Consider the following 65,475-nt stretch of genomic DNA (forward strand, 5'->3'; position numbering starts at 1 on the left):
TGGTGGTGTGGGTGAACACCGGGAATAGTCGGTACTCCCTGGGGGTGTGGGTGAAAACCGGGAATAGTCGGTACTGCCTGGGGGTGTGGGTGAACACCGGGAATAGTCGTTACTCCCTGGGGGTGTGGGTGAACACCGGGAATAGTCGGTACTTCCCGGGGCTGTGGGTGAACACCGGGAATAGTCGGTACTCCCCGGGGGTGTGGGTGAACACCGCGAATAGTCGGTACTCCCTGGGGGTGTGGGTGAACACCGGGAATAGTCGGTACTACCTGGAGTGTGGGTGAACACCAGGAATAGTCGGTACTCCCTGGGGGTGTGGGTGAACACCGGGAATAGTCGGTACTCCCTGGGGGTGTGGGTGAACACCGGGAATAGTCGGTACTCCCTGGGGGTGTGGGTGAACAACGGGAATAGTCGGTACTCCCCGGGGTGTGGGTGAACACCGGGAATAGTCGGTACTACCTGGAGTGTGGGTGAACACCGGGAATAGTCGGTACTCCCTGGGGGTGTGGGTGAACACCGGGAATAGTCGGTATTCCCTGGGGGTTTGGGTGAACACCGGGAATAGTCGGTTCTCCCTGGGGGTGTGGGTGAACACCGGGAATAGTCGGTATTCCCTGGGGGTGTGGGTGAACACCGGGAATAGTCGGTATTCCCTGGGGGTGTGGGTGATCACCGGGAATCGTCGGTACTCCCTGGGGGTGTGGGTGAACACCAGGAATAGTCGATACTCCCTGGGGGTGTGGGTGAACACCGGGAATAGTCGGTACTTCCCGGGGGTGTGGGTGAACACCGGGAATAGTCGGTACACCCCGGGGGTGTGGGTGAACACCGGGAATAGTCGGTACTCCCTGGGGGTGTGTGTGAACACCGGGAATAGTCGGTACTGCCTGGGGGTGTGGGTGAACACCGGGAATAGTCGGTATTCCCTGGGGGTGTGGGTGAACACCGGGAATAGTCGGAATTCCCTGGGGGTGGGGGTGAACACCGGGAATAGTCGGTATTCCCTGGGGGTGTGGGTGAACACCGGGAATAGTCGGTATTCCCCGGGGGTGTAGGTGAACACCGGGAATAGTCGGTATTCCCTGGTGGTGTGGGTGAACTCCGGGAATAGTCGGTATTCCCTGGGGGTGTGGGTGAACACCGGGAATAGTCGGTACTCCCTGGGGGTGTGGGTGAACACTGGGAATAGTCGGCACTCCCTGGGGGTGTGGGTGAAAACCGGGAATAGTCGGTATTCCCTGGGGGTGAGGGTGAACAGCGGGAATAGTCAGTACTCCCTGGGGGTGTGGGTGAACACCGGGAATAGTCGGTACTCCCTGGGGGTGTGGGTGAACACCGGGAATAGTCGGTACTCCCTGGGGGTGTGGGTGAACACCGGGAATAGTCGGTACTCCCTGGGGGTGTGGGTGAACACCGGGAATAGTCGGTACTCCCCGGGGGTGTGGGTGAACACCGGGAATAGTCGGTACTCCCTGGGGGTGTCGGTGAACACCGGGAATAGTCGGTATTCCCTGGGGGTGAGGGTGAACACCGGGAATAGTCGGTACTCCCTGGGGGTGTGGGTGAACACCGGGAAGAGTCGGTACTGCCTGGGGGTGTGGGTGAACACCGGGAATAGTCGGTTCTCCCCGGGGGTGTGGGTGAACACTGGGAATAGTCGGTACTCCCCGGGGGTGTGGGTGAACACTGGGAATAGTCGGTACTCCCTGGGGGTGTGGGTGAACACCGGGAATAGTCGGTACTCCCCGGGGGTGTGGGTGAACACCGGGAATAGTTGGTACTCCCTGGGGGTTGTGGGTGAGAACCGGGAATAGTCGGTACTGCCTGGGGGTGTGGGTGAACACCGGGAATAGTCAGTACTCCCTGGGGGTGTGGGTAAACACCGGGAATAGTCGGTATTCCCTGGGGGTGTGGGTGAACAGCGGGAATAGTCAGTACTCCCAGGGGGTGTGGGTGAACAGTGGGAATAGTCAGTACTCCCTGGGGGTGTGGGTGAACACCGGGAATAGTCGGAACTCCCTGGGGGTGTGGGTGAACACTGGGAATAGTCGGTACTCCCTGGGGGTGTGGGTGAACAGCGGGAACAGTCGGTACTCCCTGGGGATGTGGGTGAACAGCGGGAATAGTCGGTACTCCCTTGGGGTGTGGGTGAACACCGGGAATAGTCGGAACTCCCTGGGGGTGTGGGTGAACACTGGGAATAGTCGGTACTCCCTGGGGGTGTGGGTGAACACCAGGAATAGTCGGTACTCCCTGGGGGTGAGGGTGAACACCGGGAATAGTTGGTATTCCCTGGGGGTGTGGGTGAACACCGGGAATAGTCGGTACTCCCGGGGGGTGTGGGTTAACAGCGGGAATAGTCAGTACTCCCTGGGGGTGTGGGTGAACACTGGGAATAGTCGGTACTCCCTGGGGGTGTGGGTGAACAGCGGGAATAGTCAGTACTCCCTGGTGGTGTGGGTGAACACCGGGAATAGTCGGAACTCCCTGGGGGTGTGGGTGAACACCGGGAATAGTCGGTACTCCCTGGGGGTGTGGGTGAACACCGGGAATAGTCGGTACTCCCTGGGGGTGTTGGTGAGCACCGGGAATAGTCGGTATTCCCCGGGGGTGTGGGTGAACACCGGGAATAGTCGGTACTCCCTGGGGGTGTGGGTGAACACTGGGAATAGTCGGTACTCCCTGGGGGTGTGGGTGAACACCGGGAATAGTCGGAAATCCCTGGGGGTGTGGGTGAACACTGGGAATAGTCGGTACTCCCTGGGGGTGTGGGTGAACACCGGGAATAGTCGGTATTCCCTGGGGGTGTGGGTGAACACCGGGAATAGTCGGTACTCCCTGGGGGTGTGGGTGAACACCGGGAATAGTCGGTACTGCCTGGGGGTGTGGGTGAACACCGGGAATAGTCGGTATTCCCCGGGGTTGTGGGTGAACACCGGGAATAGTCGGTATTCCCTGGGGGTGTGGGTGAACACCGGGAATAGTCGGTATTCCCTGGGGGTGTGGGTGAACACCGGGAATAGTCGGTACTCCCTGGGGGTGTGGGTGAACACTAGGAATAGTCGGTACCCCCTGGGGGTGTGGGTGAACACTGGGAATAGTCGGTACTCCCTGGGGTTGTGGGTGAACACCGGGAATAGTCGGTATTCACTGGGGGTGTGGGTGAACACCGGGAATAGTCGGTACTGCCTGGGGGTGTGGGTGAACACCGGGAATAGTCGGTATTCCCCGGGGTTGTGGGTGAACACCGGGAATAGTCGGTATTCCCTGGGGGTGTGGGTGAACACCGGGAATAGTCGGTATTCCCTGGGGGTGTGGGTGAACACCAGGAATAGTCGGTACTCCCTGGGGGTGTGGGTGAACACCAGGAATAGTCGGTACTCCCTGGGGGTGTGGGTGAATACTGGGAATAGTCGGTACTCCCTGGGGGTGTGGGTGAACACCGGGAATAGTCGGTACTCCCTGGGGGTGTGGGTGAACACCGGGAATAGTCGGTATTCCCTGGGGGTGTGGGTGAACACCGGGAATAGTCGGTATTCCCTGGGGGTGTGGGTGAACACCGGGAATAGTCGGTATTCCCTGGGGGTGTGGGTGAACACCGGGAATAGTCGGAACTCCCTGGGGGTGTGGGTGAGCACCGGGAATAGTCGGTATTCCCCGGGGGTGTGGGTGAACACCGGGAATAGTCGGTACTCCCTGGGGGTGTGGGTGAACACCGGGAATAGTCGGAACTCCCTGGGGGTGTGGGTGAACACCGGGAATAGTCGGTACTCCCTGGGGGTGTGGGTGAACACCGGGAATAGTCGTTACTCCCTGGGGGTGTGGGTGAGCACCGGGAATAGTCGGTAATCCCTGGGGGTGTGGGTGAACACCGGGAATAGTCGGAACTCCCTGGGGGTGTGGGTGAATACCGGGAATAGTCGGTACTCCCTGGGGGTGTGGGTGAACACCGGGAATAGTCGGTACTCACTGGGGGTGTGGGTGAGCACCGGGAATAGTCGTTACTCCCTGGGGGTGTGGGTGAGCATCGGGAATAGTCGGTATTCCCTGGTGGTGTGGGTGAACACCGGGAATAGTCGGTACTCCCTGGGGGTGTGGGTGAACACCGGGAATAGTCGGTACTGCCTGGGGGTGTGGGTGAACACCGGGAATAGTCGTTACTCCCTGGGGGTGTGGGTGAACACCGGGAATAGTCGGTACTTCCCGGGGGTGTGGGTGAACACCGGGAATAGTCGGTACTCCCCGGGGGTGTGGGTGAACACCGGGAATAGTCGGTACTCCCTGGGGGTGTGGGTGAACACCGGGAATAGTCGGTACTACCTGGAGTGTGGGTGAACACCAGGAATAGTCGGTACTCCCTGGGGGTGTGGGTGAACACCGGGAATAGTCGGTACTCCCTGGGGGTGTGGGTGAACACCGGGAATAGTCGGTACTCCCTGGGGGTGTGGGTGAACAAAGGGAATAGTCGGTACTCCCCGGGGTGTGGGTGAACACCGGGAATAGTCGGTACTACCTGGAGTGTGGGTGAACACCGGGAATAGTCGGTACTCCCTGGGGGTGTGGGTGAACACCGGGAATAGTCGGTATTCCCTGGGGGTTTGGGTGAACACCGGGAATAGTCGGTTCTCCCTGGGGGTGTGGGTGAACACCGGGAATAGTCGGTATTCCCTGGGGGTGTGGGTGAACACCGGGAATAGTCGGTATTCCCTGGGGGTGTGGGTGATCACCGGGAATCGTCGGTACTCCCTGGGGGTGTGGGTGAACACCAGGAATAGTCGATACTCCCTGGGGGTGTGGGTGAACACCGGGAATAGTCGGTACTGCCTGGGGGTGTGGGTGAACACCGGGAATAGTCGGTACTCCCTGGGGGTGTGGGTGAACACCGGGAATAGTCGGTACTTCCCGGGGGTGTGGGTGAACACCGGGAATAGTCGGTACTCCCCGGGGGTGTGGGTGAACACCGGGAATAGTCGGTACTCCCTGGGGGTGTGGGTGAACACCGGGAATAGTCGGTACTGCCTGGGGGTGTGTGTGAACACCGGGTATAGTCGGTACTCCCTGGGGGTGTGGGTGAACACCGGGAATAGTCGGTATTCCCTGGGGGTGTGGGTGAACACCGGGAATAGTCGGTACTCCCTGGGGGTGTGGGTGAACACCGGGAATAGTCGGTACTGCCTGGGGGTGTGGGTGAACACCGGGAATAGTCGATATTCCCTGGGGGCGTGGGTGAACACCGGGAATAGTCGGTACTCCCTGGGGGTGTGGGTGAACACCGGGAATAGTCGGTATTCCCCGGGGGTGTGGGTGAACACCGGGAATAGTCGGTATTCCCTGGGGGTGTGGGTGAACACCGGGAATAGTCGGTACTCCCTGGTGGTGTGGGTGAACACCGGGAATAGTCGGTATTCCCTGGGGGTGTGCGTGAACACCGGGAATAGTCGGAATTCCCTGGGGGTGGGGGTGAACACCGGGAATAGTCGGTATTCCCTGGGGGTGTGGGTGAACACCGGGAATAGTCGGTATTCCCCGGGGGTGTGGGTGAACACCGGGAATAGTCGGTATTCCCTGTAGGTGTGGGTGAACACCGGGAATAGTCGGTATTCCCTGGGGGTGTGGGTGAACACCGGGAATAGTCGGTACTGCCTGGGGGTGTGGGTGAACACTGGGAATAGTCGGCACTCCCTGGGGGTGTGGGTGAACACCGGGAATAGTCGGTATTCCCTGGGGGTGAGGGTGAACTCCGGTAATAGTCGGTACTCCCTGGGGGTGTGGGTGAACACCGGGAATAGTCGGTACTCCCTGGGGGTGTGGGTGAACACCGGGAATAGTCGGTATTCCCTGGGGGTGTGGGTGAACACCGGGAAGAGTCGGTACTCCCTGGGGGTGTGGGTGAACACCGGGAATAGTCGGTACTCCCTGGGGGTGTGGGTGAACACCGGGAAGAGTCGGTACTCTCTGGGGGTGTGGGTGAACACCGGGAATAATCGGTACTCCCTGGGGGTGTGGGTGAACACCGGGAATAGTCGGTATTCCCTGGGGGTGTGGGTGAACACAGGGAATAGTCGGTACTCCCCGGGGGTGAGGGTGAATACCGGGAATAGTCGGTACTCCCCGGGGGTGTGGGTGAACACCGGGAATAGTCTGTACTCCCCGGGGGTGTGGGTGAACACCGGGAATAGTCGGTACTCCCCGGGGGTGTGGGTGAACACCGGTAATAGTCGGTATTCCCTGGGGGTGTGGGTGAACACCGGGAAGAGTCGGTACACCCTGGGGGTGTGGGTGAACACCGGGAATAGTCGGTACTCCCTGGGGGTGTGGGTGAACACAGGGAATAGTCGGTACTCCCTGGGGGTGTGGGTGAACACCGGGAATAGTCGGTACTCCCTGGGGGTGTGGGTGAACACCGGGATTAGTCTGTACTCCCCGGGGGTGTGGGTGAACACCGGTAATAGTCGGTACTCCCTGGGTGTGTGGGTGAACACCGGGAATAGTCGGTATTCCCTGGGGGTTGTGGGTGAAAACCGGGAATAGTCGGTACTCCCTGGGGGTTGTGGGTGAAAACCGGGAATAGTCGGTACTGCCTGGAGGTGTGGGTGAACACTGGGAATAGTCGGTATTCCCTGGGGGTGTGGGTGATCACTGGGAATAGTCGGTACTCCCCGGGGGTGTGGGTGAACACTGGGAATAGTCGGTACTCCCCGGGGGTGTGGGTGAACACTGGGAATAGTCGGTACTCCCTGGGGGTGTGGGTGAACACCGGGAATAGTCGGTACTCCCTGGGGGTTGTGGGTGAAAACCGGGAATAGTCGGTACTGCCTGGGGGTGTGGGTGAACACCGGGAATAGTCAGTACTCCCTGGGGGTGTGGGTAAACACCGGGAATAGTCGGTACTCCCTGGGGGTGTGGGTGAACACTGGGAATAGTCGGTACTCCCTGGGGGTGTGGCTGAACACCGGGAATAGTCGGTATTCCCTGGGGGTGTGGGTGAACACTGGGAATAGTCGGTACTGCCTGGGGGTGTGGGTGAACAGCTGGAATAGTCACTACTCCCTGGGGGTGTGGGTGAACAGCGGGAATAGTCAGTACTCCCTGGGGGTGTGGGTGAACACCGGGAATAGTCGGAACTCCCTGGGGGTGTGGGTGAACACTGGGAATAGTCGGTACTCCCTGGGGGTGTGGGTGAACAGCGGGAATAGTCAGTACTCCCTGGGGGTGTGGGTGAACACTGGGAATAGTCGGTACTCCCTGGGGGTGTGAGTGAACAGCGGGAATAGTCAGTACTCCCTGGGGGTGTGGGTGAACACCGGGAATAGTCGGAACTCCCTGGGGGTGTGGGTGAACACCGGGAATAGTCGGTACTCCCTGGGGGTGTGGGTGAACACCAGGAATAGTCGGTACTCCCTGGGGGTGTGGGTGAGCACCGGGAATAGTCGGTATTCCCCGGGGGTGTGGGTGAACACCGGGAATAGTCTGTACTCCCTGGGGGTGTGGGTGACACTGGCAATAGTCGGTATTCCCTGGGGGTGTGGGTGAACACCGGGAATAGTCGGTATTCCCTGGGGGTGTGGGTGAACACCGGGAATAGTCGGTATTCCCTGGGGTTGTGGGTGAACACCGGGAATAGTCGTTACTCCCTGGGGGTGTGGGTGAACACCGGGAATAGTCGGAACTCCCTGGGGGTGTGGGTGAACACCGGGAATAGTCGTTACTCCCTGGGGGTGTGGGTGAACACCGGGAATAGTCGGTACTCCCTGGGGGTGTGGGTGAACACCGGGAATAGTCGGTATTCCCTGGGGGTGTGGGTGAACACCGGGAATAGTCGGTACTCCCTGGGGGTGTGGGTGAACACCGGGAATAGTCGGTATTCCCTGGGGGTGTGGGTGAACACCGGGAATAGTCGGTATTCCCTGGGGGTGTGGGTGAACACCGGGAATAGTCGGTACTCCCTGGGGGTGTGGGTGAACACCGGGAATAGTCGGTATTCCCTGGGGGTGTGGGTGAACACCGGGAATAGTCGGTACTCCCTGGGGGTGTGGGTGAACACCGGGAATAGTCGGTACTACCTGGAGTGTGGGTGAACACCCGGAATAGTCGGTACTCCCTGGGGGTGTGGGTGAACACCGGGAATAGTCGGTACTCCCTGGGGGTGTGGGTGAACACCGGGAATAGTCGGTATTCCCTTGGGGTGTGGGTGAACACCGGGAATAGTCGGTTCTCCCTGGGGGTGTGGGTGAACACCGGGAATAGTCGGTATTCCCTGGGGGTGTGGGTGAACACCGGGAATAGTCGGTATTCCCTGGGGGTGTGGGTGATCACCGGGAATCGTCGGTACTCCCTGGGGGTGTGGGTGAACACCAGGAATAGTCGTTACTCCCTGGGGGTGTGGGTGAACACCGGGAATAGTCGGTACTCCCTGGGGGTGTGGGTGAACACCGGGAATAGTCGGTATTCCCTGGGGGTGTGGGTGAACACCGGGAATAGTCGGTACTCCCCGGGGGTGTGGGTGAACACCGGGAATAGTCGGTATTCCCTGGGGGTGTGGGTGAACACCGGGAATAGTCGGTACACCCCGGGGGTGTGGGTGAACACCGGGAATAGTCGGTTCTCCCTGGGGGTGTGGTTGAACACCGGGAATAGTCGGTACTGGGGGTGTGGGTGAACACCGGGAATAGTCGGTATTCCCTGGGCGTGTGGGTGATCACCGGGAATCGTCGGTACTCCCTGGGGGTGTGGGTGAACACCGGGAATAGTCGTTACTCCCTGGGGGTGTGGGTGAACACCGGGAATAGTCGGTACTCCCTGGGGGTGTGGGTGAATACCGGGAATAGTCGGTACTCCCTGGGGGTGTGGGTGAACACCGGGAATAGTCGGTACTCCCCGGGGGTGTGGGTGAACACCGGGAATAGTCGGTATTCCCTGGGGGTGTGGGTGAACACCGGGAATAGTCGGTACTCCCCGGGGGTGTGGGTGAACACCGGGAATAGTCGGTATTCCCTGGGGGTGTGGGTGAACACCGGGAATAGTCGGTACTCCCTGGGGGTATGGGTGAACACCGGGAATAGTCGGTACTCCCTGGGGGTGTGGGTGAACACCGGGAATTGTCGGTACTCCCTGGGGGTGTGGGTGAACACCGGGAATAGTCGGTATTCCCTGGGGGTGTGGGTGAACACCGGGAATAGTCGGTATTCCCTGGGGGTGTGGGTGAACACCGGGAATAGTCGGTATTCCCTGGGGGTGTGGGTGAACACCGGGAATAGTCGGTATTCCCTGGGGTTGTGGGTGAACACCGGGAATAGTCGTTACTCCCTGGGGGTGTGGGTGAACACCGGGAAGAGTCGGTACTCCCTGGGGGTGTGGGTGAACACCGGGAAGAGTCGGTACTCCCTGGGGGTGTGGGTGAACACCGGGAATAGTCGGTACTCCCTGGGGGTGTGGGTGAACACTGGGAATGGTCGGTATTCCCTGGGGGTGTGGGTGAACACCGGGAATAGTCGGTACTCCCTGGGGGTGTGGGTGAACACCGGGAATAGTCGGTATTCCCTGGGGGTGTGGGTGAGCACCGGGAATGATTGGTATTCCCTGGGGGTGTGGGTGAACACCGGGAATAGTCGGTATTCCCTGGGGGTGTGGGTGAACACTGGGAATAGTCGGTACTCCCTGGGGGTGTGGGTGAACACCGGGAATAGTCGGTATTGGATTTCCAGCTTCTGTAGATTTATTTTTGTTTGTCAAGTATTTTAATACATAATATTTTATAGTTATATAATGTACACCTAATACATAGTAAATATATCATAATTCAATACAGTGGATTCTGGTTAATTGGTCCAAATGTTAACTGGAGCAGCCATTTATTTGGGACAACTTTTAAAGAACAAATCCAGAAAATAGCCAGGATTGGCTTTGTTAATTTGGGACACTATGCCACTTAATTGGGACTGGAGACCGTTGCCGAACACTGCCACTCTGGTGCACCTGTGCGCCCATTAGACACTGCTCCATGCTGAGAGCGAACAGTTTTGAAATAGTTGTTGTGTGCTGGTGCTCAGAAAGCAGTGATTTTCTCACTGGCAGTTGGTGAGTAGTGAGCAGTAAAGGCAGTTCAGAACGCCTTACCTCACTGCGGTTTCCAGCATTCAGCTTCGAGAAGCCGGTTACAGACTGGATTGAAAATGAAACAATTTCACTAACGCAGAAAGTTAAAAGCTATGAAGAATCTTGAATATTATAATGAAAGTGACATTTGGAGGATTCTATCATCGACAACATTATCTGAAGCCGGTCCGTTATCTGTACTGGGTTTGTCTGCGCTGACTTTGGTCATTTCGTACACTGGATGAATCCCTCCGCTGATAACTATTAGGAACTACTGCACAGCTTTATAGCACCGTAATAGTGTTGGTAGTGTCTAATTCGTTCTTCTTGCTTCAGAGCCTGGTATGGAAACCCCTTGAACAGAAAATGCTACAAAGAGTCGTGGATACAATGAATACCCGCGAGAAAATGAATCTCACGGTTGGATATGGTCACTGACTGAGCAATGTGGAGAGATCACACCCGCTCTGTCCACCGGGTATCGAGCTCTCCCTGTGCCACCACCCCGCTGCAGAGTCCCGGAGTCCCGGAGTCCCGGAGCCCCGGCGGACCGCCGTCCGATCCAATGGCGGTGTTGCCGTTTTCCCCCTCCCCGCAGGCAGGTGACGCTGTGGCCGGAGTTTCGCTGCGGCGCTCTCCTTCCCTGCCCGTGGGTGGCGCGGTAGCCGGAGGTTGGCCCCGCCTGTTGCCTCTAGCCTGACAGTGGCGCTATAGGCGGAAACCCGCCGCGCCGGTTTACCTCCCCGCCGATGGGTGGCGTTACAGCCGGAGGTTGGCACGGTCGGTTGCCCCGCCCCTTTCGCTCTTTCCCGACGAGCTGTCGGTGCTTATTTGCGCCGTGTGAGGCGCTGGGTCTTGGCGGCGCGATGTGGTTCCTCTACCTCCTCAGCTGGTTCTCGCTGCTGCTGCAGGTGGCCTTCGTGACACTGGGAATCGGTGAGTGAGCGCGTCGGGGCGGCGGTACCTCCGAGATCCGCGACCTGTGGCCCTCTCTACCGCGATTTCCTTGTACGTGGCCGGAGGCTCGCGCTCAGGCGCAAAGCGGATAGCCCACCTCAATCGGGGGGCTGGGGATCCTTTTACCCCCGCCTGGAGTATCAGGGCGGGGATGGTGAGGGCAACGTATACAGATACACCTAAGCCAATCATAGTGCAGGACTTCCTTGTCCTCAGTCTTCTGACCAATTGAACGGCTCCTGACATCAAAGCGAAGCGACTCGGGCCAATCAAAGTACTCTGATTTGCCAGGAACTGCGCGTGCAAGCGGTTGATCTCTATTGGTCGGTGGGCAGCCAATCAGAGCGTTGTACTGGCGGCTCGCTGTATATTGCAGCCAATCAGGGGTAAGGCGCTAATTTTGGATGGTCCCGGGGCAACGATGGGTGAGGGTGACCCCACCTTAGAAAGGCTGCAGCAGGGGCATTCCGCCCACCCTTCTCTGTGCCCACTGGACCAAGAGAAAATCTGTAATGGGGAGGAGGGCTTTCAGTCACGGCTTTGACCTTAGAAACAGGTTTATTATCACTGCTTTTTATGAAGTGATATCAGTTGCTTAGCGACGGCAAAGTCATAAAATTGATATAAATTGGTTAAGTACATAATTAGTGCCTAGAATGCAATAGAGAGGCATTGTTTATTGGTTAATTATCCATTTAGAAATTTGAAGGTGAAGGGGAAGAAGTTGTTCCCAAAGTGTTGACTGTGTGTCTTCAGGCTCCTGTATCTCCTCCCTGATGGTAGTGCCAAGAGGGTGGCATGTCTTAGAATGTGAAAGAGGAGTTCCTAACTACAACACTTTTCCAGTACTGTGCTTGTTAGTTATAAAAATCCACTGTGTCACTTGGTTTTCCTTTATCTGTTCTAATTAAAGTTTTCAAAGTCGGTTTTAGCCTTGATTAAGAGATTGGGAGAGTTTAGACAAACTTGGGTTGTGCACTCTGGGGTACTGGATGCCGAGTGGAGAGCTGATGGAAGTTTTTAAGATTAGGCGAGACATAGGTAGGGCAGACTTGGAGTCTCTTTCCAAGGGTAGAAGTGTATTAAATGTACCCAAGTGGGCTTGTATTTATGATGGGGTAGGTTTAAAGGGCATGTGGAGGACAAGTTCTTTGCATGTTGATAGGTTACTGAACGGGTTGCTGGGGCGAGTAGTGAATGTGACAGTGGATTTTAACAGGTTGTTCAGTAGACACACGCGATTCTGTAGATGCTGAAAATCTTGAGCAATGCACACAAAAGGCTGGAGAAACTCATTAAGTCAGGCAGTGTCTGTGGAGGGAATGAACATTTTATACATGTTCTGCATTGTTATTGTTTTAATCATGCTAAATGTAAGATGAGTGTTATGCCATATCCCGGTACATGTGACTATCAATTATAACAGGACTGGGAAGGTGTCAGTGCTGTGGGATTGGCACAGGAAGAAGGAAAGATAGTGAAAAGTATAGCACATCCCTGAGCTGGTGTCCATGTGCTTTATATGGTCACTATCAGTCCCTACTGATTAAATCTCAGGGACATACAGCACAGGAAAAGGCCCTTTTGCCCAACTCGTCCATGCCTATCCCCATCTACATTAATCCCATTTGCCTACATTGGGTCCATATCCTAAACCTTGCCTATTCATCCTTCAGTCTGAAGTGCCTGTCGATCAGGCCGGTGACCTGTCTGAAGACGGTGGCCAGTCTGAAGTGCCTGTCGATCAGGCCGGTGGCCTGTCTGAAGTGCCTGTCGATCAGGCCGGTGGCCTGTCTGAAGTGCCTGTCGATCAGGCCGGTGGCCTGTCTGAAGTGCCTGTCGATCAGGCCGGTGGCCTGTCTGAAGTGCCTGTCGATCAGGCCGGTGGCCAGTCTGAAGTGCCTGTCGATCAGGCCGGTGGCCAGCCTGAAGTGCCTGTCGATCAGGCCGGTGGCCAGCCTGAAGTGCCTGTCGATCAGGCCGGTGGCCTGTCTGAAGTGCCTGTCGATCAGGCCGGTGGCCTGTCTGAAGTGCCTGTCGATCAGGCCGGTGGCCAGTCTGAAGTGCCTGTCGATCAGGCCGGTGGCCTGTCTGAAGTGCCTGTCGATCAGGCCGGTGGCCTGTCTGAAGTGCCTGTCGATCAGGCCGGTGGCCTGTCTGAAGTGCCTGTCGATCAGGCCGGTGGCCTGTCTGAAGTGCCTGTCGATCAGGCCGGTGGCCTGTCTGAAGTGCCTGTCGATCAGGCCGGTGGCCTGTCTGAAGTGCCTGTCGATCAGGCCGGTGGCCTGTCTGAAGTGCCTGTCGATCAGGCCAGTCACCTGTTTGAAGTGCCTGTCGATCAGGGTGGTCATTTGTCTAAATTTTCAGAGTTTATTATCAAAGTGCATATGTCACCACATACAACCCTGAGATTTATTTCCTTATGGGGATTCATAGTAAATCCAAGGAACATAATAGAATCTGTGAAAGGCCACACCCAGAAAGAGGAACAAACAACAAATGTGCAAATACGACAGTGTAAAAAATAATAACTAAATATTGAGAACTTGAAATATAGAGATACTAGTGATTACCTGTCTGAACGTCTGGAATAAATCTGATTTGATCACCTTCTCTGGCAGGAACCTGAGGGGCAACTTCTTCACCTAGAGCATGGGGTTCACATCCTTTTTTATGCCATGGACCCCTAGAATTAACAGAGGAAGTGGTTAAGACAGGTACATTGAAAAGTGCATGATAGGAAAGGTTTAGAGGGATGTGGCCAAACACGGACAAAAGCCTGGTTGTCTATTGTGAGGTCCCAGAAAAGGCTGTTGTGTAGAACAGATGGGCCTTAGAGCATAAGTACAGGAATGCTGGAAGTGATGTCCCAGGTAGGCAGGGTGGTGACGAGGGTGTCTGGTACGTTGCCCTTCATCGGTCAGGGCATTGTGTACAGTAGGTGGATGTTACAGTTGTACGTGATGTTAGCAAGGCTGCATTTGGAGGATCGTGCTCAGCTTTGGTTGTAGCTTATAACAAAGATATCAGTACACCAGGAAGATTGCAAAGATTTGCAAGGATGTTGAACAAGTTAAGTCTTTATTCTTTGGGGCATAGAAGGTTGAGGGGGGACTTGATAGAGGTATTTAAAATTATGAGGGAGATAGATAGAGTTGACATGCATAGGCTTTTCCCATTGAGAGTAGGGGAGATTCAAACAAGAGGACGAGTTGAGAGGGGGCAAAAGTTTTGGGGTAACACGAGGGGGAATTTCTTTACTCAGAGTGGTAGCTGTGTGGAACGAGCCAGTAGAAACGGTAGAGGCAGGTTCGATATCGTCATTTAAAGTAAAATTGGATAGGTATATGGACAGGAAAGGAGTGGAGGGTTATGGGCTGAGTGCGGGTTGGTGGAACTAGGTGAGAGTAAGCATTCGGCATGGACTAGAAGGGCCGAGAAGGCCTGTTTTTGTGCTGTAATTGTTATATGATGTTGCCAGGACTCAAGGCCTGTGTTATAGGGAGAGGTTGGACAGGCTGGGACTTTATTCACTGGAGTGTAGGAGACCAAGTCGTGGCCTTGTACAGGTTAGCATGACACTGTTACAGCTCAGGGCATCAGAGTGCAGAGATTCAATCCCCATGTGTTCTCTAAGGAGTTTGTATATGCTTCTGTGGAATGCCTGGATTTCCTCAGGGTGCTCTGGTTTCCTCCCGAAGTCTAAAGACGTACTGGTTAGTCATTTTAAATTGTTCCATAATTGTTGGTTGTCTGTTGGTTCCCCTGATGGTGTGACCTGAGCAGGAGGAGTTTTGCAGTAAAAAAGCCATTGCACTGGGGCAGTTTCACTCTCTTGGCCTCAAAAACCTTGCTCCAATGGTATGAAAAATAGTCAGGACTGGAGACCTCCTCAGCTGCAGTGGATAGCCATGACGCCTTCTGAGTCTTGTTGTGCCCTTCGCTCTCCACAGAGCATTTCAGCAGCGGCTGCTTGACTGGTCTCATCTGTCAGAACTGGGTTTGCAGGCTAGGCTAGGGGTATCCTTATCTCACTGCGGCTGGAGGCTCCCAACTACCCTCACCTGGTTTAGCCTGCCTGTCGAAGTGGTGTACCAGGGTGCGGCCGCTGTCACATGCAAACAGCTACTTGGAGCCACAGGTGAGAGCTGGGTGTCCGGTGGAGACCAAAGGTGGACAATCTGCCTTTGAGAGCATGACAAGCCCGCCAGCGAGTTGCTACCCCTCCCTGGACACCCTGCTCACTCCGTGATTGGGCTAGGGGTAAATTGGTGGTCTGGAAGGGTCTGTTCTGCACTGTATCTCTAAGTAACTCAATAAATAAATTCATGATGAGCATAGTTAGGGCGATTGTGCAGTCTTTGTCCCGGGGCCAGGAAATTCAAAATGATACAGGCACCGCTTTCAAAGTTCAAAGTCAAGTTTATTATCAGAGTTAATACATGTCACCACATACAACTCTGAGATTCTTTTTCTGTATTCATACTTAGCAAATCTATAGAACAGTAACTATAAACAGGATCAATGAACAACAAACCAACAAACTGTGCAAATACAAATATAAATAAATAGCAATAAATAATGAGTGTGAAATTAAAAATATAACGTGATCCTTAAATGAGTTTAGCTATCCCCTTTTGTTCAAGAGCCTGAGGTTGAGGGGTAGTAACTGTTCTTGAACCTGGTGGTGCAAGTCCTGAGGCTCCTGTACCTTCTACCTGATGGCAGCAGTGAGAAGAGAGCATGGCCTGGGTGTTGAAGGGCCTTGATGGATGCTGCTTTTCTACGGCAATGTTTTGTGTAAGTGTGCACAATGACTTGGGAGGGGTTTTCCCATGATGTGCTGGGCCATTTTATCACCCAGAGGTTGCTGGCTATATGGAGTGAACTACCAGAGGAAGTGGTAGAGGCAGGTGTGATAACACATCTAAAAGATACTGGGAATAGTTTGTGGATAGGAAAGGGATATTGGTGTATCACTGAGAAATGGGACTAGCTTGGATGTTTAGCATGGAGCAGTTGGGCTTGTTTCTGTGCTGAATGACTGACTCTCTGTGTGAGGCAGAAGGAGGGCTTGAGGAGAAAGGACAATGGATTTACTGAAATCATTCTAAACTGACTATAAATCTTTGTCAGATAGTCTGAGAGAAAGACAGCAGAGATGTTTGTGGTTGTGATAAAGGAGAGTTGACGCAAAATTTTCCACTTTTGGGTGTGGTCACAAGAGGCAATAAATGCAGATGAATCACTAATGACTCCAATGGGGACTGGAGTGAGCAGGGACAATGTGGGAGTCCCCTCCCACAGGGAATTGTGTCCTAGAATATTACAGCACAGTACAGGCCCTAGATCCACAGTGTTGTACTGACCTTTTAACCCAGTATGAGATCCCACATATGCCTTCATTTTTCTGCTATCCTGACTTTTTAGAGTAGCTTGTGATTGAGCTCACTTGGGGAAAGGCAATTTTGAATTGAGCGTTGTGTAATGAACCTATTAGATCAGGGAGCTTAAAGTAAAAGAACCCTTCGGAGGCAGAGATCCATAATATGATAGAATTCACCCTGCAGTTTGATAGGGAAAAGTTAGTCAGATGTATCAGTGGAGTAAAGGGAATTACAGAGGCATGAGAGTTGCTGGCCAAAGTTGATGGGAAGGGGTTACTAGCAGTGCCGACGTCAGAGCAGCAATTGGCTGGAGTTTCTGGGGGTAATTCGGAAGGTGCAGGATAAGTACATCCCAAAGATGATATATCTAAACGGAGGAAGAGGCAGCATTTGACAAGGGAAGTCAAAGACAGCATAAAGGAAAGGAGAGGGCACATAATATATTAGTGGGAAGTTAGAGGATTGGGAAGGTTTTAAAGACTAACAGAAGGCAACTAAAAAAACTATAACACAAGTAAAGATGAAATATGAAGAAAAGCTAACCTATAGTATAAATAAAGGATACCAAATGTTCTTTCAAATATGTAAGGAACAATAGAGAGGTGAGGGTGTATATGGGATCACCGGAAAATGCACCGGAGAGGTAGTAATGAGGTTGAAGGAAATGGTGGATGAACTTGTATTTTGCATAAGTGTTCACCATGGAAGACACTAGCAGTATGCCAGAAATTTGCGAATATGGGGGGCAGAAGTGAGTGTAGTTGCTGGTACTAAGGCAAAGGTGCTTGGGAAGCTGAAAGGTCACCTGGACCAGATGGATAGCACTCCAGTGGTCTGAAAGAGGTAGCTGAAGAGATTGTGGAGGCATTCGGAATGATCTTACAAGAAACACCAGATTCAGGAATATTTCCGGAGGAGAATAGCTAATGTAACTTCACTCTTCAAAAAGGGAGAGAGGCAGAAGAAAGTCAGCCTGAGTTCAGTGGTTGGGACGATGGTGGAGTCCATTATTAAGGATGAGGCTTTGTGGTACTTGGAGGTGCATGATAAAATAGGCCACAGTCAGCATGGTTTCTTGAAGGGGAAGCGTTACTTGATGACAGATCTATTGGAATTCCTTAAGGAAGTAACAGGCAGGATAGACAGGTGAGTCAGCGGATGTTGTTTACTTGGTTTTTCAGAAGACCTTTGATAAAGTGCCACGCTTGAGCCTGTCCATGGTATTATAGGAAAGATGCTATTGTGAAGAGACGATTGGCTGACTGTCACGAGGCAATGAGCGGGAATAAAGGGGGCCTTCGTTGGTTGGCTGTTGACTAGTTAACAGGGGTCGCTACTGGCGTTGCTTCTTTCCACATTGTATGTCAGTGATTTGGATGAGGGAATTGATGGCTTTGTGGCCAAGTTGGCGACGATACAAAGATAGATGGAGGGGCAGGTAGTATTGAGGAAGTAGTGAGTCTACAGACAGATTGGGAGAATAGGCAAAGAAGTGGCAGGTTGAAGGAATAAAGGCATAGATTATTTTCTAAATGAGGAAAAAAATTCAAAACTCGGAGGTTCAAAGGGACTTGGGAGTCCTTGTGCAGGATTCCTTAAAAGGTTAACTTACTGGTTGAGTTGGTGGTGAGGAAGGTAAGCAAGAGGACTAGAATGTAAGAGCAAGGATGTGATGCTGATGATTCACAAAGCATCGGTCAGACTGCACTTAGAGTATTGTGAGCAGTTTTGCTTTCTTATCTGAAAGTATTGAGAATGTCTCTATCAGAGCAGGTGTAAGTAGCCCCTTCCCTCCACTAGCTTACAAGCAACCCTTGGGCAAGCTTCCCCCTCCCCCCCCCCCCCCCCCACATCCGATCAGGGTTATGTGAAGCCATGGGAGCAGGGAGCAGGTCGTATGAGCAGCTGGTACATATCACAAGCCCTGGTTATGACACTCGGCAGACTGTCTCTGAAGAGTATTGATGATGGCTGGGTCACCCGTCTTGTAGGGACACTGCCCAGAAGAAGGCAACAGCAAACTACTTCTTGGAAAAATCTGCCAAGAACAGTCATGGTCACAAATGAGACTGATTGCCCATGTCATACGACATGGCACATAATGATGATGATCTGAAAGTTGTGCTGGCATTGGAGAGGGTGCAGAGGAGACTCATAAGAATGATTCCAGGAACAAATGGATTAACTTTTGAGGAGGATTGTGCTCTGGGCCTGTACTCACCTGAGTTTAAAAGAATAAGGAGCATCTCATTGAAAGGCTTAAGTGGATGTGGAGCGGGTGCTCCCTATAGAGGGAAAGTCTAGCATCAGAGGGTACTGCCTCAGAATAGAGAGATGAGAATGAATTTCTTTAGGCAGAAGGTGGAATTCACTGCCATAGACGGCTGTGGAGGTCAATTTATTGGGGATATTTAAAGTGGAAGTTGATAGGTTCTTGGTTAGTCAGGGTGTCAAAGGTTATGGGGAGATGGCAGGAGAATGGAGTTGAGGGGGATAATAAATAAGCCATGATGGATTGGTAGAATAGACTTGATGGGCCAAAAGACCTGATTCTTCTCTTTTACGGTCTCATGATATATCCATGTGCCTATCTAAGAGTTTCTTGAATGCTCTAGTAAACTATTATTCTGCTTGGTCACGTCAACCTGCACCTGGACCATAGCCCTCCATACCCCTCCCATCCAAACTTCTCTTGCATGTTGACATCGAGCCCACACACACCCTTTCTGCTGATAGCTTGTTCCACATTTGACAAGACCTTTTGGTGCACGTCCTACTTTTAGAGTCATAAAGACATAGAGCACTACAGCACAGAAACAGGCCTATCAGCCCATCTAGTCTGTGCTGATATATTGTGCTGCGTACTCCCATCGACCCGCACTTGGATCATAGCCCTCCATACCCTTTTGACCCAGGTACCTATCCAAATTTCTCTTAAGCGTTGAAATTGAGATTGTATGCATCACTTGTGCTGGCGGCTTGTTCCACACTCTCACCACCCTCTGAGTGAAGAAATTGCCCTCATTCCCTTTAAAAATTTCACTTTTCATCCTTAACCAATGACCCAGCCAAACTCAGTGGAAGTAGCTGCATGCATTTACCCTCTTTATACCCCTCATAATTTTATATGCCTCTATTAAATCACCCCCCCCCCCCAATTCTACAACACTCCAGGGACAAAATGTCCAAAGCTATTCAACTTTTCCCTGTAATTCAGGCCCCCCAGTCCCATCAACATGCTTGTAAATTTTCTGTACTGTTTCAACCTTTCCTGAGAGGGAACTTCTTGAGGCAGCGTTCATTATCTATTCAGACATCTAATGGCAGAGGAGAAGCTGTTCCTAAATGGTAGTAATTAGAAGAGGGCATGTCCTGGATGGTGACAATCCTTGACAATGGATGCTGCCTTCTTGCTACATTGCCTTTAGAGGGTGCCCTTGAAGGCAAGGATGATGGAACTGTATTGAGCTTAGTTTTTCCAGTCGTGTACATTGGCACCTCCACACCAGATGGTAATGCAGTGAATTAGAGTGCTGTGCATGGTACATCTGGATAAGTTTGCAAGAGTCTTTTGGTGACGACATAAATCTCCTCAAACTCCTAACGAAATATAGCTTCCGGTGTGCCATCATGATTGCAGCAATGTGTTGGGCCTTGGATCGATCTCCTGAGGTGTTGACACCTGGGAACTTGAAACTGCTGACTCTAAGTAAGCAACTTGGCTAGCATGGATGAGTTGGGCCAAAGGGCTTATTTCTGTGCTGTATGACTCTTAACTCCTGGTTCCAGCTATTCAAAACAATAATAGCCTATCCACTCTTTCGTCAAAGTTCCAGTCTAGACAATACCCTGGTGAGTCTCTGAAATACCTTCTTCAGAGGGAACGGTGATTTCCTGCAGGGATTCCTTGGGTTTTCCAGCTTCCCTTTAACTATACCCAGTCCACTGAGGTTAGGTGTGACTAAAGCTAGGCAGAAGATAGTGTGGGCATGGGCTGAAGGGCCTGTGTTTGAGCTGTAACACTCTATGGCTGTGATTATCCTCTGGCAGCAGGTCCTGCATACCCACCACTCTCTATGGGGGGGGGGGGGGAAGTTTCCCCTTTGTTTCCTTCCCTTTGCACCTTTAACCTGTGCCCTTAGTTTTAAACTTCACTAGATGGTTTAAAAAGAACATAGTGACCGTTCACCTTTTTTATACCCCTTATGATTTTATACACCCCCAACAGGTCATCCTGATCTTGTTAGAAAGACAAGAGATTCTGTAGATATTTGAAATCCAGAGCAACACACACATAGAATTATAGAACATAGAACAGTACAGCACAGAAATGGGCCATTTGGCCCACAATGTTGTGCTGAACCAGTTAAATTAGTAATCAGTTGGCCAACTAATCTATAGTGCCTATTAAAAAGTATTCACCCCCCCCCCCCCCACCCCGGGACTTTTCAATATTTATTGCTTTACAACATTGAATCACAGTGGATTTAATTTGGCTTTTCTTTTGACACAGAAAGACTCGTCAAAGTGAAAATTCATCACTGGTTTAGTCATTTGGTTTTAGAAATCATATAATTAGTTAAATGGAGATCTGTTTTTGGAGACCTGTGCATAGTCAAGGAGTTTCAATTGATCGTAATAAAAATACACCTGTGTCTGGAAGGTCTAACTGCTAGTGAGTCAGTATCCTGGCAAAAACTAAACCATGAAGACAAAAGAACACTCCAAGCAACTCCGCAAAAAGGTTATAGAAAAGCACAAGTCGGGAGATGGATACAAGATTATTTCCAAGTCACTGAATATCCCTTGGAGTACAGTCGGGTCAGTCATCAAGAAATGCAAAGAACATGGCACAGCTGTAAATCTGCCTAGAACAGGCCATCCTCAAAAACCAAGTGACCGTGCAAGAAGGGGACTAGTGAGGGAGGCCACCAAGAGACCTATCACAACTCTGGAGGAGTTATGAGCTTCAGTGGCTGAGATGAGAGAAATGGTGCATATATTAACTGTTTCCTGGGTGCTTCACTAGTCGTAGCTTTATGGGAGAGTGGCACTGTTGTGGGGGATAAAGAACTCTCATGAAATCTCAGCTAGAGTTTGCCAGTAGGCATGCAAGAGATTCTCAAGTCAACTGGAAGGAGGTTCTATGACCTAATGAAACCAAAATTGAGCTTTAGGCCATCAGACTAAATGCTATATTTGGAGAAAGTCAAACAGCGCACACCACCCCTACCATGAAGTATGGTGGTGGCTGAATCATGCTGTGGGGATGCCTCACTGCAGCAGGCCCTGGAAGGCTTGTGAAGGTAGAGGATAAAATGAATGCAGCAAAATATGGGGAAATCCTGTAGGAAAACATGATGCAGCCTGCAAGAGAACTGCAACTTGGAGATTTGTTTTCCAGATGGACAATGACCCCAAGTATAAAGCATAAAGTACACAGGAATGGCTTAAAAACAACAAAGTTAATGTCCGAGAGTGGTCAAATCAGAGTCCAGACCTCAATCCAATTGAGAATTTGCGGCTGGACTTGAAAAGGGCTGTTCACTCACAATTCCCATGCAGTCTGACAGAGCTTGAGCAGTTTTGTAAAGAATGAGGAAAAATTGCACTGTTCAGATGTGCAAAGCTGATAGAGACCGATCCACACAGGCACAAGGCTGTAATTGCTGCCAAAGGTGCATCTACTAAATACTGACTTGAAGGAGATGAATACTTACGCAATCAATTATTTTGTGTTTTATATTTGTAATTAATTTAAATCACTTTGTAGAGATCTGTTTACACTTTGACACAAAAGAGTATTTTTCTTTTGATAAGTGTCAAAAAAGCCTAATAAAATCCATTTTGATCCAGTATTGTAAAATAATAAAACATGAAAACTTCCAGGGGAGGAGGGGTGAATACTTTTTATTGGCACTATAATCTCCTCTGCATGCTCACAATGTCCATATCCTTCCACTTTCTTCATTCATGTTTCTATCTGAACATTTCTTAAAAGACCCTAATGTTTCTGCCTCCACCACCACCCAAGGCAGTGCATTCCAGGCACCCACCTATCTGTGTTTCATTTAAAAAAAACCTTCAATCCTTTAAAATTTCTCCCTTAACCTTAAATGTGTGCCCTTTGGTATTAGACATTTCAGTCCTGGGAGAAAGATTGATAGTCTCTGTGACTCTCATAACCTTATAAACCTTTATCAGATCCCCCCTCCCTACGACCTCTGCTGCTCTAAAGAAAACAACTCAAGTTTGTTCAAACCCTCATTAGAACACACACCTTGCAGCATCCTGGTAAACCTCTTCTGCATCCTCTCCATAGTGTTGACATCCTTCCTGTAATGGTACAACCAGAACTGTATGCAACTTTCCAGTCCTGATGGAGAGTCTCAGCCAGAATTGTCGGGTGTTTATTCTTCTCCATAGATGCTGTTTAATTTGCTGTTAGTGTGTGTTGCTCCCAATGCTGTTAATTGTCTATGATTCTATGTACTTCAGGAGTCAACTCCAGTCCTTTCGCGCTTTGCTGGCACCAGTCACCCCTCCCTGAGCCCCTCAACCCTTTACTTGATTATTCAGGATTTGAATGTCACTGACAGGGCCAATATTTATTTATTCATTTAGATACAGCGTGAAACAGGTCCATGAGCTGCACTGCCCAGCATCCCAGCTATTTAAATCTAACCTAATCACAGGAAACTTATAATAACCATTAACCTATTAATTGTTGCGTCTTTGGAATGTGGGAGGAAACCAAAGCCCTCGGAGGAAATTCATGCAAACTGCTTGCAGAAGACAGTGGCAGAATTGAACTCTGAACTCTGACACCTGAGCTGTAATAGCATTGTACCGTAGTGCCTAGTTTGATGGCCATTGCTAATAGGAGACAGTGAGCCTCTTTCATGAACTGCTGCAGTCATTCTGGTGAAAGTTCTCCCAGGGTGCTATTGCAGGAATTAAATTGGAATTGGTTTATTATTGGTGCATGTACTGAGACACAGTGGAAAAACTTAGATCCGTACAGATCGGTGACAGAGCGCAAGAAATCTTTGATTATGTAGGTTGATTTACCAAAGCAATGAGTCCATGGAGGGGAGGCTGGTTTCTGTGCTGTGTCCGCAACTCTCTGTGGTCTTGTGCAGAGCAGTTGCCAGAAGATGCTTTCTGTCGTGTACTGATAACATTGGTGAGGGTCAAAGGGGATATGTCAAACTGCTTTAGCCCCCGGGAGAGGTTGTTGACGTGACACCGTGTCACTAGGCTCTGATCTCTATCCTGTACTCCAACTCATCAGTGAGGCCATCAAAGGGAATTTTTTGAATTGAATTGACTTTATTACTTGCATCCTTCATATACATGAGGAGTAAAGATCTTTACGTTATGTCTCTATCTAAATGTGCAATTTATAGTAATTTGTAATAAATAGTATGTACAACAGGACAGTTAATGTAACATAGAAATATAATTGTATCAGCATGAATTAATCAGTCTGACGGCCTGGTGGAAGAAGCTGTTGTGGAGGCTGTTGGTCCTGGCTTTTATGCTGCAGTACCGTTTCCCAGATGGCAGCAGTTGGAACAGTTTGTGGTTGGGTTTCCAATGATCATTTGGGCCCTTTTTATACACCTGTCTCTGTAAATGTCCTAATTAGTGGGAAGTTCACATCTACAGATGTGCTGGGCTGTCTGCGCCACTCTCTGCAGAGTCCTGTGATTGAGGGAGGTACAGTTCCCATACCAGGCAGTGATGCAGCCAGTCAGGATGCTCTCAATTGTGCCCCTGCAGAAAGTTCTTAGGATTTGGGGGCCCATACCAAACTTCTTCAATCATCTGAGGTGAAAGAGGCACTGTTGTGCCTTTTTCACCACACAGCTGATATGTACAGACCAGTGAGATCCTCGGTGATGTGGATGCTGAGGAACTTAAAGCTGTCCACCCTCTCAACCCCAGATCCATTGATGTCTGTAGGGGTTAGCCCATCTCCATTCCACAACCAGCTCCTTTGTTTTTGCCACATTGAGGGAGAGGTTGTTTTCTTGACACCACTGTGTTAGCGAGATGACTTCTTCCCTGTAGGCCACCTCGTTATTGTTTGAGATTAGGCCAATCAATATAGTATCATCAGCAAATTTAATTAGCAGATTGGAGCTGTGGGTGGCAACACAGTCATGGGTATACTGGGAGTAAAGGAGGGGGCTTAGAACACAGTCCTGAGGGGCACCTGTGTAGAGGGACAGAGGTGAAGGAGCCCACTCTTGCCACCTGCCAGTGATCCGACAGGAAGTCCAGGATCCAGCTGCACAAGGCAGGGTGAAGGCTGAGGTCTCTGAGCACCTTGTCAAGCCTGGATGGAATTATGGTGTTGAGTGCTGAACTGTAGTGCAAGAACAGCATTCTCACATGAGCATCCTTGTGTGTAAGGATGGTGTGTAGAGCTGTGGCTGTTGCGTTATCTGTTGATCGGTTGTGTCAGTAGGCAAATTTTAGGGGGTCCAGTGTGGGTGGCACATGCTGCAGATGTAATCCTTGACCAGCCTCTCAAAGCATTTGCTTATTATTGAGGTGAGTGCGACAGGATGCCAGTCGTTCTGCTCTTTTTAGGTACAGGGACAATGGTGGATGTTTTGAAGTAAGAGGACACTCTACACTGGGAGAGGGAGAGATTAAAACTGTCTGTAAACACACCTGCCAGTTGTGCTGCACACATCCTGAGTACTCGCCCTGGGATGCTGTCCGGTCCCGCAGCCTTGTGACTGTCCACTCGTTGGAAACACCTGCGTACCTCAGCTCAGAGATGACCAAGCCGCAGGTCGCATCTGCAGGTCTCCTCGGGGGTCAGTGTTGGCGACATCAAACCGAGAGCAAAAAAGATTTAGCCCTCCTGGGAGAGAGGCAGTGATGTTGGCAGCACCATTGTGCTTAGCTTTGAAGTCTGCAATGGTGTGCAGACTTTGCCGTATGCTGCGTATGTTGGTGGAGAGTTGTGTCTGGATCTTGTCCCTGTATTGTCCTGTTGCTGCCTTTATATCTGCACAGATCGTAGCTGCATTTCTTGAGTTTCCGTTGGTCACTGGCAACGTAAGCTCTGTGTCGTGCGGAACTGTTGATCCAGGGTTTCCGGTTTGAGTAGACCCTAACCAATTGCTGGGGAACAACATCTTCATCATGAAAGACATTCCACTTGACGTCACCAAAGCAGTCCTGTAGCATGGAGGCCGATTGGTCAGACCAGCAGTGGACAGTTTTAACTATGGCCTGTACCTCGGCAGCAGCAAGATGGAGGAGTGATCTGACTTCCCAAACGGTGGGCGGAGGACCGCTTTGTAAGCGTTGCGGAAGAGAGAGTAGCAGTGGTCGAGTGTGTTATCTCCCCGTGTGTTCACCTGGATATGTTGAGAAAACCTTGAAGAGAATTTAGACAGTGACGCTCTGTTGAAGTTTCCAACGACGATGAAGGCAACCTCTGGATGTGCATTCTCCAGCATGCTGATGGTCTCACACAGTTCCTTGAGAGCCAGATCAGTATCAGCCTGTGGTGGAATATACACAGCCGTGAACTTCCTAGGCAGCCAGAAAGGTCTACACAGCAGCACCAGGTACTCTAGGTCTGGAGGAGCAGCTGAGTTTAATGGCTGTGGCTCCTTGATCCACAGCTGGTCAAGCACTGCCTTAGAGATTGGAATGAGCTGCCAGAGGAAGTGGTAGAAGCAGTATAACTCGTAGGAGTATGGTGACTGGTTAGGAACTGTTGTCTGGAGATCTGTTCACTACAATCTACCTTGTTATGACCTTGGATTTTATTGTCTGCATTGCAATTTCTTTGTAACTGTTGCATTATATTTCTGCTTTCTGTTTTGTTTTCCCTTGTACTACATTACCACAAGAGATAGGACCAGAATTAGTATTCAGCCCATTGAGTCTGCTCCACCATTTTTTATGGCTGATTCTTTGCTCAAAAGATACAAGCCCTTCTTCATTTGACCTCTCCTCATAAGACATATTCTCTAATCCAAGCAATATCCTGGTAAATCTCTTCTGCACCCTCTCTGAAGCTTTCATATGCTTCCTATAATGAGGTGACCTGAACTGAACACAATATTCCAAGTGTGGTCTAACCAGTTTTATAGAGCTGCAACATTACCTCGTGGCTCTTGATCTCAATCCCCCAGCTGCTAAAGATTAACACTCAATACGCCTTCTTAACCACCCTATCAACTTTCACAGCAACTTCGGGGGATCTATGGACGGGATGGTGAAATGGTCTGTCAGGGTGGTATGCAAATTTACAAAAAAAACTTATTTAACAATTGCAACATTTAAAAGACGTAGAACGATAAATCAGAATCTGGTTTGATATCACTGACGTGTTGTGAAATGTTGTTTTGTGACAGCAGTACATGCAATACATTAAAAAAAAGCTAAATTGCAATAATAAATTTTTATATATACTTTCTTCTGGGTTGGTCATTACCTAGATGATAGATTTCATCACACGAATTCATACATCTTCTAGCTGAGGATTTTTCATCTCCTATGGATGAGGTCTTTGGAGCTTCTGCTAGTGTTTCTGTAGCCTGGTGTTTTTACGGGATAGGGTTGTGAGTCCCGTGTCCAACCCCACTCCCCCATGGGAGAATCCATAGTGGAGTTGCATGCCCTGGAAAGGAAAGTTTCCCAACCTTTTTAATGCCATGGACCAATACCATTAAGCAGGGAGTCAGGGAACCCCTGGCTTAGAGAGAGATGGACCAATTACTGGCATATGAATCTAACTCGGGGCATCTTGGTTCACATGATGAGTTAACTGAAGAGCCTGTTTTCCTGCTGTAAACTCTGTGATTCTGTTACCCAGTGGCTAATGTGGGTATGTGCCTTCTCTTTTTGCATGTCTACAGCTGCTGGCTTGTACTACCTGGCAGAGTTAATAGAAGAGTACACCGTCATTACCAGTCGCATCATCAAGTATATGATATGGGTGAGTATCCCACACAGGAGGAAAAACTGTTCTGGGTTGCTCACTTCCTGATCGTTCTGCATAGGCCTCATTGTACTGGCTAACTAACACAGTGGCCATTTGAGAATGCAGATAAAAATCAGGATCATTATCCAGTTAAAATAACTGAGGGGTTGTTAGTAAAACCAGAATCAAGCCGAGGACTTCAAGGTTATAAGATTTGTTTGTTTATTGTCATCTAACAGTACATGTATACAACCAAACAAAATAATGTTCCTCCAGGCCATGGTGTATCCACACAAAACATACATCACACACAGCACAAAACCATTTATTACCATAAATAAGTTAATAAAATATAATTCAAAATATGCAGCACAGGTAAACAGCTGTCTGTCCTGGTGACAAGACCTTGGTGGTGGCAGGGTATTCTTTAGTCTCAAAAGTTGTTCTGGCAGTCCTAGTCCTGATGCTTCCTGACAGTACTGGATCAAAGAGATTGTCGGATGGGTGGTGGGGATCCTCAACAACACTTTGTGTCCTCCGTCTGCAACACTCCTGGTAATTGTCACAAATAGGAAAGATGGTTTATTATACACAAGTGTAAAGTGTAAAGGAGAACAAAATGTTACTCCAGATCCGATGCAGCATTAAGATAAACTCAATAAGCATAAAAAACACAATTGATAAAAAGCAAAGTAAATATAAATACACAAGATAGTTTATACACAGATTGATCGTATGTATGTAAAGTGTCTCTTGGAGTATCTGTACAAAAGGTGTCTCCGACAGAAAATGGTGGGATGCGGCGGGGTGAGTTAATAGCTGAGGGTGCTGATTAGCCTTGTTGCTTGGTGAAAATAACCATTTTTGAGTCTGGTGGCCCTGGCGAGGTGGAGGTTAAGCAGCATCCCTGATGGGAGTGGGACAAACAGCCCATGAGCAGGGTGGGTGGGATCTTTCATGATATTCTTGACCTTTTTCCAGCATCTTTCTGTTTATCTGTCCTTGATGTTGGTAGGCTTATAGGAATGACTTGAGTGAGGGTAGAACTGCTCTGGTAAAGGGGAAAATGTGCCTGGAGTCAGAGGGGTTTGGGGAGGTCCTTTATGAATACTTTGCATGAGGTCAGCCGAGAACAGGCTAATGTAGTGGAACATGTTGAGATTAAGAAAGAGTTGGAGCTTATGAAAAGCATAGACTAAAGAGCAGAATTCAGCCATTCGGCCCACCAAGTCTGTTCTGCCATTACATCATGGTTGATTTATTTTCCCTCTCAACTCCATATTCCTGCATTCTCCCCACAACCTCTGATGTCCTTACTAATCAAGATCCTATCATCCTGTGCTTTAAGTATACCCAATGATTATTAGGATAGATAAGTCACGAGGGCCAGACAAGATGTATTCTGGGTTTCTATGGGATGCGAGGGAAGAGATTGCTCGGGCATTGACGATGATACTTGCACACTCCTTAGCCATGAAGGATTGGAGAAGGGCAACCTCTTCAGAAATGTTATGGTGGAGGGGAAGAAGCCCTTCCTGAATCATTGAGAGTGAGTTTTCAGGCTCCTGTACCTCCTCTCTGAGGGCATGTCCTAGATAATGGGCTCCTTTGTGATGGATGCCGTCACCTTGAGACATGATGTTTTGAAGATATTTCAAGATGAAGAAGTTTCTTTGTGCTCAGCATGGTTCTCGTCCCTTACTGTGGCAGAGGCACTGAGGCACTTGGCATCATTCTGAGCTGTGGAGATACTGCTGAAAAGGGCCTGAGCTAGAGGAGTGATGTTGTAACTCTTTGAAGGGTTCTTATGTCTGCATCTCTTACAAAGCAGCAATGACTGAGAGGTTTTGTCAGAGTGGATGTAAAGAAATTTCCATTTAATCTGCAAATGAAGTTTTAAAGTGCCTGTTGGTGGCTAATGGATCTGACTGAGAACTCGAGGGAATGACTTAGTAGTCTGGTTGTTAGTGTAACACTTTATGCACCAGTAATCCCAATCCCGATTCAATTCCCACTGCTGTCTGTAAGGAGTTTGTACTTTCTCCCCATGGTTGTGTGGGTTTCCTCCACATTTCAAAGATATACGGATTAGTAAACTGTGTGCAAGCTGGATGCATGGTGATGCTTGTGGGCTTACCCAGCTTATCCTTCAATTGTGTTGAATGTTGATGCAAAATGACACCATTTCACTGCTTCAATGCACACTTTATTTATTAGAGATTTAGCACAGAGCAAGCTCTCCCAGCCCAGTGAGTCGCACTGCCCAGCAATCCACCTATTGAACCCTGGCCTAATCACGGGACAGTCACAATGACCAATCAGCCTAACCAGTTCTTTGGTCTTTGCACTGTGGGAGGAAACTGGTGGACCCAGAGAAAACGTATGTGCTCACAGGAATGATGTTCAAACTTCTCACAGACAGTGTTGGAATTGAACTCAACTTCAACTGTAATAGCGTTGCACTGACTGCCACACTGCCATGGCTGGAGTGGGTCGTGGACATATAGACACAGACAAACGCACCCCTGTTCAATCTCATCCAATGTCCCAGGCCAAGAACTTTCAACAGGACTGAGAGGGCAGATGCCACAATAAAAAGGTGGGGGAATAGTACAAGCTGGCAGTTGATAGGTGAGGGGGAAGGTGGGTGGGAGAGTATGGGGGAAAGGACTTTTCTGAAGGGTCTTGGCCCAAAATATCAATGGCTCAGACCCCTCCGCAGATGAGCCCTGATGTGCTGAACTCCATCAGCAATTTGTGTGTTGCTAGCTCTCTTCCTTCAGTTGGCATAGGTAGATCATGAACTAGTGACAAATTTATCTTTAAGAGAACCGTTGAAAGTGGAAAACCAGGTAGATAGGTGGTGAAGAAGGTGTTTGGTATGTTGCCTTCATCAGTCAGCACCTCACTGAGCACAGGAGTTACGGCTCCATGTTACGGCATTATAGTTTGTCAGTGAGTCCACGCTTGGAGTACTGTGTGCAGTTCTGGTTGCCTAGATGTAGGAAGGAAGTCATTAAGCTAGAGAGGGTGCAGAAGAAATTCACCAGGATGTTAACAGGAGTTGAGGGCTTGAATTACAAGGAGAGACTGGATAGTTGAGGAGTTTTTCCCTGGAGCAAAGGAGGGTGAGGGTGAACTTTGAGAGGCAACCATAGATGCACATTGGAGAGTATCCTGACTGGTTGCATCAGGACCTGGCATGGAAACACCATTCCCCAGATACAGAAATTGGTTGATACAGCCCAGTCCATCCCCACCAGAGTCCATTTACAGGGAGCACAGAGGTTGGTGGTGTATGGAATGAGGTGCTAGAAGTAGGTGCCATTATGTTTAAAATTATATAGACAAAGATCAGTAAGTGGGTTTAGGACAGGGGTTCCCAACTTTATGTCATAGACCAATACCATTAAGCAAGGGGTCTCTGGGTCCCAGGATGGGGACCCTTGGAGATATGTGGAACATATAGGGCTAACATTCGTGGACAAGTTGGGCTGTTGAGGCTGTTTCTGTGCTGCACAAATCAATATGGAGAAATGGGCAAGTGAAGTAACGTGGTCACATTTACTGCAGGTACTTTAACCATGAGGGTGGCGAGTAGGCGTGGTGTGAAGGCTTGTGCAATAAAGATCAAACATTAGCTTTATTTGTAATGTACGCTGAAACACAGTGAAGTGCATCAATTGTGCTGGGGGCAGCCCACAAGTGTCATGAGTCTGGCTCCAACACAACATGGCACAACTTACTAACCCTAACCCTTACATCTTTGTAATGGGAGGAAACTGGAACAGCCAGAGGAAACCCACTCGGCTACAGGGAGAAAGTACAAACGTCTCGCAGACAGCAGTGGGAACTGAAGCAGGATCACTAGCACTGTAACGTGTTACACTAACCGGTATGCTACTGTCCTGCAAAGGAACAAGCCCTTTGTCCCATGTTAATGTGCCAATTCTCAGATCCATGCAAACTCCTTACAGACAGCGGTGGGAATTGAACCTCAGTCAGTGATCGCTGGCGTTGTAAAGTGATTGTGTTAACCAATATATAATTTGCAGTTCCGTATTAAAAGGGATGTGTTAACAAAAATTGTTCCCTTTCTTCTCCTCAGTTCTCCACGGCAGTACTGATCGGTCTCTACTTCTTTGAGAACTTCCCAATGTTGATGATCGGGGTTGGACTCTTCACAAACCTGGTCTACTTTGGTCTTTTGCAGACATTTCCATACATCCTGCTCACCTCTCCTAACTTCATATTATCATGTGGTAAGTAACCCTGCACTGTTTGGTGGGTGGCCTTCTTCCCGTTGCTCATTCACTCACGAAGATTGACCATTGGCCTCAGTGCTCAGTGCAAGGGATTGAATATTGTTCAAAGGTTCATTTCATTGTCAAAGTGTGCATGATAATACAACTTTGATATTTGTCTACTCCAGGTAACCGTTAAGTACAGAAACACCATAGGTGTTGATGAAAGAAAAGACATCAACTTCCCCTGCCCCCAAAATCTGCCATGAGAAAGAAAAGAAACAAAACTTGCAGTCCCCAAAAATTGCTCCCCTTGCCCACAGCAAATAACAGCCACAAAAGCAATCACTGATCCTCTACACATAACTCTGTCCTCGACCACCACTGTAAAGTACAGTTTGATAATCACGTAAATTTCAGAATATGGGAAACATCTTTTCGCTGTACATGAGGAGACCAGCTGCACAAACTGGACCTTTCCCTAAAGTGACCGCTGACCCTGTTCATAACCCTGCCCACCCAGGGCTGAACTGGGTCTGAACTCTGATCTGGGACCAAATGTGCTGATCTGGCTGCCGGCCATCTTGCACCGAGCTATCATTGACCCCCCTCTACATTCACTTCAGTGCTTCTGTCTTCCTTGTTGCTTCAAGATGGACTCACTCATGATCCACACCTCATTTCGGGTCCTTTTCATGAGTCAGCTTGTGTTCTTGGACCTTATTGGCACCCCATCTCTTGATCTTGATGAGGTAGCTGTCCGGACACAACACAGTGCTGGATCCTTCCATTGAGATTCAAACTGTACACAGGTTCCAATAGTTTCCCTAACATAGATAAGATGAAAAGAACAGGTAGAATGCAGAGAAAAAGTGAAATAATTGCTAAGTTTTGCTATCTGGAAGATGTCACCCGTGGAATTGTTGGCTGCTACCATCTTGACCACTAGGAGAATTTCCTAGTTCAAAGTAAATTTATTACAAGTACATATACATCACCATATACAACTGAGATTAATTTTCTTGCAATAAAGCCATAATACAATTATAACCATTATAGAATTAAATAAAGACTGCACCAACTTGGGAGTTTAACCAGTCTGCAAAAGACAAACTGTGCAAATACAAAAAGAAAGGAATGATAATAATAAATAAATACACAACAACATGAGATGAAGAGTCCCTGAAAGTGAGTCTGTAGGTTGTAGGAACACCGCAGTGACTGAGTGAGTGAAGTTACCCCCTCTGGTTCAAGAGTCTCATGGTTGAGGGGTAATGACTGCTCCTGATCCTGGTGATGTTAGTCCAGAGGTTTCTGTACCACCTTCCTGATGGCAGCAGTGAGAAAAGAACATATCCTGGGTGTTAAGGCTGAGGGTGATTGATAGTAAGGGGAATGGAGAGTTACTAGGGAGGGGTGAAGATGTAGAACTGAGGTTACAGTCAGATCACCAGTGATCGTATTGTAATCTCGGTGATAATAAACTAGAGACAAAGGTTTAATGTGAAGGGGGAAAGATTTGAAAAGGATTGAAGGGACATCTTGTTTACACAGAAACTGGTGGCGTATGGAATAAGGTGCCAGAGGAATTGATAGAAGTGGATACAGTTGTGTTTAAAAGACATTTAGAGAGGTAAATCAGTTTACCCTGGACGGTCCCAAGCCCAGTTGCGAAAAGAGGAGGCTTAGGCATGGGGTTAGCAATCCCATCTTGTTTAAAAACCCAGAGCTACAAAAATGGTGACAGAAGATGCATAGACCTCACCTCTGGGAGAGGAAGGCTGCACCAAGAAGATGGGCTACACCTGGAGACAATGTGACTGACCCAGGATACAGGATTCTGGTGAGCTGCTGTCAGCTGCCAATGTCCCAAAAGGGGTGATGGGACTTAACAGATAGACAGGTAGATCAATAGGAAAGGTTTAGAGCAGGGGTTCCCAACCATTCTTTTATGTCATGATCCAATACAATTGAGCAAGGGGTCTGCAGACCCCCGGTTGGGAACCGCTGGCTTAGCGGGATACAAAGCAAATGTGGACAAATGGGATAGCTTGGTCAGCATGGACAAGTTGGGCTGAAGGGCCTGTTCCCGTGGTGTTCGAGGAGCTGAACTACTACTTCGGTTTGTATTGGTGGTGTTGGAGCAATACTGTTTAATCTAACTGTGGTCAGCAGTGGTTTAACCGTTTATCTTTCTGCTTCCCCATAGTGCTGGTGGTCTATAATCACTACCTGGCCTTTCAACACTTTGCAGAAGAATACTATCCATTCGCTGAGGTAAAGAATTCTGCTCTGGTTCAGCACAGTACAGGCTCTTCGGCCCACGATGTAGTGACAACCTTTTAAGCCACCTCAAGATCAATCTAACCCTTCCCTCTCACTGTGCCTCCATTTTTTTTTAATCATCCTTTGCCTATCTAAGAGTCTGTTAAATGTCCCTAATGTATTTGCCTCTCCCACCACCCCCAGCAGTGTGTTTCATGCCATTTCCACTCTGAGTTTATATAAAAAACCTACCTTTGACATTCTGACCCCCCAATACTTCCTTCCAGTCACCTTAAAATTATACCTCCTTGTACTTGCCATTTCTATCTTGGGGAAAAAGCCTCTGGTTAACCACTCGATCCATGCCTCCTATCATTTTGTCCACTGCTATCAAGTCACCTCCCATTCTCCTTCACTCCAGAGAGAAAAGCCCTAGCTGACTCAGCCAGGCACCTTTCTGGTAAATCTCCACCTCTGTTCTGTACAGCCTGTCGCTGAAGGACAAGCCTTTGTTTCCTGTAAGCTGTCCTCTAATAGAGTGAAGGCCGTCAGTTTATTTAGGCGCCAAGGAGGGGTGTCATGATTTGCAGGGTTCAGGGACAAGAGGGTTTGTACTCACTGTAGTTCAGAAGGATGGGGTGGGGGGATACCGAAAGGTTTAGACAGAGTGGATGTGGAGAGGATTTTACCAGGAGACTGGGGAAATGGGTGGTGATGTGGGAATATTAAGCAAGAACAAAGGAATGACGGAGGTAGGAGTGATTAGGTGAATGTTGAGGTGGGAGGCTGAGGGTGTGAGGCAGAGGTGAGTGGACTGATATGGAAATGAGGGGTTGAGGTGAGAGTTGGGGGGGAGGCAGAGGTGAGGGACTCAGGATGAAGAGGGAGTGTGTGGAGGGTGACAGGAGAGGGGTCAGTTGAGTGTGTATGCACGGTGCAGTGGGAGGTATGGGGTTTAATGAGTTCAGCATAGCACAAGGGCCTAATTACTGTTCTGCTGCCTCATTGCTCTGTGTTCTGTCCAGGTTTTGGCTTACTTCACGCTGTGCCTCTGGATAACTCCTTTCTCCTTCTTTGTGTCGTTATCTGCGGGGGAGAATGTCCTTCCATCCACAATTCAGCAAGGAGGTGAGTACCAGTGTCCCAGCTGGAACAGGGGGTGGTCACACAGAATCAGAATCATCTTTACTATCACTGCCATTTGTCATGAAGTTTGATGTTTTGCAGCAGCGGTACATGGCCATGCATAATAATAAACACTGAATTACAATAAGAAATGTATTAAAAATTAAATAACTAGAGCAAACTGAGAGCACAGAAAGAAAAAAAAAATACTGCGCTAGTGTGGCAGAGAGAAAGGCCTTTCCCTGAAACGTTGAGTGTGTACCACCTCTTGATGGTAGTGATGAGAAGAGGGTATGAACAAGAGAAAATGTGCAGATGCTGGAAGTGTAAGCAACGCACGCAAAATGCTGGAGGAGCTCAGCAGGCCAGGCAGCATCTGTGGAAAAGAGTAAACAGCTGCCATCAGAAGAGGCATGTCTGGGCTGAAGGAGACCCTTAATGACAGGTGTCGCTGTTTTCAGGCATCACATTTTGAAGGTGTCCTTGATGCTGTAGAGGCTAGTGCCCATGATGAAGCGGGCAGACTTTGCAACTTTCTGCAGCTTCTCCCCTTCATACCAGACGGTGATGGAGCCAATTAGAATGCCCCACACTTTAAGAGTCATCGAGAACCGCAGCACAGAAACGGGCTCCTGGTCTATGCCAAACTACTATTCTGTGTAATACCTGGACCATAGCCCTCCATACCCCTCCCACACTTCTCTTAAATGTTGCAATCAAACCCACAACCACCACTTTCACTGGCAGCTCGTTCCACCCTCTGAGTGAAGGTTCCCCCTAAAGATTTCACCATTCACTCTTAACCCATGATCTTAGTTAGTCTCCCCCAACCTCAGTGGAAAAACCTGCTTGCATTTACCTATCCATACCGCTCATACAATTTGTATACCTCAATCAAATCTCTCTTGTGCTCCGGGGAATAAAGTCCTAATGTATTCAACTTTTCCCTAACTCAGGTTCTCGTCCCAGCAATATTTGGGTTAGGGTTTCTCTGCACTCTTTTCATCTTATTGATCTCTTTCCTGCAGGTGAGCAGCACTGCACACAGTCCTCCCATCAGTCACAGCACTTGCAGTCAAGGACCTCCGCTCAACCCTCTTGCCTGTTCCCCATAACCCTGTCTCTTCCCTACAGTTGAGAAACCTTTCAGGACAACCTTTCCTGTCTGTGAGCCAGTGAAGGATCTCTGACTCCCAATCTGGTGTCATTCACACACTCCCTCATCCAGTTTAGCATATTATCATCCAGATCATACGAGAAACACCAATAAACCCAGCACTAATCCCCGCAGCACAGCACTAGTCACAGTCAGAGAGGTGGCCATCTACTGCCACTCGCTGGCTTCTTAAACCAAGCCAATGTCTAATCCAATTTACTATCTCATCTTGATTGCCAAGCGACTGAACCTCCTTGATCAATCTACCATGTGGGACTTTTGTCAATGACCATGCTAAAGCCCATGTAGATAACATCCATTGTCTTGCCTTCATCAGCTTTCCTGTTAACTTCCTCGAAAAACTCTATAATTTAGACTCCACTTTATCACACACAAAGTGATGTTGACTATCCGTAAATAGTGTCTGTCTATCAAAATACTTGTATATCTGGCTCCTTAGAATACCTTTGAGTAACTTTCTATCAATGCCAGGCTCACTGGCCTCTTTCTTGGCATATTTGTAGTGCCTTTCTTAAACAATGGAAAACATTAGCTATCCCCCAGTCCTCTGGCACCTCTCATGTCGCTGCAAATGTCCCTGGCAATTTCTGCACTACCTCCCACAGAGTCTGAGGGAACACATTGTCAGGCCCTGGAGATTTATTCACCCTGATTTGTTTCAAGACAGCAAGCACCTCCTCTCTGTAATCTGTATAGGGACTCTGCTGCACTGCCTCACTTCTATAGATACTATGTCTCCTGAGTAACTACAGATGCAGAAAATCCATTTACTATCTCCTCCATCTCTTTTGGCTCCACGCATAGTTAACATTCTGATCTTGCAGACCCATTTTTTGCAATCCTTTTGCTCTTAATATATGTGTAGAACTCCTATGATTCACTTAACCTTGTCTGCTAGAGCAATCTCGTGTCTTCTTTGAAGCCACTTTAATTTCCTTCTAAATGTTCCCTTGCATTTCTTATACTCAAGTTCCTCGCGTGTTCCTGCTGCCTATACCTGCTATGTACCTCCTCCTTCTTAACCGGGTGCTCAATATCTCTCCAAAACCAAAGTTCCCTAAACCTGTTTTCCTACACTTTTATTCTGAAAGGAACAAACAAACTCTGTTCTCTCAAAATTTCACTTATGAAGGCCTCCCACTTACCAAGTACACTTGCCAGAAGACAACTTATCCCAGTCCACACTTGCCAGATCCTTTTGGATACCATCAAAATTGGCCTTTCCAATTTTAGAATTTCAACCCAAGAACCAGATCTATCAGTTTCCATAGTTACCTTGAAACTAATGGCATTATGATCACTAGATGCCGTTACCTTACACACACTTCTGTCACCTAACCTGTCTCACTCCCTAATAGAAGATCAAGTATCGCACTCTCTCTCATTGGGACTTCTATGTACTGATTAAGGAAACTTTCATGAACACATTTGACAAACTCTATCCCATCCAGCCCTTTTACAGTATGGGAGTCCCAATCAATATGCTGAAAGCTAAAATCACCTACTATTACAACCTTATGTTCTTGCAGCATTCTGTGATCTCTCCACAAATGTGCGCCTCTAAATCCCATGGGTGGTCTAAAATATAATCTCAGTAATGGTCATACTTTCTTATTCCTCAGTTCTACCCATCCAAAGATAAAAGCATTTCAGTCTGTCCTCACTGTTGTGATATTTTCCCTGACTAGTAATGTCACCGGTCCCCCTTTAATCCCTCCCACTCTAAAACAATGGAACCCCAGGATATTGAGGTGCCAGTTCTGCCCCTGCTGGAACTAATTCTCACTAATGTTGTAATTCCACTTGCTGATCCATACCCTATGCTCATCTGTATTTCCTACAATACTCCTGGCATTGAAATGTTCATTAGTCCCATCGTGTTTGACTTTTTGATTCCGGACAACACCACTCCAATTTTGATCATGTGACCCCCTTTCCTGCTCAGCTCCAATGTTTGTTTTTATTTGGAGATGCAGCAGAGTAACAGGCCCTTCCAGACCAAACTGCTTGCCCTACCCAGTTACATCCTGTGAACCATTAACCTATGAACCCTATGTCTTTGGAATGTGGGAGAATGTACAAACTCCTCACAGGCAGCGACTGAATTGAACCCGGGTTGCTGGCACAGTAAAGTATTAATTACGCTGACTGCTCCAAACTGTAACGAACTCAGCACTGTGTCCGGCTTCTTCCCCTACCTTTCCGGTCCTGATGAAGGATCTCTGCCTAAAACATCAACTGTTTATTCCTCTCCATAGATGCTGCCTGACCTGCTGCATTCCTCGAGCATTGTTTGTGTTGAAAGGTTTTTCCTTTGGATGGGTCGACGGTTTGGGCGTCGGATTTCTGGACTGGACGGTGGACGAAGCAGTTAAATTGCTGATTAATGAACAGGTTGATTGTCTCATAAACACAAAAAATTCTGCAGATGCTGGAAAAATTGCTGGAGGGACTCAGCAGGCTAGATAGCATCTGTGGAGAGGAATAAGCAGTTGATGTTTCAGACGGAGACCTTTCGTCAGGAATGGGAAGATACAAAATAAGAAGATGGGGTGGGAAAGGAGCACAAACTGGAAGATGATAAATGAAAGAGCATGTAGTCAAAGAGTTGAATAGCAATAGAGATCAGACAGGGGAGAGCAGTGAGAGAAGGTCCCACTGAACCGCTGTCGAAAAGAAGATTTAATCTACTTCAGGGTAGGCACAGATTGTCTCATGGTTGCTTTTCCGTTCACAGATGACGTTGTGTCAAACTATTTCACCAAAGGGAAGAGGAGCAAGAGATCGGGAATCCTGGTGATCTTCACTTTCATCAAGGAGGCAATACTGCCCAGTCGACAGAAGATATACTGAGGGCTGTATGCCAGAGCAGTGGTGGTACTGATGGAGAGGTGGAGGAGGGGAGGGGGAAGCAGAGACCAGTAAACTGAATAAAATGAAAAGTTGACGAGCTCCTCCTTGGACACCATCATGGAATTCACTTTGGATTAACTTCCTCATTCACTGGTCTCTCCCCCCTGAAGAAATTAATGTTGATTTTAAACATGACCTTTGCACATATTTTGGAATTTGGAAAGACTTTGAACAAATGAAAAACCGAATCTCGTTCCATTTGGTAGATCTCTGTTGGAGTTCCCACGCACTGCATTATTGTAAACATTGCTCTTTTTTGACAGTGGATGATAGCTGTATACAGTCGGCCGCTGTTGCTGCCAGTAAACTTTACTGGGTTTAATACATGTCTCAGTGCAATCTACAGCAGAGAGGGCTCTCTTGCCTCCTTTCCACAACTTTCTGTTCCATTCGTGTTTTTTCAAACAGAACTTATGTGACATACTGAGGCAGAAATTGTATGAGAAAGGAATTCAGGGTGCTGGGCGAGGCGTCACTGAGAATGGGAATACATTCCGTGACACAGAGCACTGGGGAGAAGGGTCTCTGAGGGAGCTGGATTAAGGTTGGTGGGGATATAGTCAGCTTAATAGGGTGCTGGAGAGAGGGGCCACTGAGGGACAGTCTGACGAAGCTGGATTAAAGTCCATGGGGGTACACTTGGTGACACGGCATTGGAAGTGTGGGGCCACTGAGGGACGGTGTGAGGAAACTGGATTAATGTCAGTGGGGGATAAAGTTGGTGACAGAGTGCTGGGGGAGAGGGGTCACTGAGGGAGGTGGGTTGTGGTTGCAAGCTTGTTTCTTCATTAATGAAATTATTCTGAAACTTAATTTCTCAGGTGCTGAGTTATCATAATTGAAACACCTCTGATTTCTTGAGTTGAATTCAAGGACTTGGCAAGCTAATTTTCTTGGTGCAGTACCCAACACTCCCTGTGCTTCACATTTGGAGCATTGTGTTCTGTTCGGATCACCTCATCGTAGAAAGGATGTGGAAGCTTTAGGGAGGGTGCAGAGAAATTTATCAGGATGTTGCCTGGATTAGAGAGCATGTCTTAGAAGGATAGGTTGAGCGAGCCAGGGCTTTTTTTGGAGTGAAGGAAGTTGAAAGATGACTTGATAGAAGTGTACAAGATGATAAGAGGCATAGATAGAGTGGACAGTAAGTGCCTTTTTCCCAGTGTGGAAATGTACGATGGGGTATAATTTTACCATCATAGAGGAGGAGCAGTGAGAGAGGGTTTCACTGAACTCCCATTGAAGAGAAGAATTAAACTCCTTCAGGGTAGGCATCCCTGGAAGAGACTTCACAGTGTAGTTGTCCAATCACAGCAGAAGAAAATCTGCAGATGCTGGAAATCTGAGCAACACACAGAAAATACTGGAGGAACACAACAGGTCAGGCAGCGTCTATGGAAAAGAGTAGAGTCGATGTTTCGGGCTTGGATTTCCAGCATCTGCAGATTTTCTTTTGTTTATGATTTTAAGGTAATTGGACGAAAGTAAAGAGGTAGGTTTTTTACACAGTGACTGGTAGGTGCCTGGAATGCACTGCCAGAGACAGCTGCATTATGGACATTTAAGGAAATCTTAGGCATATGGGTGATAGAAAAATGGAGGTCCATTTGGGAGGGAAGGGTTAGATTGATCTTGGAGTAGGTTAAAAGATTAGCACAACCTCACAGGCTGAAAGGCCTGTACTGTGCTGTAAGGTTCAAGTTCTAACTGGGTCAGGCCTTCAAGAGCATTGTTGTTAACTCGCCTCACTGTAGAAGCTTTCACAGAGAGCCACACAGACCCCCTCGTGATGGGGCAGAAATCCCAGAACCACTTCCCCTCTGCTGAGATCAGTTCATAAGGCACCAAGACATGTTATGAGACGTAATAAGTCTGTTTCTGTAAAGAGTAAAATAAACCTGTAGCCATACTGGTTTTATTTGAAAGAGCAGACAGAATATTCTCAACCAATTCAGTGTGAAAATGAATTTCACCATCTTCCATGGGAAGCTCTAGCACTGGAGTCAGTACTGGGATTTGGATCCAGAGTTGGGTGTCTCTGCTGGTTGGTGTGTGTTCCCATTCAGATCGAATCCAGGCCAGGTTTAAGAACCAGCTTCTTGACCCTTCATATCAAGGTGGGGAGTATTTGGCAGCAGGAAGGTAAATCCCATCATCAAGAGCTTTGGAGTGGAGGATTGGAGATGACTTGATAGAGCTGTACCAGATGATAAGAGGCAATGATAGAGTGGATAGTTGAGAGACTTTTTCCCCCCATGGTGGAAATGGCCAATGTGAGGGGTCGTAATTTTAAGGTGATTGGAGGAAAATATGGAGGGGGGGAATGTCAGATGGGTACCTTACAGAAAGTGGTGAGTGTGTGAAACATGCTGCCAGGGTTGGTGGTAGAGACAGATACCTTTGGAGTATTTACTAGACTCTCAGACACATGGATGAAAGAAAAATGGAGGGCTATGTGGAAGGGAAGGGTTAGATTGCCCTTGGAGTAGGTTGTGGGCCAAAGGGTCTGTAGGGTAATGATCTAGGTTCTATAGGTGGAGACTCAGTGGTGGTTCAAACACATAATGAGACAGTGTATGGATGGATGGTCAGGAAGATTCTGTGAAAGGTTGTGGGTGGGGATTCACTGACAGGGTGGAATCTGTGGTAGGGGTTCTTGTCATTCAGGTTAGGGGGAGTCTAAGGTCAGTGAGAGGGGAAGACCCTGAGAGAGCGAGTTTTCAGTGATAATAGTGATCAAAGCCGTTCTGGTTTAGAGATCTAACTGTGATCTGAACTGTGTAAGTCTCAGGGATCCCAAGCACACAGCATGAGCAAAGTACTGATGAAAGATCTAGTTCAGGGCTCACAGTGCTCCTGGGGGCTGTCAGCTCGAGACTCAGGGCTGCCTTCCTCAAGGATTTCCTTTGTTTCCTCCCCTCGAGGTGAGCTGGCAGTGCCCAGGAACCAGGCAGACTTGCGTGAACATTCGGTGGTGGTGAAGGAGAGGGAGGGCAGGCCTAGCTCCAGCCATTCACCCAGCTGCATATCTCGATTCTTGCCCGAGGGTTTTTTTCTGGGAATGTCGAAGACGTGAACCGCTTTGAATTCCTCAGGTATCTTTATTCGGTGGGGAACGGAACCAGGAAATAGCTCTCGCCGTAGAATGTGGAGGGGCAGATTGGGCAGGGGTTTTGTCACCCTGGGGTCTGCCTTTGCCCTGAGCTGTGGAAGGTGGGCCCTGTTAACCTCCAGTTCGTAGAAGGGACCAAAGTCATGCTGCTGGACCAGGGTCCTGAGGTCAAAGACGTCCTCATCAGCTAGTGTTGGGCTCGAAGCCAGCTTGTGACCGGGGCCTGGAGCCGTTCCCGGCCAGCAGACTGCGGCCCTGCCTTTGGCTGGGACGCCACAGGCTGCGTTCCTGGCGGCTGCCCGCCCCTCCTTTCCAGCAGCCCTTGGCTGGCAGGCACTCCTGGGCTTCGCGAGCTGCAGCACCTTCATGGTGCCCATGGCCTCAGCGGTACTGACCGCCTCCCTCAGCTGCCTCAGTGTCTCCTCCGCTAAAGTGGTACGCGGTCTGTAGAGGCTGGGTGAGATCCTCACTGTGTCCGGCAGGTGTTTCCTCTCTAACCACAAGGTGTACTGGTCCTTGGTTAACCGATCCCGCTTCTCCTGCATCAGCAAAATGGCAAATTGGTTTATTATTGTCACGTACCAAGATACAGTGAAAAGCTTGTCTTGTATAGTCTTCATTCGAGATTCAAGATTGTTTAATGTCATGTCTAGCACACAAGTGTAAAAGAGAATGAAATGATTGTTACTCCAGATCTGATGTAGCTCAAAAGAAGAGATAAAACACAATAATAAACATAATAAATATAAATACATAAAATAGCTTACGTATATCATAGATTAATTGTACTAGGGAACTATTCAATTGTCTTATTAGTGTGCTGGAAGCTGCCACTGAGCCTGGTAGATGCTTTTAGGCTTTTGCATCTTCTGCCTGATCAGAGAGAGGAGCAAATGTCCAGGGTGGGTGGGCTCTTTGATTATGCTGGCTGCTCTATGGAGGCAGCTGGAAGTTACAGACACAGCAAAGCACATCATGGAAACCTGCCTTTCCTCCATGAACTCTGTCTCCATTATGAACACAAAAGATTTTGTAGATGCTTGAAATCCAAAGTGACACACACAAAATGCTGGAGGAACACAGCAAGTCAGCCAGCATAGAACGTAGAAATCTACAGCTCATTACATGCCCTTCGGCCCACAATGTGCCGACCATGTACTGTAACTTACTCCAGAAACTGCCTAGAATTTGCCCAGCACATAGCCCTCTAATTTTCTAAGCTCCATGTACCTATCTAAGAGGCTCTTAAAAGACCCAATTGTATCTGCTTCCACCACCCACCACTCTCTGGAAAAACTTACCTCTGACATCCCTTTTTACCTACTTCCAAGCATCTTAAAACTATGCGCCCCTGTGCTAGCCGTTTCAGCCCTGGGAAAAAGCTGCTGGCAATCCACATGATAAATGCCTCTCATCATCTTTTACACCTCTATCAGATCACCTCTCATCCTCTCACTCCAAGGAGAAAAGGCCAGGTTCAGTCAACCTATTCTCATAAGGCATGCTCCCCAGACCAGGCAACATCCTTGTAAATCTCCTCTGTATTCTCTCTATAGTATCCACATCCTTCCTGTACTGAGGTGTCCAGAACTGAACAGTACTCTGAGTGAAGTCTGACCAAAGTCTTAACTAACTGTAACATTATCTCACAGCTCTTGAATTTAATCCTACAGCTGATGAATGCCAACACTTCTTAACGCTGTCAACCTATGCAGCAACTTTGGATGGCCTATGGACAAAGACCCCAAGCTCTCTCAAATCCTCCACATTACTAAGAGTCTTAACATTAATATTATATTCTGCCTTCAAATTTGACCTACCAAAATTAAACACTTAACCATTATCTGGGTTGAACTCCATCTGCCACTTCTCAGCGCAGTTCTGCATCCTATCAATGTCCCGCTGTAACCTCCGACAACCCTCCACACTATCCACGACACCCCCAACCTTTGTGTCATCAGCAAGTTTACTAACCCATCCCTCCACTTCCTCATCCAGATCATTTAAAAAAATAATGAAGAGTAAGGGTCACAGAAGATTCTTGAGACGCACCACTGGTCACTGACCTCCATGCAGAATATGACCCGTCTACAACCACTCTTTGCCTTCTGTGGGCAAGCCAGTTCTGAATGCACAAAGCAATATCCCCTTGGAGCCCATGCCTCCTTACTTTCTCAATAAGCCTTGTATGGGCGACCTTGTCAAATGCCTTGCTGAAATCCATATACACTACATCAACGGCTCTACCTTCATCAATGTGTTTAGTCACATCCTCAAAAGAATTCAATCAGGTTTGTAAGGCACGACCTGCCCTTGACAAAGCCATGTTGACTATCCCTAATCAGGTTATGTCTCTCCAAATGCTCATAAATCTTGTCTCTCTGAATCTTCTCCAACAACTTGCCCACCACTGAAGTTAGACTCACTGCTCTATAATTTCCTGGGTTATCTCTACTCCCTTTCTTGAACAAGAGAACAACATTTGCAACCCTCCAATCCTCCGGTACTTCTGTTCCTTTTGGTGATGCAAAGATCCTCGCCAGAGGCTCAGCAATCTCCTTCCTCACTTCCCACAGTAGTCTGGTGTATATCTCATTCAGTCCCGGTGACTTATCTAACTTACTGCTTTTCAAAAGCTCCAGCACAACCCCTTTTTAAATGTCTATATGCTCAAGCATTTCAGTCCGGTCTAAGTCATCCCCACAATTGCCAAGGTCCTTTTCCCTGGTGAATACTGAAGCAAAGTATTCATTAAGTACCTCTGCTACCTTCTCCGACTCCATGCACACTTTTCCACTATCGTACCTGATTGGTCCTATTCTCACCCAGCTCATCCTCTTGCTCTTCACATACTTGTAAAATGCCCTGGGGTTTTCCTTAATCCTGTTAGGCCTTCTCTTGGTCCCTTTGGGCTCTCTTAATTCCATTCTTAAGCTCCTTCCTAGCAACCTTGTAATTTTCTAGAGCTCTAACAGTACCTATTTTCTTGAACCTTTCATAAGCTTTTTTTTTCTTAACTAGATTTTCTACATCCTTTGTCCTTTGATCCATGGTTCTTTAACCCTACCATCCTTTCCCTGCCTCAATTGAACATACCTGTGCAGAACTCCATGCTAATGGTCCCTGAACATTTGCCACATTTCTGCCGTGCATTTCCCCGAGAACATCTGCTCCCAATTTATGTTCCCAAGTACCTGCCTAATAGCATCATATTTCCCCCTACCCTAATTAAATGTTTTCCCAAATTGTCTGCTCCTATCTCTCTCCAGCGCTATGGTGAAGGAAATAGAGTTGTGATCCCTACCTCCAAAATGCTCTCCCACCGAGAGATCTGGCACCTGACCAGGTTCATTTCCCAATACCAGAACAAGTACAGCCTCTCTTCTAGTTGGCTCATGTCCATATTGTTGTCAGGAAACCTTCCTGAACACACCTAACAAACTCCACCCCATCTAAACCTCTTGCGCTAAGGAGATGCCAATCAATATTAGGAAAGTTAAAATCCCCCATCACAACAACCCTATTATTGTTGCACCATTCCAGAATCTGCCTCCCTATCTGCTCCTTGATAGCCCTGTTACTATTAGGTGGTCTATAAAAAACACCCAGTAGAGTTATTGCCTCCGTCCTGTTTCTGACTTCCACTCACTGACTCAGTAGACAATCCCTCCATGACCTCCTCCTTTTCTGCAGCCGTGATACTATCCCTAATTAGCAATGCCACTCCCCCACCTCATTTACCTCCTTCTCTGTTCTCTTTGAAACATCTAAAGACTTACACACTCAGCAGCCATTCCTCCTCCTGAGACATCCAAGTCTCTCTAATGGCCACAATGTCATAGTTTCACGTACTGATCCACGCTCTAAGTTAATCCGCCTTGTTTATGATACTCCTTGCATTAAAGTAGACACATCTCAAACCATCAGGCTGAGTGCATCTTTGCTCTAACATCTGCCTATCCTTCCTCACAAACTCCCTACAAGCTGTCTCTACTTTTACTCCAACCTCCCCATCCTCTGCCTCTTCACTTCGGTTCCCACCCCCTGCAAATCTAGTTTAAACCCTCCCCAATAGCAATAGCAAACCTCCCTGCCAGGATATTGGTTTCCCTTGAATTCAAGTGCAACCCGTCCTTTTTGTACAGGTTGCCCCAGAAGAGGTCCCAATGATCCAGAAATCTGAATTCTTGCCCTCTGCTTCAATCCCTCAGCCACACATTTATCCTCCACCTCATTCTATTCCTATACTCACTGTCATGTGGCACAGGCAGTAATCCTGATTACTACCATTGAGGTCCTGTTTCTCAGCTTCCTCCCTGACTCCCTGTAATCTGCTTTCAGGACCTCCTCCCTTTTTCTACCAATGACCTAGATAGAAAATGTACCACAACCTCTTCCTGCTCACCCTCCCATTTCAGAATATTTCGGACGTGCTCAGAAACATCATGAACCTGGGTGGCAAACTACCTTCCATGTTTCATTGCTGCATCTGCAAAATCGACTGTCTGACCCCCAACTATAGAGTCCCCTATTAACCCACTGCCATCCTCTTCCGTTCCCTACCTTTCTGAGCCACAGGGTCAGACTCACTGCCAGAGGCACGGCCACTGTTGTTTCCCCCAGGTAGGTCGTCCCCCAATGACAGCACTCAAAATGGAGTACTTATTGTTAAGGGGGGCAGCCACAAGGGTGCTCTCCACTACCTGACACCTTCCCTTCCCTCTCCTGATGGTCAGCAACTTATCTGTCTCCTGTGGCCCCAGAGTGACTACCTGCCTGTAGCTCCTGTCTTATCACCTCCTCACTCTCCCTAACAAGCCGAAGGTCATTAAGCTGCAGCTCCAGCTCCCTAACTTGGTCCCTAAGGAGCTGCAGCTCAATGCACCTGACACAGATGTAGCCATTAGGGAGGCTGGAAGTCTCCCGGTCATCCCACATCTGACACTGAGAATAGAAAACTGGCCTCACAGTCATACCCACTATTCTTGTTAGAGGCGGGAGAAAAAAGTAACTTACCTCACCTAGGCCCGTCCTCACTGAAGCCCCAATGGGCCAAAGCCCTACTACTCTGACTTGCACTACTAGGATGACTGCACCGCGAGACAGTGTCTCTCTTCCTGTGGAGCTTTCTCAGCGTCCTTCTACAATGACGCTACTACAGCTGTGCACTTCTCCCAACCTGTGCGAAGCTCACTCTCTCTTTGAATCGACTGGTCGGCCGCTAACGTGTTGAGCCCTGTGTAACGCTCCATTTTTTAACCTTTCTCCCAACCTGTGCGAAGCTCACTCTCTCTTCAAATCGACTGGTCGGCATCTATGGAAATAAATAAACAGACAACATTTTGGGCCAAGACGCCTTCATCACTCCTGATGAAGGGTCTCATCCCGAAGCATTGACTGTTTATTTATTATCATAGATGCTACCTGACCTCTTGAGTTCATTATGCACATTGTGTGTGTGTGTTTTACTCTGCCTACACCTCTTGCTGCCTCAGTAAACCAGCAAGCATAATCAAAACCCGACCCAGTTCAGTCGTTCTCCCTCCTTGCTGGTAGTGTACAGTATTACACTAGCCACTACCTGACTGTGCCACCTGCTTTCAGAAGGGGCTCTTGCTGCCTCTCTCTCTGTTCAGTGTCACTCCAGGAATGCAGGTTTATGCTCAGGAAGATGTGATTGGCTGTGGTCCCACAGCCCTGTCTCCTTGCCCCATGGCCAGGTTACCTGCTGGATGTTGTGCAGCCGCTGTTCATCCGAGAGCAAGACCAGCTTCAGCCTTTGTAACTTCTGCATTTCTTTCAGGAAATCCCTGCCATTTGACTTCCAGACCAGGCTGGCCAGGTACCTGGAACATGAGGTCAGAATCAGGTTTATTATCACTCAGTGGCAAACTTAACAAGAACACCTGTATAGCTGCTTGTTAATGCAAATATCTAATCACCCAATCATGTGCCAGCATAAAAGCATGCAGACATGGTCCAGAGGTTTAGTTGTTGATCAGACCAAATGTCAGAATGGGGAAGAAATTTGATCTTGGTGACTTTGACTGTGTTGGTGCCAGACAGGGTGGTTTGAGTGTCTCAGAAATTGCTGATATCCTGGGATTTTCATACACAACAATCTCTAGAATTTACAGAGAATGGTGTGAAAAAACCCCCAAACACGAACATCCAGTGAGTGGCAGTTCTGTGGATGAAAACACCTTGTTAATGAGAGAGGTCAGAGGAGAATGGCCAGACTGGTTCAAGCTGACAGGAAGGGGACAGTAACTCAACTAACCACGCGATACAACAGTGGTGTGTAGGAGAGCATCTCTGAATGCACAACATGTCGAACCTTGGGCTACAGCAGCAGAAGACAATAGTAGTCACTCTATTAGGTTCAGGAGGTATAGAATAAAGTGGCCACTGAGTGGACAAGACAATAATTAGGACATAGAAGCAGAATTAGGCCATTAGCCCCCTCAAGTCTGCTTCATCATTCACTCTCAGCGGATGTATTATACATTATTTTTCTGTTGTAAATGGACATCCCTCTATTCTGAAACTGTGCCCTCTAGTCCTAGACCTTCCCCACTACAGGAAACATCCTCTCCACATCCACTCCAGGTCTTTCAACATTTGATAGGTTTCAGCGAACAGAGGGATCTTTTGCTGAAAGTTCACAGCTCTCAAAGTGGAAACACAAGAAGACAAGGTGCTAAAGAAAGTGCTTGGAGCACAGAGTATACAAGTCACAAAGTCACATTGCAGTCAAATAAACAGTGGTTAGACCACGCGGAGAATTACGTGCATTTCTGGTCACCCTGTTACAGGAAGAATGGGGTGATTGAGGAGAGTGTACAGAAGAGGGTTTGGCATTATACACGTATACAGGTGAATGACAATACAATTGAACTTGTCTGAACTTAAAATTAATAGCTATAAGGAGAGATTGGACAAACTTGGGTTGTTTTCTCTGGAGCATCGGAGGCTGAGGGGAGATCTGACAGAGGTTTATCAGATTATGAGAGGCATAGCTTGTAAAAATATTAAGCTCCCAACCCTTTGTTCACATAAATGAGTACAACCATGGATTTTGATCAGTTTAACCGAGAATTTTTATTTGTTAATCACATGGTCTTTTTCCCACAGCCATCATCTTCATTGTGTGCCATGTCTGGATGACGTGGGTGATCATGGTCTTTCCGTGATCATGATTGTTCTTGGCAAATATTTTCTACAGAAGTGGTTTGCCATTGCCGTCTTCTGGGCAGTGCCTCAACAAGATAGGTAGCCTCAGCCATTATCAATACTCTTGAGAGACTGTCTGCCTGGCTTCAGTGGTCACATAACCAGGACTTGTGATCTGCACCAGCTGCTCATACCACCATCCACCACCTGCTCCCACGGCTTCACGTGACCCTGATCCGGTGGGGGGGGGGTGTGCAAGGTAGGTGCCACACCTTGCCTAAGAGTGACAGGTAGGCGAGTAGAGGGAAGGAGTGCCTTGCACCTCTTTTGGTAGAGATGTATCTCCACCCCAGCACCCAGTGCAGGGAAAATAGTAAACCATGAAAAACTGAAATATCAGCCATTCAAAGGTATTCATCCCCCCTCACTCAGTGCTTAGATGAACCATCTCTTGCACCTATTACAGCCAGTAGTGTTTTTGGATACGTATATTAGCTTTGCATGGTGTGATGGAGCATGATTTCCCCTTTCCTCCTTGCAAAGCTGCTCAGGCTGTGTCAGGTTAGTTGGAGAGCAGCAGTGGACAGAAACCTTGAGGTCTTGCCAGAGTTGCTCGATCAGGTTAAGGTCAGGATACTGACTGGGCCACTCATGGACGTCAATTTTCTTCATTTGAAGTCACTCCATGGTCGCTCTGACTGTGTGCTTTAGGTCGATGTCCTGCTGAAAGAGAAATTTCCTCCTCAGCTTAAATTTCCTGCTAGAGACTATCAGTTTTTTATCCAGGATCTCTCTGTGTGTAAACAAAGACTTTTACTCCTCATGTATATAAAGGATGTAAATGATAGTCAAATCAATTAAATTCAAAGTGCTGGCAGATGAATACTTTTCAAGGCACTGTAGAGTAGACAAAGTCTTCTTTCTAGGTTTGAAATGTCACCATTTAAAGCGAAAAGGGGTAATTTTGGGGCAAATTATTTTACACAGAGAGTGGTGGGTGCCTGGGAAGTGCTGCCTGGATTGATGGTAGAAGCGGTACTGGGTATGGCCACATTTGGAAGGATACCAGGCAGCACGGCAGTGTGGTGGTCAGCACAACGTTTTACAGTACCAGTGGCCTGGGTTCAAGTCCCACCACTGCCTGTATGGAGTTTGTACGTTCTGCCATGATGGCGTGGGTTTCCTCTGGTGCTCCGGTTCCTCCTACAGTCTAAAGATGCACTGGTTGGTAGCTAGGATTAAACTGGGGGATTGATGGTACAGATCGACGGGCCGGAAGGGCCTATTCCACACTCTATCTCAATCAATAAATAAATGGATCTGTTGAGAATGGAGGGATGTGGATCATGTGTAGGCAGAAGAGATTAGCTTAATTTGCTATCGTGGTCTGCAGAGACATTTTGGGCTGAAGGGCCTGTTTTTGCTCTCTCAGACATAGAACACAGAACAGTACAGCCCAGAAACAGGCCCCTCTGCCGACGGCACACGAATTTCTGCAGATGTACTGTGGAGAACTGCTAACTGCTAACTGGCAGCTTCACTGTCTGGTATGGGGTGGGAGGGGGGGGGGGGAAATGGCTACTGCACAGGATCATAAGGAGCTGCAGTGAGCTCCACCATGGGTACTAGCCTCTGCAGTATCGAGGACATCTTCAAGGAGCGATGCTTCAAGAAAAGCGGCATCCAGCATTAAGGACCCCCATCACGTATTCCTCATTGCGACCGTCCGGAAGGAGGTATAGGAGCCGGAAGACACACACTCGGTGATTCCTCCCCTTTTCCATCAGATTTCTGAATGGATATTGAACTCATCAACAAGACCTCATTACTTTTTTATTTTTATTTCTGCATTCCTTATTTATTTTAACTATTTAATATATACTTACTTCGTGTAACTCGTATTTTTTCTATTATTATGTATTGCCTTGGACTGCTGCTGCAAAGTCAACAAATCACAATATATGCCGCTGATATTAAACCTGATTCTGTAGAACATGGAACATGGAAAACCTGCAGCACAATACAGGCCCTTCGGCCCACATCGCTGGGCTGAATATGTGCAGAACTAATGACACCTAGACCCTTCTGCTCAAGAGATTCTTAGATGCCTTCGTTCTATTTGCCTCTACCACCTCCCCAGGCACCAACCACTTTCCCCACATATCTCCTTTGAACTTACCCTATCTCACCTTAAATGCATGTCCTCTGGTATCTGACATTTCTACCCTGGTAAAAAGATACTGACCGTCCACTCATCAATTTCTCATAATCTTATAAACCTGTATCAGGTCTCCCCTCAGCCTCCGTGGGGTCTCCGTGAGGAGAAACAACTCACGTTTCTCCAACCTCTCATTAGAGCACATGCCCTCTAATCCAGGCATCATCCTGGTAAAGATCACGCCCGCTCCCACCAGAGCTGCATGAGAAACTCCAGATGTGGCCTAATCAGAGTTCTAAGTAACCATGTTCCACTTTCTGTTGTCTATGGCCAGCGTTATATGTTGCATGCTCCATGATCAATATACTATGTCATGATTTGACTGGTGCTGTCAGTGAGCTAGGTCTTGAGTACAGATTGTTGAGCTAACCTTGCACATGTTCGGTGACCCCAGAGTTTGGCAAGATCAAAGGGTATTTGCCCTTTCCCATCTTTAGCCTTGACATTGGCTCCCGCATCCACCAGTGTGGTGATGCAGTCCAGTAAGCCAACCTCGGCGGCCTGGTGAAGTGGAGACTGCCCATCGATAGTCTGCCTGGAAGAGAAGGAAGGGTTACCAGAGTTTGGAAACGATCATGCAAAGGAGTGAGATAGAAAGTGAAAGTCGCAAATATCATGTCAACATGGTTAGACTTCTCCGTCTGTCCTCTTGAATCATCTCCACAGCTCACAGACAGACTTCCACAAAGTAAAATATCAACTCAAGCCTCCATTCCACATTGTCAAATATCACCTCAACACCTCTCTCCTCAAGGTCAATATCACCGAACCCCTCCCTTCCACAAGGTCAAATATCACCCAACCCCTCCCTTCCACAAGGTCAATATCACCCAACCCCTCCCTTCCACAAGGTCAATATCACCCAACCCCTCCCTTCCACAAGGTCAAATATCACCCAACCCCTCCCTTCCACAAGGTCAATATCACCCAACCCCTCCCTTCCACAAGGTCAATATCACCCAACCCCTCCCTTCCACAAGGTCAAATATCACCCAACCCCTCCCTTCCACAAGGCCAATATCACCGAACCCCTCCCTTCCAAAAGGTCAAATATCACCCAACCCCTCCCTTCCACAAGGTCAATATCACCCAACCCCTCCCTTCCACAAGGACAATATCACCCAACCCCTCCCATCCACAAGGTCAAATATCACCACAATGCCTCCCTTCCACAAGGTCAAATATCACCCAACCCCTCCCTTCCACAAGGTCAAATATCACCCCCCTCCCTTCCACAAGGTCAATATCACCCAACCCCTCCCATCCACAAGGTCAAATATCACCACAATGCCTCCCTTCCACAAGGTCAAATATCACCCAACCCCTCCCTTCCACAAGGTCAAATATCACCACAATGCCTCCCTTCCACAAGGTCAAATATCACCCAACCCCTCCCTTCCACAAGGTCAATATCACCCAACCCCTCCCTTCCACAAGGTCAATATCACCCAACCCCTCCCTTCCACAAGGTCAATATCACCTCAGCTCCTCCCTTCCACAAGGTCAATATCACCTCAGCTCCTCCCTTCCACAAGGTCAATATCACCTCAGCTCCTCCCTTCCACAAGGTCAATATCACCTCAGCCCCTTCCTTCCACAAGGTCAATATCACTGAACCCCTCCCTTCCACAAGGTCAATATCACCGAACCCCTCCCTTCCACAAGGTCAATATCACCTCAGCCCCTCCCTTCCACAAGGTCAATATCACCTCAGCCCCTTCCTTCCACAAGGTCAATATCACCTCAATCCCTCCCTTCCACAAGGTCAATATCACCCAACCCCTCCCTTCCACAAGGTCAATATCACCGAACCCCTCCCTTCCTCAAGGTCAATATCACCCAACCCCTCCCACAAGGTCAATATCACCCAACCCCTCCCTTCCACAAGGTCAATATCACCGAACCCCTCCCTTCCACAAGGTCAATATCACCCCAAACCCTCCCATTCACAATGTCAAATATCACCCAACCCCTCCCTTCCACAAGGTCAATATCACCGAACCCCTCCCTTCCTCAAGGTCAATATCACCCAACCCCTCCCTTCCACAAGGTCAATATCACCCAACCCCTCCCACAAGGTCAATATCACCGAACCCCTCCCTTCCACAAGGTCAATATCACCTCAATCCCTCCCTTCCTCAAGGTCAATATCACCGAACCCCTCCCTTCCTCAAGGTCAATATCACCCAACCCCTCCCTTCCACAAGGTCAATATCACCCAACCCCTCCCACAAGGTCAATATCACCGAACCCCTCCCTTCCACAAGGTCAATATCACCTCAATCCCTCCCTTCCTCAAGGTCAATATCACCCAACCCCTCCCTTCCACAAGGTCAATATCACCCAACCCCTCCCACAAGGTCAATATCACCGAACCCCTCCCTTCCACAAGGTCAATATCACCTCAATCCCTCCCTTCCACAAGGTCAATATCACCTCAGCCCCTCCCTTCCACAAGGTCAATATCACCTCAGCCCCTTCCTTCCACAAGGTCAATATCACCTCAATCCCTCCCTTCCACAAGGTCAATATCACCCCAAACCCTCCCATTCACAATGTCAAATATCACCCAACCCCTCCCTTCCACAAGGTCAATATCACCCATCCCCTCCCTTCCTCAAGGTCAATATCACCCAACCCCTCCCTTCCACAAGGTCAATATCACCCAACCCCTCCCTTCCACAAGGTCAATATCACCGAACCCCTCCCTTCCTCAAGGTCAATATCACCCAACCCCTCCCTTCCACAAGGTCAATATCACCCAACCCCTCCCTTCCACAAGGTCAATATCACCCAACCCCTACCTTCCACAAGGTCAATATCACCTCAATCCCACCCTTCCACAAGGTCAATATCACCTCAGCCCCTCCCTTCCACAAGGTCAATATCACCTCAGCCCCTTCCTTCCACAAGGTCAATATCACCTCAATCCCTCCCTTCCACAAGGTCAATATCACCCCAAACCCTCCCATTCACAATGTCAAATATCACCCAACCCCTCCCTTCCACAAGGTCAATATCACCCATCCCCTCCCTTCCTCAAGGTCAATATCACCCAACCCCTCCCTTCCACAAGGTCAATATCACCGAACCCCTCCCTTCCTCAAGGTCAATATCACCCAACCCCTCCCTTCCACAAGGTCAATATCACCCAACCCCTCCCACAAGGTCAATATCACCGAACCCCTCCCTTCCACAAGGTCAATATCACCTCAATCCCTCCCTTCCACAAGGTCAATATCACCTCAGCCCCTCCCTTCCACAAGGTCAATATCACCCCAAACCCATTCACAATGTCAAATATAACCCAACCCCTCCCTTCCATGAGGTCAATATCACCCATCCCCTCTCTCCTCAAGGTCAATATCACCCATCCCCTCTCTCCTCGAGGTCAATATCACCCATCCCCTCTCTCCTCGAGGTTAGCCATCTGTGCCTCTCATCCTGCAGCCCATGGACTCTCTCCCTATGAATTCTCTTTCCTCCACCTACTGAATCCCTTCCTAAAGCCCACAGACATTCTCCCCCCGATCACCGACTCTCCCCACCCACTGAATCTTTTCCCACTGCTCTCAGACACTCTGCCCATACAGTGAACCCCCTCTCACAGTTCACAGGCCCTCTCCCCATCTTCGACTCTCCCCCCCTACCTACTGAACCCCCTCCCACAGCCCACGAACTCTCCCCCAATCACCGACTCCACCTTCTGAATCCTATCCTACAGCCCCAGACACTGCCAACAGTTCCGTGTTGTATGATTCTATGTTCTATTCACCCCACATAGGGGCAGGTGCCGATCACACCACAGTCACTGCTGCCAGCGCCCACCTCAGGCCCTCCTCAGCACGTGCTACTGGCTACATACACGTTAGGGTCGGCGCCAATATCCAGCAGGTACTTGAGGCAGCTTTCTGCGCAGAACTGGCATTCCTTGTTGAGGATCATGTGGATGGGCCGGTAGCCCCGGAGGTCAGGCAGGTTTACGTCCATGTTGTACTCCTCCACCAGCACCCGAAGGCACTCCAGACGCCCGTTCTGAGCAGCGTAGTGCATGGCGTTGTAACCCTGGGGAGGTAGGGCAGAGGGCAGAGAGATACACCACCACACCACCACTTTAAACAGCACACTCAGAGAGTCTAATTCTCACAACCACTCTGATTATTCACTGAGCTTTACTCTTTGCTGTTTGTTTGGCAGACCCTGCAAGACTGTCAGTTAATGGTCGGGGTACATGGCATAAAACAGGTTGGAAATCCCTGGTGTGGAGGGAGCTTCACTGTGATGGACCCCAGGAGTGTGTGATGGGACAGTGTAGAGGGAGCTTCACTCTGTGTCTGACCCTGGGAGTGTGTGATGGGACAGTGTAGAGGGAGCTTCGCTCTGTGTCTGACCCCGGGGGTGTGTGATGGGACAGTGTGGAGGGAGATTCACTCTGTGTCTGACCCCGGGAGTGTGTGATGGGACAGTGTGGAGGGAGCTTCACTCTATGTCTGACCCCGGGAGTGTGTGATGGGACAGTGTGGAGGGAGCTTCACTCTATGTCTGACCCCGGGAGTGTGTGATGGGACAGTGTGGAGGGAGCTTCTCTCTGTGTCTGACCCCGGGAGTGTGTGATGGGACGGTGTAGAGAGAGTTCCACACTGTATCTCGTTCTTGCATGATGAATTTTTCTAGCTGATGTATGTTATTTGTGATTCTAGATTTTCTGGGTGAGGGAGACCCCCCACCCCTTCTGGTCTGATTCGGTTAAAGGGATTTGAGTACCAGCCATGGGGATACACGCTGCGTTTACGTGGGCTCTGCGGAGCGATCAGCTGCGGTAGGAGGGGAGGAACAGTGAGTACCAGGGATGAGTTGACGGTGAGGACGGGGAGGCGAAGACATGACGATGGACGGACAGGACCGGAGCAACCTACTCACATTCCGATCCACTGCCACTTTGCCCTTTGCCTTGTTTAGGCTCAGCCGTAGCCAGTCAACGTCCCCTACGGTGGCGGCAATGAGCTCGTCGCTCAGCATCTCCGACCGGTTCCACTTCTTGACCCGGCATTGCTTCATGACCATTCCTCTCCCGACCCAGAGCCGCAGCGGCTGAACAGGGACGAGGTGGGGGAGTCACTCCTCCATAATGGTGCCTCACATGTCCTCGAAGCTCGGCCTGGGAGTGGAGGTAGGGTAGCATAAACGGTAGGTCAGTGAGACACGCCGAGATTCCCCGAGGCCCCAGCAATCTCCAGGGGCCGAATGGTCTACTTCTGCAGCTATTGTCTATTGTCAATCTGGCTTGAGCGGTATCACAACAAATTTATTCTGATAGAAGAGAACCATTGACCGTGGAAGAAAGGGCAAGAGGAAGGGCACCAGAGGAAGATGATGGGCAAGGGAGGAGAAGAGAAGGAGAGGCGAATCAGAATGAAGAATGAAAAAGAGAAAAAAAGGGAGGGGAAGAACTTATCGGAAGTTAGAGAAATCGATGTTCAAGTTGGAGGCTATGAGGCGTTTCTCCTCCAACCTGAGTTGGCATCAACTGACAGAGAAAGAGAATATGGACCGTCATATTGAAATGGGAACTCAGAGTGCACACTGCAGACATTTCTATCCATGCTGGTCAATGTTTGGAGAAATGACCAAAAGCTGCAAGAACTCAACGGGTCACGCAACATTGATGGATGGAGATCCACAGGCAATACGAGGTACGAAGGTAAGCTAGCCAAGAATATAAAGGAGGATAGTAAAAGCTTCTTTAGGTATGTGAGGAGAAAAAATTAGCTAAGACCGAAGATGGGCCCTTGAAGGCAGAAATGGGTGAATTTATTATGGGGAACAAGGAAATGGCAGATGAGTTGAACAGGTACTTTGGATCTGTCTTCACTCGGGAAGACACAGACAATCTCCCAGATGTAATAGTGGCCAGAGGACCTAGGGTAACGGAGGAGATGAAGGAAATTCACATTAGGCAGATAATGGTGTTGGGTAGACTGATGGGACTGAAGGCTGATAAATCCCCAAGGCCTGATGGTCTGCATCCCAGGGTACTTAAGGAGGTGGCTCTAGAAATCGTGGACACATTGGTAATCATTTTTCAATGTTCTATAGATTCAGGATCAGTTCCTGAGGATTGGAGGATAGCTAATGTTATCCCACTTTTTAAGAAAGGAAGGAGAGAGAAAACGGGGAATTATAGACCAGTTAGTCTGACATCAGTGGTGGGGAAGATGCTGGAGTCAATTATAAAAGATGAAATAATGGCACATTTGGAAAGCAGTAACAGGATTGATCCAAGTCAGCATGGATTTACGAAGGGAAAATCATACTTGACTAATCTTTTGGAATTTTTTGAGGATGTAACTATGAAAATGGACAAGGGAGAGCCAGTGGATGTCGTGTACCTGGACTTTCAGAAAGCCTTTGATAAAGTCCCAATTAGGAGATTAGTGGGCAAAATTAGAGCACATGGTATTGGGGGTAGGATGATAACATGGATAGAAAATTGGTTGGTAGACAGGAAACAAATAGTAGGGATTAATGGATCCTTTTCAGAATGGCAGACAGTGACTAGTGGGGTACCGCAAGGCTCAGTGCTGGGACTGCAGCTATTTACAATATACATTAATGATTTAGATGAAGGGATTAAAAGTAACATTAGCAAATTTACAGATGACACAAAGCTGGGTGGCAGTGTGAAATATGAGGAGGATGTTATGAGAATGCAGGGTGACTTGGACAGGTTGGGTGAGTGGGCAGATGCATGGCAGATGCAGTTTAATGTGGATAAATGTGAGGTTATCCACTTTGGTGGCAAGAACAGGAAGGCAGATTACTATCTGAATGGTGCCAAGTTAGGAAAAGGGGAAGTACAACGAGATCTAGATGTCCTTGTTCATCAGTCACTGAAAGTAAGCATGCAGGTACAGCAGGCAGTGAAGAAAGCTAATGGCATGTTGGCTTGCTTAACAAAGAGAGTTGAGTATAGGAGCAAAGAGGTCCTTCTGCATTTGTAAAGGGCCCTGGTGAGACCCCACCTGGAGTATTGTGTTCAGTTTTGGTCTCCAAATTTGAGGAATGATATTCTTGTTATTGAGGGAGTGCAGTGTAGGTTCATGAGGTTAATTCCCGGGATGGCGGGACTGTCATATGTTGAAAGATTGGAGCAACTGGGCTTGTATACACTGGAATTTAGAAGGATGAGAAGGGATCTGATTGAAACATATAGGATTATTAAGGGCACACGAGTGAATCTGCAGATGCTGGAAATAAATAAAAACACAAAATGCTGGCAGAACTCAGCAGGCCAGACAGCATCTATGGGAGGAGGTAGTGACGACGTATCAGGCCAAAACCCTTCATCAGGAAGTGAAGTAACTTGGGATGGTGGAGAGGGGATAAGAAGTGGGGGGCGGGGTGAAGTAGAGAGCTGGGAAGTGATAGGCTAGGGGGAAGGTGGGGAATTATGGGAAATAAAAGAGAAAGAAAGGTAGGGCTGGGGGGGATTAAAGTGAGGGGGGGAAAGAGAAAGAGAACCAGACTAAAATAATAGATAGGGATGGGGGTAAGGGGGGACAGGGGTATCAACAGAGGTCTGTGCAGGCAGGAGGCTACCTAGGCTACACCAGCACTCAGTCCTCCAGCAGTGGCGGGATCTCCCTGTGGCCACACACTTCAATTCCACAGACCACTCCGACTCCAACGTCTGTCCATGGCCTCCTCTCCCGTCAAGATGAGGCCACACGTAGGTTGATGGAGCAATATCTCACGCCTCGGTAGCCTCCAGCCTGCCGGCATATACATCCAACTCACAGACCTCTGTTGATACCCCTGCCCCCCACCCTTACCCCCATCCCTATCTATAATTTTAGCCTGGTTCTCTTTCTCTTTTTCCTGCCCCTGCCCTACCTTTCTTTCTCATTTATTTCCCATAATTCCCCACCTTCCCTCCAGCCTATCACTTCCCAGCTCTCTACTTCATCCCTCCCCCACTTCTTATCCCCCCCTCGACCATCCCATGTTACTTCACTTCCTGATGAAGGGTTTCGGCCCGAAACGTCGTCACTACCTCCTCCCATGGCTGCTGTCTGGCCTGCTGATTTCTGCCAGCATTTTGTGTTTTTATAAGATTATTAAGGGATTGGCCACACTAGAGGCAGGAAACATGTTCCCGATGTCGGGGGAGTCCAGAACCAGAGGCCACAGTTTAAGAATAAGGGGTAGGCCATTTAGAACAGAGTTGAGGAAAAACTTTTTCACTTTTTGTGGATCTGTGGAATGCTCTGCCTCAGAAGGCAGTGGAGGCCAATTCACTGGATGCGTTCAAGAACGAGTTAGATAGAGCTCTTAAAGATAGTGGAGTCAAGGGATATGGGGAGAAGGAAGGAACGGGTTGTGGATGATCAGCCATGATCACATTGAATGGCGGTGCTGGCTGGAAAGGCCGAATGGCCTACTCCTGCTCCTATTCGCTGTTGAGATGGACAGTAAACACTTCGGGTCGAGATCCTCCACATAGACTGCTGTCTGAACCTCCCTCACTGTCCCATACCTCGAGGTGAGCCTCTCAGCAGCCCTGGTGACCCTTTGCGGTCAGATGCCTCGCAATTCCCGTACCAGACGGCGATGCGGTTGGTCAATGGTGCTCCTGCAAAAATTGGTTAGAATGGAGAAGGCGCTGCCGTGGTTTCTGGACTAAAGAGGTGGTGTTATTCTTCAAGCACACTTGGTGCTCTCATCTCTCTCCGAGGTGAGGAGTGGTCTGCCTGCGCCACAATCGCCTCTTTCGCCTTCTCCATTCCGACACTCAAGCTCGCACCGCTCCCCCAGCCGCGCCGTCGCCTGGTTGTCCACAGAAGGGGTCAGTGGAAATTCGCAAGGGTGGCCTGTGTCCCGTTCTCTTGGGATATGGTGAGAGGTCAGCGAAGTGGTTGTGTTGGGGTTCAGGCTGGGTGGGGGGTGGGGGAAAGTCCCATTAGGAACCCCTCATCTCCCCTCCACCGCTGGTCTGCTGTTGTTGCTGCGCTTAAATGGGTGTGTCGCCCGCCCGCCCGCTCCCTCCCCTCCCCTCCCCTCCCTCCCCTCCCTCCCCTCCATCCCCCTCCCCTCCCCTCCCCTCCCGCTCCCTCCCCTCCCTCCCCTCCCCTCCCCTCCCGCTTAATGGGTGTGTCGCCCGCCCTCCCCTCCCTCCCGCTCCCTCCCCTCCCCTCCCTCCCGCTCCCTCCCCTCCCCTCCCCTCCCCTCCCCTCCCGCTTAATGGGTGTGTCGCCCGCCCTCCAGCTCCCTCCCGCTCCCTCCCCTCCCCTCCCCTCCCTCCCCTCCCCTCCCCTCCCGCTTAATGGGTGTGTCGCCCGCCCTCCCGCTCCCTCCCCTCCCCTCCCCTCCCCTCCCCTCCCGCTCCCTCCCCTCCCCTCCCCCTTCAGTGAGCCCTCCGCCCGCCCTCCCCCTTCAGTGAGCCCTCCGCCCGCCCTCCCCCTTCAATGAGCCCTCCGCCCGCCCTCCCCCTTCAGTGAGCCCTCCGCCCGCCCTCCCCCTTCAGTGAGCCCTCCATACCTTTGAGCCGACTTCATTTTCCGCCCTCCTTCGCTCGAAGAGCTGGTGCCCATCCCTTTAAATCATGAGGACGCGGAGACGTCTCTATAGTGACGGCATTGTAACGGGCGCCGGACCAATCACAGCGCGAAGCGGCGCCAATAGCGATACAGAAGGGGTGAGTAGTGACGGGGAGACCGCGGGTAGGGGGTGTCCCTGGAGTGACTGTCCCGACGCTGACACACCGGACACACGGTGCGAAATACACAGTGGGGTTAGGGCCGAGACCAGAGATTGTGGAAGAGGGGAGTTGAAGTATGGCCGGGAGTCGGTTCGATACCCCAATGGAGGCTGTTGGGGTTCGCTCAGATCCCGTCTGCAGAAAATCGGGTACAAAGGAGAAACGGGGAGCAGAACTATAAGGAGACTGGTATACAGTGAGTACGGGATGCGGGGTACAGGCTATACGAACTGTACCCACTCGGTGCAGTTGTACACGGTACGGGGTGTACAGGAAGCACAGGTTGTACACGATACGGGGTGTACAGGAGGCACAGGTTGTACACGGTACGGGGTGTACAGGAGGCACAGGTTGTACACGGTACGGGGTGTACAGGAAGCACAGGTTGTACACGGTACGGGGTGTACAGGAAGCACAGGTTGTACACGGTACGGGGTGTACAGGAGGCACAGGTTGTACACGGTACGGGGTGTACAGGAAGCACAGTTTGTACACAGTACGGGGTGTACACGGTACGGGGTGTACAGGAGGCACAGGTTGTACACGGTACGGGGTGTACAGGAAGCACAGGTTGTACACGGTACGGGGTGTACAGGAGGCACAGGTTGTACACGGTACGGGGTGTACAGGAGGCACAGGATGTACACGGTACGGGGTGTACAGGAAGCACAGTTTGTACACGGTACGGGGTGTACAGGAAGCACAGGTTGTACACGGTACGGGGTGTACAGGAGGCACAGGATGTACACGGTACGGGGTGTACAGGAAGCACAGTTTGTACACGGTACGTGGTGTACAGGAAGCACAGGGTGTACACGGTACGGGGTGTACAGGAGGCACAGGTTGTACACGGTACGGGGTGTACAGGAAGCACAGGTTGTACACGGTACGGGGTGTACAGGAGGCACAGGTTGTACACGGTACGGGGTGTACAGGAGGCACAGGATGTACACGGTACGGGGTGTACAGGAAGCACAGTTTGTACACGGTACGGGGTGTACAGGAAGCACAGGTTGTACACGGTACGGGGTGTACAGGAGGCACAGGATGTACATGGTACGGGGTGTACAGGAAGCACAGTTTGTACACAGTACGGGGTGTACACGGTACGGGGTGTACAGGAGGCACAGGTTGTACATGGTACGGGGTGTACAGGAAGCACAGGTTGTACACGGTACGGGGTGTACAGGAAGCACAGGTTGTACACGGTACGGGGTGTACAGGAAGCACAGGTTGTACACGGTACGGGGTGTACAGGAGGCACAGGTTGTACACGGTACGGGGTGTACAGGAAGCACAGTTTGTACACAGTACGGGGTGTACACGGTACGGGGTGTACAGGAGGCACAGGTTGTACACGGTACGGGGTGTACAGGAAGCACAGGTTGTACACGGTACAGGGTGTACAGGAGGCACAGGTTGTACACGGTACGGGGTGTACAGGAGGCACAGGATGTACACGGTACGGGGTGTACAGGAAGCACAGTTTGTACACGGTACGGGGTGTACAGGAAGCACAGGTTGTACACGGTACGGGGTGTACAGGAGGCACAGGATGTACACGGTACGGGGTGTACAGGAAGCACAGTTTGTACACAGTACGGGGTGTACACGGTACGGGGTGTACAGGAGGCACAGGTTGTACATGGTACGGGGTGTACAGGAAGCACAGGTTGTACACGGTACGGGGTGTACAGGAAGCACAGGTTGTACACGGTACGGGGTGTACAGGAGGCACAGGATGTACACGGTACGGGGTGTACAGGAAGCACAGTTTGTACACAGTACGGGGTGTACATGGTACGGGGTGTACAGGAAGCACAGGTTGTACACGGTACGTGGTGTACAGGAGGCACAGGTTGTACACGGTACGGGGTGTACAGGAAGCACAGGTTGTACACGGTACGGGGTGTACAGGAGGCACAGGATGTACACGGTACGGGGTGTACAGGAGGCACAGGTTGTACACGGTACGGGGTGTACAGGAGGCACAGTTTGTACGCGGTACGGGGTGTACGGGAGGCACAGGTTGTACACTGTACGGGGTGTACAGGAGGCACAGGTTGTACACGGTACGGGGTGCACAGGAAGCACAGGTTGTACACGGTATGGGGTGCACAGGAAGCACAGGTTGTACACGGTACAGGGTGTACGGGAAGCGCAGGTTGTACACGGTACGGGGTGTACAGGAGGCACAGGTTGTACACGGTACGGGGTGTACGGGAAGCAGTTTGTACACGGTACGGGGTGTACAAGACTCACAGGTTGTACACGGTACGGGGTGTACAGGAAGCACAGTTTGTACACGGTACCGGGTGTACGGGAAGCACAGTTTGTACACGGTACGGGGTGTACGGGAAGCACAGTTTGTATACGGTACGGGGTGTACAAGAAGTACAGGTTGTACACGGTACGGGGTGTACGGAAAGCACAGTTTGTACACGGAACGGGGTGTACAGGAGGCACAGTTTGTACATGGTACGGGGGTGTACTGGAAGCACAATTTGTACCCGGTACGGGGTGTACAGGAAGCACAGATTGTACCCGGTATGGGGTGTACGGGAAGCACAGTTTGTACACGGTATGGGGTGTACAAGACTCACAGGTTGTACACGGTACGGGGTGTACAGGAAGCACAGATTGTACACGGTACGGAGTGTACGGGAAGCACAGGTTGTACATGGTACGGGGTGTACGGGAAGCACAGTTTGTACACGGTACGGGGTGTACGGGAAGCACAGTTTGTACACGGTACGGGGTGTACGGGAAGCACAGATTGTACACGGTACGGAGTGTACGGGAAGCACAGGTTGTACATGGTACGGGGTGTACGGGAAGCACAGTTTGTACACGGTACGGGGTGTACGGGAAGCACAGGTTGTACACGGTACGGGGTGTACGGGAAGCACAGTTTGTACACGGTACGGGGTGTACGGGAATCACAGTTTGTACACGGTACGGGGTGTACGGGAATCACAGTTTGTACACGGTATGGGGTGTACGGGAAGCAGAGGTTGTACACGGTACGGGGTGTACGGGAAGCACAGTTTGTACACGGTATGGGGTGTACGGGAAGCACAGTTTGTACATGGTATGGGGTGTACAAGACTCACAGGTTGTACACGGTACGGGGTGTACAGGAAGCACAGATTGTACACGGTACGGGGTGTATGGGAAGCACATGTTGTACACGGTACGGGGTGAACGGGAATCACAGTTTGTACACGGTATGGGGTGTACGGGAAGCACAGTTTGTACACGGTATGGGGTGTACAGGAAGCACAGGTTGTACACGGTACGGGGTGTACAGGAGGCACAGTTTGTGCACGGTACTGGATGTCCGAGGGTTCAAATATCGGAGTTCGAGGTTCCTCTGTCCGCGATTTGGAACGATCTCCGGAACGCCACTCACTGCGGCTCCCCGCCTCCAGTGCCCCCCCGTGAGGGTCAGCCTCGCCTCTGCCCGCTGTAGCCGGCTATTTGTCCTGGGACCGCCCGTTAAAGGCGTCACCAAGCCACACAGCCTGACTGCGGTGTACAGATATGTCTTACAGGGTTAAAACATCCCTGTACACTGTCAGCGCCTGACAAACTTTCTCAGAAGTACAGTTGAAAGTCCCCTCACTGGACACTCCTGGTTACTCCTCTGCGCAGGTATGTAATAAGCTGCAGACAGAAGCGGAGTCTGCCCAATCCACCCCTCCCCACCATTGGTTGTATCTACGGGGGGACTGCCTCAAGAAAATACCACTAAAGATCCCCACCATCCGGGCCACGCCATCTTCCCGACAGGTGGTACCGAGACGTGAAGTTCACACACCATCAGGTTCAGGAACAACTTCCTCACTCCAGCCATCCATTTCTTGAACCAACTGGCGCAATCCTAACCTTCTTTAGAACGGACTCTTATTTTGTTCTAATTGTCAACTTTTTTTTACAAGAAGTTAACGATTAATTTGTTTTTCTTGTGAATACCATTTATGATCATACGTGATGGACGGGCGAAACAGACTCGATGGGCCAAATGGCTTAATGTGCTCCTGTATTTTACCTGACGCTCTGTGTGTCTGTGATGCAGCAAGTAGG

At 49.3% G+C, this 65,475-nt stretch overlaps 2 protein-coding genes across 3 annotated transcripts; one reads left to right on the top strand and one right to left on the bottom strand.

Moving 5' to 3' along the window:
* The first annotated feature begins 10,877 nt into the window (after nucleotides 1–10,877).
* On the top strand, nucleotides 10,878–39,451 carry tex261 (testis expressed 261). Its single transcript, XM_059965857.1, has 6 exons — nucleotides 10,878–11,037; nucleotides 27,341–27,420; nucleotides 31,514–31,667; nucleotides 33,859–33,926; nucleotides 34,940–35,042; nucleotides 38,954–39,451. Exons 1-6 carry the CDS (start codon nucleotides 10,968–10,970, stop codon nucleotides 39,067–39,069), a joined length of 591 nt encoding a protein of 196 aa, XP_059821840.1. The 5' UTR covers nucleotides 10,878–10,967; the 3' UTR covers nucleotides 39,070–39,451.
* Nucleotides 39,452–39,588: 137 nt separating this feature from the next.
* ankrd53 (ankyrin repeat domain 53) lies at nucleotides 39,589–60,550 on the bottom strand. 2 transcript variants are annotated; one of them, XM_059965856.1, is made up of 6 exons: nucleotides 60,234–60,550; nucleotides 56,553–56,790; nucleotides 55,498–55,697; nucleotides 52,003–52,167; nucleotides 47,967–48,087; nucleotides 39,589–42,780 (listed from the first exon to the last, which is right to left on the bottom strand). In XM_059965856.1, exons 2-6 carry the CDS (start codon nucleotides 56,694–56,696, stop codon nucleotides 41,968–41,970), a joined length of 1,443 nt encoding a protein of 480 aa, XP_059821839.1. In that variant the 5' UTR covers nucleotides 56,697–56,790; nucleotides 60,234–60,550; the 3' UTR covers nucleotides 39,589–41,967. The 2 variants fall into 2 exon arrangements, with proteins under 2 accessions (XP_059821839.1, XP_059821838.1); XM_059965855.1 differs by having other exon boundaries at nucleotides 60,169–60,550.
* Nucleotides 60,551–65,475: the final 4,925 nt, after the last annotated feature.

This window comes from Hypanus sabinus, chromosome 3 (assembly GCF_030144855.1).
Source record: "Hypanus sabinus isolate sHypSab1 chromosome 3, sHypSab1.hap1, whole genome shotgun sequence".
NCBI classification, from domain to species: domain Eukaryota; kingdom Metazoa; phylum Chordata; class Chondrichthyes; order Myliobatiformes; family Dasyatidae; genus Hypanus; species Hypanus sabinus.

Coding starts and splice junctions, on each gene's coding strand:
- tex261 (XM_059965857.1), top strand. CDS start 10,968: ATGTGGTTCCTCTACCTCCTCAGCTGGTTCTCGCTGCTGCTGCAGGTG. Junction 27,421..31,513: donor TCATCAAGTATATGATATGG/GTGAGTATCCCA, acceptor TCTTCTCCTCAG/TTCTCCACGGCAGTACTGAT. Junction 33,927..34,939: donor AATACTATCCATTCGCTGAG/GTAAAGAATTCT, acceptor TGTTCTGTCCAG/GTTTTGGCTTACTTCACGCT.
- ankrd53 (XM_059965856.1), bottom strand. CDS start 56,696: ATGGTCATGAAGCAATGCCGGGTCAAGAAGTGGAACCGGTCGGAGATG. Junction 55,698..56,552: donor AAGTGGCAGTGGATCGGAAT/GTGAGTAGGTTG, acceptor CTACCTCCCCAG/GGTTACAACGCCATGCACTA. Junction 42,781..47,966: donor GGCTGCACAACATCCAGCAG/GTAACCTGGCCA, acceptor TTGCTGATGCAG/GAGAAGCGGGATCGGTTAAC.